The 52265-nt window shown below is 37.3% G+C and overlaps 8 protein-coding genes, 1 long non-coding RNA gene and 1 pseudogene across 10 annotated transcripts; 2 read left to right on the top strand and 8 right to left on the bottom strand.

Annotated features, from left to right (window-relative positions):
- Positions 1-485: 485 nt before the first annotated feature.
- Positions 486-3475, top strand: LOC137739615 (UDP-glycosyltransferase 74F2-like). Its single transcript, XM_068479250.1, has 2 exons — positions 486-1164; positions 2298-3475. Exons 1-2 carry the CDS (start codon positions 526-528, stop codon positions 3069-3071), a joined length of 1413 nt encoding a protein of 470 aa, XP_068335351.1. The 5' UTR covers positions 486-525; the 3' UTR covers positions 3072-3475.
- A 3996-nt stretch (positions 3476-7471) lies between these two features.
- On the bottom strand, positions 7472-12894 carry LOC137740134 (uncharacterized). Its single transcript, XM_068479950.1, has 14 exons — positions 12197-12894; positions 11623-11935; positions 11200-11346; positions 11025-11113; positions 10835-10927; positions 10245-10371; positions 9989-10053; positions 9666-9840; positions 9135-9329; positions 8944-8991; positions 8416-8562; positions 8243-8325; positions 8025-8140; positions 7472-7852 (listed from the first exon to the last, which is right to left on the bottom strand). Exons 1-14 carry the CDS (start codon positions 12757-12759, stop codon positions 7770-7772), a joined length of 2244 nt encoding a protein of 747 aa, XP_068336051.1. The 5' UTR covers positions 12760-12894; the 3' UTR covers positions 7472-7769.
- Positions 12895-13582: 688 nt separating this feature from the next.
- LOC137715248 (small ribosomal subunit protein eS24z-like) lies at positions 13583-15870 on the bottom strand. Its single transcript, XM_068454504.1, has 5 exons — positions 15529-15870; positions 15265-15306; positions 14756-14926; positions 14118-14204; positions 13583-13993 (listed from the first exon to the last, which is right to left on the bottom strand). The coding sequence occupies exons 1-5, from the start codon at positions 15601-15603 to the stop codon at positions 13952-13954; spliced, it is 417 nt and encodes a 138-aa protein (XP_068310605.1). The 5' UTR covers positions 15604-15870; the 3' UTR covers positions 13583-13951.
- A 302-nt stretch (positions 15871-16172) lies between these two features.
- Positions 16173-16707, bottom strand: LOC137731307 (uncharacterized). The gene is made up of 2 exons (XR_011068244.1): positions 16588-16707; positions 16173-16490 (listed from the first exon to the last, which is right to left on the bottom strand). It is a non-coding gene; the product is annotated as an uncharacterized lncRNA (long non-coding RNA).
- An 893-nt stretch (positions 16708-17600) lies between these two features.
- LOC137746247 (integrin-linked protein kinase 1-like) lies at positions 17601-22216 on the bottom strand. Its single transcript, XM_068486325.1, has 12 exons — positions 21450-22216; positions 20837-20911; positions 20621-20725; positions 20250-20335; positions 19911-20031; positions 19728-19807; positions 19430-19492; positions 19190-19311; positions 18684-18769; positions 18235-18359; positions 17980-18111; positions 17601-17859 (listed from the first exon to the last, which is right to left on the bottom strand). The coding sequence occupies exons 1-12, from the start codon at positions 21882-21884 to the stop codon at positions 17853-17855; spliced, it is 1437 nt and encodes a 478-aa protein (XP_068342426.1). The 5' UTR covers positions 21885-22216; the 3' UTR covers positions 17601-17852.
- Positions 22217-24113: 1897 nt separating this feature from the next.
- LOC137737415 (large ribosomal subunit protein uL2my, C-terminal part-like) lies at positions 24114-25494 on the bottom strand. Its single transcript, XM_068476915.1, has 2 exons — positions 25401-25494; positions 24114-25209 (listed from the first exon to the last, which is right to left on the bottom strand). Exons 1-2 carry the CDS (start codon positions 25492-25494, stop codon positions 24743-24745), a joined length of 561 nt encoding a protein of 186 aa, XP_068333016.1. The 3' UTR covers positions 24114-24742.
- A 3332-nt stretch (positions 25495-28826) lies between these two features.
- Positions 28827-33032, top strand: LOC137743335 (acetolactate synthase small subunit 1, chloroplastic-like). 2 transcript variants are annotated; one of them, XR_011069456.1, is made up of 12 exons: positions 28827-29136; positions 29227-29440; positions 29652-29735; positions 29837-29905; positions 30089-30172; positions 30296-30448; positions 30900-30986; positions 31112-31216; positions 31313-31435; positions 32005-32093; positions 32318-32383; positions 32589-32661. XR_011069456.1 is itself a non-coding variant. In XM_068483213.1 (12 exons), exons 1-12 carry the CDS (start codon positions 28880-28882, stop codon positions 32670-32672), a joined length of 1479 nt encoding a protein of 492 aa, XP_068339314.1. In that variant the 5' UTR covers positions 28827-28879; the 3' UTR covers positions 32673-33032. The 2 variants fall into 2 exon arrangements, 1 of the variants encoding a protein (XP_068339314.1); XM_068483213.1 differs by having other exon boundaries at positions 31941-32093; positions 32589-33032.
- A 5185-nt stretch (positions 33033-38217) lies between these two features.
- On the bottom strand, positions 38218-42090 carry LOC137740543 (2-alkenal reductase (NADP(+)-dependent)-like). The gene is made up of 5 exons (XM_068480388.1): positions 41578-42090; positions 40383-40560; positions 39527-39693; positions 39028-39110; positions 38218-38756 (listed from the first exon to the last, which is right to left on the bottom strand). The coding sequence occupies exons 1-5, from the start codon at positions 41818-41820 to the stop codon at positions 38378-38380; spliced, it is 1050 nt and encodes a 349-aa protein (XP_068336489.1). The 5' UTR covers positions 41821-42090; the 3' UTR covers positions 38218-38377.
- Positions 42091-42673: 583 nt separating this feature from the next.
- LOC137709037 (2-alkenal reductase (NADP(+)-dependent)-like) lies at positions 42674-44159 on the bottom strand. The gene is made up of 3 exons (XM_068448184.1): positions 43839-44159; positions 43545-43722; positions 42674-43463 (listed from the first exon to the last, which is right to left on the bottom strand). Exons 1-3 carry the CDS (start codon positions 44073-44075, stop codon positions 42835-42837), a joined length of 1044 nt encoding a protein of 347 aa, XP_068304285.1. The 5' UTR covers positions 44076-44159; the 3' UTR covers positions 42674-42834.
- Positions 44160-46032: 1873 nt separating this feature from the next.
- LOC137717380 (2-alkenal reductase (NADP(+)-dependent)-like) lies at positions 46033-46778 on the bottom strand (annotated as a pseudogene).
- Between the last annotated feature and the right edge of the window lie 5487 nt (positions 46779-52265).

Genomic DNA, 52265 nt, shown 5'->3' with positions numbered 1-52265 from the left:
GAAATACATTACAGATTTGGCTCCACAAAAACATGTATAAAAAATTGTAAAAAAAAAAAAATGGTGTCATTGATCCATTTACATAGATAAAATGCAAAAAAACGAATAAAGATGTCGGGAAAGGATTTCAATGAATAAAACCTAAGGTCGTCCTATTACGTGCGATTGGGATAAAATGCAAAAAATAGATAAGGATGTTGGGAAAGGGTTTCAATTAATAAAACCTAACAGTCATCCCATTGCATGGGATAAGGTTCAAGCGCAAAAAACAAATAAAGGTGTTGAATTTTATTACAAAATATTTATTTTTAGTATAAACGATAATTTTACTTTTTTAATCTCCTACCTAAATTAAATTCGTACATCTTCAACGTGGAACTCTACCCTCCAATACTTGATTCACTAGATTGACTATTTGGTGTTCTATAGATTATATATATGCCTATCATTTACTGTAAAAATATTGCTTTGGTCGTCCAAATTAAGAGAGAGAGAGAGAGAGAGAGAGAGAGAGAGAGAGAACAAATGGAAGGTGATAAAGGTTATACAGCTCATGTGTTGGCAGTTCCTTATCCTTCTCAAGGTCACATAAACCCGTTGCTCCAATTCTGCAAGCGCGTTTCCTCTAAGGGCAAGGGCATCAAAGTGACTTTAGCCAACACCGTCTTCATCGCCAACTCATTGCAGCGCACATCATCGGGCTCCGTCTACTTCGACACCATCTCCGATGGCTACGACGAAGGCGGCTTTGCTCAAGCTGGGAGCGTCGCCGACTATCTATCCCGGATGGAAGCCGTGGGATCCAAAACCCTAGCCGAGCTCATTAAAAAGCACCAAAACTCACCCCAACCTATAGATTGCATTGTTTACGATCCCTTTTTACCTTGGGCCTTGGAAGTAGCCAAACAATTTGGTATGCTTGCCTGTGCCTTTTTTACTCAAACATGCACGGTTAATTACGCTTACTATCTCCAGCATCATGGGAAACTGACGATTTCTTCTGTTCCGGGGTTACATGACGTGCTTGAGCCTCGAGACTTCCCGTCCTTCATTTCTGTCCCGGGCTCGTATCCAGCTTACTTTGAGATGGTGTTGAACCAATTTTCTAACACCCACAAAGCTGATTTCATTTTTGTCAATACTTTCTACAAGTTAGAGCAAGAGGTACGTCTATCTCTATAATATTTTTAATTTTTAGTTTTCACTTGTTGGTAATTGTTTCTAAGTGAAAACCAGAATAAGCCAAAATATTGAAAAGTCGTATATAAAACTAGTTTTATTTTTTTATTTTTAAATTGAAAACAGTTATCAAACGAATTTCCAAGTTTTAATAAACGTGAAACTGGAAATAAAATATAAATATCAAATTATCGGTGATTAACTAGTAATTCTATTTACCCACAAGAGTGATATTGTCACATCTCAGTCCGGTCTCCCATCACATCCCTAACTCAACTCCGTCATAGCACGATATTGTCCGTTTTGGACCCCGACCACACCCACATGGTTTTGTTTCTGAGAACTCACACGAGAACTTCCCAGTAGGTCACATATCCTGGGATTGCTCTCTCACGAACTCGCTTAACTTCGGAGTTCCTACGGAACCCGAAGCCAGTGAGCTCTCAAAAGGTCTCGTGCTAGGTAGAGATGAGAATATACATATAAGGCTTACAGGATCCACTCCCCTGGACGATGTGAGATGTAACAATTCACCCCCTTAGGGGTCCGACGTCCTCGTCGGCACACTTCCGCCCAGGGATTGGTTCTGATACCAAATTGTCACATCCTGGCCCGGGCCCTCACCACATTCCGGGCTCGACTCCGCTATAGCACGATATTGTCCGCTTTGGATCCCGACCATGCCCTCACGGTTTTATTTCTAGGAACTCACACGAGAACTTCCCAGTGAGTCACCCATCATGGAATTGCTCTCTCGCGAACTACCTTAACTTCGGAGTTTCTACAGAACCCGAAACCAGTGAGCTCCCAAAAGGCCTTGTGCTAGGTAGAGATGAGAATATACATATATATAAGACTTATATGATTCACTTCTTTGGGCGATGTGGGATATAAGTACGTCTCAATTTAGGTCGGGATATGTCATATATGGTGTGACATAAATTTGTCAGGAGTGTGACCCTTGTGTATGCCTAAATATCATTATTCAAAATCATCATTGTTGCCGCGGTTTTTTTTTTTTTTTTTTTTTTGTTTTTTGGTTTTTTGTTTTTTTGTGGTAGATCAATGTATAATTGATTTGTCAAGTAATGTAGTATGAAATAATTATGCAAGGACAGACGGTGGATTCCATGTCAAAAGATTGTACAAATTTGTTGACAATAGGGCCAACAATTCCATCTTTTTACTTGGACAACAGCATCAAAGACGACAAGGATTACGGGGTCCATCTTTTCAAGTTCGACTCGACCTGCACAGACTGGCTCAACACCAAGCCAGCAGGCTCGGTTGTATACGTGGCGTTTGGTAGCATGGCCAATCTAAGTGACAATCAGATGGAGGAGCTTGCATTTGGGCTGAAGGAAAGCGGCTTCCACTTCTTGTGGGTGGTTAGGCCTTCGGAGGAGGCAAAGCTTCCCTCCAAGTTTGTCGAAGAGACAAGTAATAGCGGTCAAGGGTTAGTAGTAAAATGGAGCCCTCAGTTGGAGGTGCTGTCGCATGCGGCGGTGGGATGTTTTTTCACACACGGCGGGTGGAATTCGACAATCGAGGCATTAAGCTTGGGAGTGCCAATGATTGCAATGCCGCAGTGGACCGACCAGCCTACTAATTCTAAGCTAATTGAGGATGTTTGGAAGGTTGGTGTTAGAGTGAAGGTTTATGATCATGATCATGATGAGATAAACGATCGCGGTGAGAATGTTAATGGGATGGTAGGAAGAGAAGAGTTTAAGCGTTGCATTAGGAAAGTGATGGAAGATGAGAAGGATGCGATTGAAATGAAAAAGAATGCAAAGAAATGGAGGGAGTTGGCAATAGAGGCTGTGAGTGAGGGTGGCACTTCGGACAAAAACATCCAAGAATTCGTGTCCAAATTGACAACAGCAGCCTAAACCCTACAATCTATTTATATTCTTCTCACATGTCAGCGAGAAGTTTTATATTTGATTTAGCGACGATTTTAATATTTTATTTCTGTTAATGTGCTATCAAACATATTGTTGCCTTTAAATTGTATGTGATTAGCCATGTAAAGGAAAGGGGTGGAAAGCCATGCATGGGTGCAACACTTGCCAACTAGTCTCTCAATTACTACTCTTCGCCAGCGGCATAAGATTGGTGGGTTGAGTTGATTGTATAGGCCGAAACCGGTTGGGTGAGTGAGTGAGAGAGAATTAGCCATGCAATATGTATGCTTGGCCATGGGGGTATGATTTCCTTCTAGATATATATGTATATGTTGTAATAATGGTAAGAATAATTGAATGCCTACATAGGAATAATAGTGAATAGTAGAGAGTTTGTCGTGTGGTATTTTTTCAAAAGAGAAAAATCACGGATGTTGTTAAATTTCTCACGGGTGTGACTTTCCATTCACTGTAAACCTTAGGATGTGGCTTTATAAATAGATCACTCCGTGGGTGATCAACACAACAACTAAAAGAGAAAATTACTGAAAGCAATAATATTAGTATCTCCCCCCTCCTCTTTTTATTGCAATTCTTTTGTGTTATAGATGCGAAACTAAATAGTGTGATATTTTGCACCTCTTTCGCTCTTGTCTTTAACAAAGGTTATCCCTCTAACTTTTGCCTATTTACAACACATTATCAGCACAACTCTCTAACCCTAAACAGTTCACATCGGCGAAAAATGTTTCCTCCAAGGATTTTCTTGTTCTTCTTCCTCCTTTGCCTCACCTGCTAGATATACCCTCACGAAGAATTGCTTTCTTGTTCTTCTTCCTCCTTTGCCTCACCTGCTAGATATACCCTCACGAAGAATTGCTAGCACCATACCTGCTTCTAGTTGTCAATATAACAATTACTTATATATTTGATTTCTTGTTTGTTGTAGCTCCTGATTACTAATCCAATGTTTATTTATTTTTGTTGCGATCGAAGATGGTGCGGTATCATCGCCCATCTTGGACTGCAGATTTAATTTTACTGCAATTTTATGTGGTACTGTATAATCCCCCACCCTACTCTGCATATTTATATTTTTCTGCTACTTGAGTGGTGCGAAATCGCCCATCTTATGCTATATTATTTCAATGAGAGTGGTGCAGCACAATTGCCCTTCTCATTAACTTCGGAGTTCTGATGGAATTTGAAGCAAGTGAGTTCTCAAAAGGCTTCGTGTTATATGGAGGTAGACATGTACATATAATGTGTAGAAGATCCTCTCCCCTAGGCGATGTGGGATATAACACCCTAGATATTACTGGGAAGAACTACCTTACCTGGGTAATTGATGTCAACATCCAACTGGAGGTAAGGAATCTTGGAGAAACCATCAAGGAGGAGAATAATGCATCATCTCAAGATCGGGAGAAAGCCATGATCTTTATCCATCGCCACCTTGATGAATGACTAAAAAGCGAGTACCTAACGGTTGAAGATCTATTAGCCCTTTGGAAGGCACTGAGAAATAGATACAATCACTAGAAAACGGTGATTCTTCCAAGGGCTCGTTATGAGTGGACTCACCTAAGGATCCAGGATTTCAAGACGATGGCTGAGTACAATTCTACAATGTTCCATCACTAAGGAAGATGTGCTGGAAAAAAATTTCAGCACATTTTATGCCTCCAACGTGCTCTTGCAGTAGTAGTATAGAGAGCGAGACTTTATTGAGTACAACCAGCTGATATTTGTGCTCCTTGTAGCTGAACAAAACAATGAGCTTCTGATGAAGAATCATCAGTTCCGACTTACTAGATAGGCATCATTCCTACAAGTGAATGTTGCTTCCCATGAAGTGGACACCACATCCTCTCGTGGCAATAATTACAAATGAGGACATGGCCACAAGAGAGGTCGGTGGAATGGGAAAGGCAAGAATTATGGTGTCCAGTTTCACAACTAGGTTCCAAGCCTCCAATAGCTTCAAACGCTTGAACTTCTTGAAAGCTTCGAAGAACGGCATGGTTTCCGGGTCGGTCTGGAATGGGTCCTTAGACATTGAGGCTCGAAATCGGATTATGGGATGTGGGTTTTGCTCGGATCAAGTTTTTTAGAGTGAGAGAACAGAGAAAGAGAGAGCATATAGGTGTTCATTCCAAGGAATTTTGGGAGATTAACGAAAAAAATTCTCATTTTTTGTTGTTGTTTGTGGCTGATCAAGATGAAGAACAAAGATGGAAGGAGAGATACGAATGAGGTGCAGATTGTGCACAGTAGGAAGGTGGGGAGGAGAGAGAGTGTGACCCTTTTAATATTTTTTTGGTTAGTTTTTGGTCTACGTGGCTTAAACTTGACATCTATATCGAAAAGGGATCATCTTTGGATCTTTTCCTCCAAATCCACCAAATCAGTGGATCCGGGCCATTGAAATTTGATCTAATGGCTAAAGTTATTATAACTTTTAAAGTGGGCCTCTGTTTGTAGCCGTTTGATCAAATTTCAATGGCACAAATCTACTGATTTGGTGGATTAGGATCCCTTCCTATCTATATCTGCAAAAATGTGGGCCCACATTTGCCATGTCAACATTTAGCTAAAAAATTAGCAGAAAAGTTAACAGGAGTCTAACATTGTAACAAATTCGTAAGATAAGGTATGACATTGTAATTTTTAAAACATAAGGTATGAAATTGTGGTTCAACCTATAGTTGAGGTAGTTTTGTGTAATTTACCCTTGAAAATAATATGAAGTACGTACATAGGATGTAGGTGTTTGGTTGTTGACATATTGAATTCATGAAATGATGAAGTCTCTCATATAATGGATCCTGAACCTTTACACTGAGTGTCAGTCAATTGGTAAATAAATAAATAAGATAGAAGATGATACAATTGCTACTTTGTTACTGAATGTCCACACTTATCGTCGCTATCAAGGTATCGACTCTTTAAGAAAAAATCGCTATCTTCATACCGATCCTCGCTATTCAAATTTTTTTTTTTTTTTTTACTTTTTTTTATATTTGTTGCTAATTTTTTTTTTAATTTCTTTTACAATAACAACAAACTAATGCATATTCTTCAAAATATATATTTATGTGCAAAATCTATTATAATTCATATTTAAACACTTGTAATCAACGATTTAAAACCTAAACTTAAAGATATTTGAATTTAATAGTGGTTATTCAAATAAAGTAATGTAGGAAAAGAAAAAACTCAAAGGAAAAAACAAAAATGTAGAAAATAGACAAATAAATTGAAATAGGGAAAAGATTGGTACCACACTACCGATCCTAGCTAAGTCGTACTGAAATCATTTATCTATTTGTTTTCACTTTCGCCACACCGTGAAGACTTTCCATTGAGATTCTTGAGGGTATAGAACCCCATCTTGAAGTTTTGAAAATTAAGGTAGGATTTTCCGTTGATATCCTTGAGGGTTGAACCCCATTTAAACAATTAATGTTTTGGGCGTCACTAGTATGTCTTTCACTTATGTTTTTAGTTTTCGGCTTAAATATTTTACTCAATATACATTTGTTACTCAATAAATCGTAATTTTGCTTCCAAATGCCTTATAAAGTTTTCCTTAATATTCACAGAAAATATTTCATGAAAATAAAAAATTTGCATTTTTCACAAAAAATGCGAGTGTTAACTCACGTTTTTTAGTCGATTTTTCAAATTCATATATAAATCATTGTTCAACTATTTCTTTTCACCTTCGCCTCACCGTGAAGTTTTGAAAATTAAGGTAAGATTTTCCGTTGATATCTTTGAGGGTTGAACCCCATTTAAACAATTAATGTTTTGGGCATCACTAGTATGTCTTTCACTTAATTTTTTAGGTTTTGGCTTAAATATTATACTAAATATACATTTATTACTCAATGACGCTCACGTAAAATATTTTGTGAAAATAAAAAAAAATTGAATTTTAACAAAAAAATGGATGTTAGGTGAACTTGACACACGCAAAACTAGATGAACTCTACGCATGTAGAACGAGACAAATTTGGGCGCACGTAAAGCGAGACGGGTTCCGCAGACACGCAGAACAAGACAGGACAAAAAATTAGCTTTGTGTGGTGGGCAGGTCATGGAAAACAATGATCATCTCCTAAGTAATTACCAAGCATATATATAACTACATATATTAGGATTCCAGTACTTGGTAATAAAAAAACTCTAGTATTAAAATTTTTATCGAGATCTTATGTGTTTTTTTCTAGTAACATGCATGATTCGTTGTAGACCGGCTCTCATCTTTTGTGTTTTTACACACATCAAGTTTTATTCCTTTCGTAATCCTCTTCATCATCAATATATTGTCACTTTTCCATCAAAACGAATATCTTGTAACTTCCTACTCCAAGCAAATAAGAAGTGATTCTCGAAATTCAACCAACATCTTTTAACTTTCAAGAATGCATTTTTATATTTCTTATGATAAGTACAAAAGATATTTGACAGCACTAAGCCCTCTCTCTCTCTCTTTCTCTCTCTCTCTCTCTCTCAAACGGACCGGTAGAAGAAGATTAAAAAGCACTTCTGTATGTACGGAAAACGAAACCTATAGGATACGATAGGATTGGACAGGGGACAGGATAACGGGTACACACATCAACTTCTCATGACAAAAGTGAGAGCTGGGATATGCATGCCATGCTACCGTCTACTCTAAACTCTCTCGTCTTCTGCTGAGTTTGCATCTTCAGACCGACCTCCCAATCTCACAATGTCTTCCACAAGAATTTTCCCATCTGCGACAACACAACACGACAAGAATCATCAATCATCAAAATCATGAATCATATCAATGCATTTGGAGATGATACCAACATTAATTAATCGGAGATGCATTTGTGAGAATGCATGAGACAAGCAGTAGATATTCAGGAGAACAGATGAGATGAGCCTAGCAGAAGAACCAACCTTTATCTTTTGAAAGGTTGCCTATGAGTTCTTCGACACCCTCCTTGCCTAAAGTATTCTTCAAGTAGTTCGCAGCAGCTGCAACCTCCTCAGGAGTTACTTTCCCATCAAAATCCCTGAACACATATCGAAACGATTAACTGCAAGAAGAAACAAATGACAATACCATCCATCGAGGTTGAAGAGTGCGAAGACATAAATGACAAATGACAATTCACCTGTCAAGTAATTGCCAGCGATCACCAATTTGAGCATCTACATCATCAATTTCCTTTTCAAGATTGTGAAGCATCGAATCAACCTGAAATACACAAAAGAAAAGAAAAAAAATTCCACTGAGTGAACAATGATAAACATGTTATAAGAGAGAAGTTGGAATTGAATTTCTAACCTTGTCTATGAGCGCTGATGAAATCCCATTATCACCTTCTGCCTCAGCAGTACTGTCACTTTCATCTCGAGCAGCTTTGTATGCCTTTAAGGCATCCTTCTCACCATCTGTACCCTCTTTATCCACCACGCTATTGTAAAGTTCAATCTGGAAAGATCAAAGAAATCACCTTAAGCAAAGCATCCTTCTGACTTAGTGCATGCATAAGAAAGCTCATAATTAAATGCCATTAAAAGTATTAGCAAACGTCAATCTGCACATCTTCAAACAAAAAGGGACAAAAGCATAAATAACATCAACATCATCCAAGTTCTTCAATATAACAAGCAGAAGCATAGAAATGACTTAGAACTGGAGGCAATATTTATGATGCATGGTCCTTCTCATTAACAGCAAGCAGTTATCCCTCCCAATGTTTCTGCTGCATATATTGAGCAAGGGAAGACTACCAGGCATACCAAAGATAAATGCTTTCATCTTAAAAAAATACCCAATATAAACTAAGAGCAATTAAAGGTTTTAAATTACCTCCTTATTGACAAGCCTCAGGAACTCTTCACGTTCTCTACTCACAGACTGAAATATTATTCAACAAACAAAATATTAAGAAACTGTTAAGCTTACAGTGTTGATGATCACACTTGAAATTTTGGTAGAGGAAAAAGAAGAGGGAACACTCCACAATAAAAATATTGAGAGTTATTCAGTCCAGTCCTTACAGATGCGGAAGCCAAAACAGCCAATGCACGACTTATTTCGCAGAGCTTCTCTTGCTTTTCTAGTGTCCTTGCCCTGGCTTGTTCTTGTGCTTCTTTGGCTGTTGGGATAGTCATCTCTTTCAATGCCTTATCCTCTTCTTTGGCTTTAGATTCTTTCATTCTGGCTAGCTCTTCTTCCTCTCTCTGTTCCTCCTCCTGTCACATAATAATTCAGAAAGCCACTCAGTACAAATAAGGATCAACCAAACAGAGACAGAAGTGAACGGTTACATCAAAATTAATTCTTCAACTAAAGTTATCTAAGTCAGATGATAGTCATAACATTTTATTTCAGGAGTTTTTCTTTGGCACTATAATTTGTGTTTTTCTTTTTGATTGCTCATCCTTTTTCTGGGTTCCAAATTCAGACAACCCCAAACTAAATGCTTCAAAACTGGCTATAAATATACACACACACATATTTAGTTCTGGTTACTAAAACACTAAAAGTTATCCGTAAGACCGTCAAAATGAAAAACAAACAATTTCAACCTTGATCTTTTCTTCCTGCATCTCAAGGAACTCCAATTTCCTCCTCCTTTCAGATACAGAATCTTCCGAGGGCAACGATGTAACACCAACAGTATCCACCACTTCATCTGGCAAAGAAGACAGTGTAGCTCGAACGGCGTCAGCTGGCATCAACCTTCCAGACACAATGAAGGCTCTGCATTATGCACATCAAACAAGAACTACGTTAAACTGGCTCCAGTATCAAGATATACATGAACTGTAGGGCTTCTGAAGGTAAAAGCAATAATAAAGAATTAAACAAAACCAAAGAGTTAGGTGTGCATTATGGAGCCTAAGAATACCTGGAAAGGATCAAAAGTGAAGATGGCATGGAGTGATTGAGAGACAAATCCAACCAATCACGAAGCTACATGATGACATTAGTGAATAAATGAGCACAGAGATCAGTTTTGATATATCATAAATAACCAAGCTCCATTAACTACTTATGAAACTGAAAAGTATATTCAGACTCTAAGTTGCCAAAAAAGGTATTGGAAGTTTCAACCGCCTAATCTGCAATCGAAGAAAGGAGTATCTGGTCCAAGCATGGTATACCTGCTGGCGCATATCTTCAACAGAACGCAAACCAAGCATTCCGCGCTCCCTGCATTCCTCGCGCAGCTCATCTTCTGTAAGGGATTCCACACCTTCTTCTTGAATTAACTTATCATCAGCCTTAATCCTGACAAAAAAAAAAATGTTGATAAACATTAAAACAAAACTCAATTTGTCAGTTCCTTTTTCAGAAAATAGGTTAAAAAACTCTTGCATGTTCGTCTATTTACTTCATGTTTTGGTTTATATGTAGCTAATTCAAATACCAATTAGGGATAGCAGCATTTTCGAGTAGTTCTTTATGTTCATAGTAAGAAATTCTTCGATCAAATTCTCCAACAAGATAATATATGCTCTTCTTGAAAAGAAGAGTATGTCTCTAGTGATTTACTAAAGATTTCATTGATGAAATAAGAAAAAATATATCAAAGAAAGATGACCAAGCTTGAACCAAGACCTAATTGGGCAGAGCACAGCATGAGGAGCCTAATAAATAGCTCTAATTTAAGATTAACTTCACTATTCTTGTTTCTAAAAAAAGGCTACAACAAAAAAAATGTACATCTAATATGCAAAGATATGCATCTCACCGCTGGAGTCTTTTCCGGAGCATATATCGCAAATATGCATCTGTTCCATAAGGGCTAATATTCATATATTTGCACATACTGACTAACCGAGGCCTGCATGCAACAGAAAACAGAGTCATTAACTTCACCGACAAATGCATCCCATCACATTCAAACACTAAAACCTTGAGCAATCATGATAAAAGATAACCTGCTGATGTTATCAAGGGTAAGTTCATCATTAAACAACTTGGCAAACCCCAAAATCTCCTCGTTAGAAACACGTCCACCCGTTCTAACCTACACATAGAAATTGACAGGTTTGCATACAAGATATATTGGAGAAACAAACATGGAAAGTTTAGCATAGGAACTGAAATCCTCACTTTGTTTAAAAATTCATCTAGATCTTCTGCTGTTTGCTTAATTTCTCCACTCCTTGAGTTTTGAACTTCCTTTGCCATTTCTTTGGCCGTGTCTTGGAGGAACTTAGCGTATTCGATTCTTGCCTTTAGCCTCCTTTTCAATGCCTCCTACAAATTGATAAGAAAGTTGAAATCGAACATACTACAACATAAGGGGAAAAAGCAAAGCCCCTAAGCATATGTGAATACTTAAGTTAGTATTAGAAAAATACTATAATACGAAAGAAACTATGTGTACATGAATTGAAAACACAGGTTGGTAGGAGAATGGACATGCAGAGACATGACGTGTATCATGCAGGCACGCATTTAAGCAAACTCTAGAACAAAAGAAGGTGTCACGCAGAGTCCAAGCTAAATCGATTACAAATATACAATCCCTACCTCTTCCTTCAATTTGTCTTGAAAAGTTGATGGCAGCATGTTGGGGAACAATTTGAGGAAAACTGGCAGCAAAAATTCCATGAAAGGAACGATGATGAAAACCGACAAGGGAACTAGCCTAAAGATATCAGCTGTTGTGCGGGTGAGCTGTTGTCTCTCCCTTCTAGAGAGAGTCTTGCCGCCAGCAAGCTTTAGCAGCAATCTCGAACAAATCCTTACATCAGCACCCAGAAGCTTAATACCCAACCAATAATGCTGCAATGTGGATATAAATTCCTTCTTCCAGTGAACAAGTTTCTTGGCCCAGTCTTCCCTGCATAATCAAACAACCATAAAAACCAGCATTTGTGAAGATGAAATCATCTTGGATTAAAAATGAAATCTTGTTGATTAAAAGAGCCAACAGATGGGCTGACATGGGCGTAGCCACACTTTCTAGAGTGGATATGCTTCTGGTATGGTGCCCACTTCAAACTCCCCCACAATTTAGATTAGTTTAAAGTAGAATATCGCAATTTAGATTAGTTTAAGATAGAATATCGGAAAAAGATGAAAGATTTTAACCTATTCTAACCTGCTCATGGAAGCCACAGCTCTCAAAGCAGGGCCAATTCCCAGGATTGTGGCCCAAACTTTCTGCAACATGGGTTTGACAGCCTTTTCCTTGAGAGATTCTTGCAATTTCTTGGCCTTGGCGGCTTTCGCAGTGCTCAACCCCTGGACAGCTTGATCGCAGTCCTCCGGAGACGCCTCCTTTCTTTTTTTGGCAGCCAATCGCTCGTTCTCCTCGTCATCACTGGGACTCCCAGCCTCAGTAGGCTTGGCGGGCGCCGCCGCTGCAGCTGTGGACGCATTTCGAATCGCCTGCGACATCCACCGCTGATGTATCCCCATTGGCGAGATATAGACATACCCCAATCGCCGGAACTCGTCTTTTGCCACGGAAACTTTATCATCACCGTCGTTGTTGCTGCTGCTGCTGCTCTTAAGCGTGACGATACTGCTGAAGCCCCTGGACTCCAATTTCTGATCGCCATGGGAATGCCCGAGCCACCGGAATCCAGGGCTGGCGCGGGACGACGCCGTTACATGGTCGGTGACGATTCTCTTCCTCCTGAAGATCGCTGTCGAAGCCATTTCTCAACTTCTGCACTGAATTTCAGATCTCACGCATAATCAACTGCAGCACACAGGTGAAACAATGTCGTTTCGGGGTTTCTAAAACCACTCGATCGAAATTAAAAACCTGAAACCCTTATCTTCGAAAGTAAATTACTTCAGGGTTTAGGGTTTATATATTATCAAGTAATAAGTAAATTTTTTAGAGTAACAAAATTGACCGTTCCAACCCAAATTATCCTTTAAGCAAATCCTGGAAAATAAGAAAAATACCGACTTTTTATCCAAGAAAATAACGCCGTCAAGTAACAAAATTTATAATTTGTTTCCGTACAAATTTATTATCTAAATTAATAATTAACAAAATTCTCTTTATCAACTAAAAGATAAAATAAATTAAATAAAATATAAAAAAATTAAAAGATAAAACATCTCAAAAAAAAAAAAAAAAAACTAAAAGATAAAAAGTGGTGAAAAACTATTCAAAGTGGGTAGACGTATGTTAGTTAGATAATACATAATGTCACATGAAAGATAAATAACTTTAGCGGGGGCTAATCGTATAGTTTTCGTGTTAGAATAACATTTTTGCAATTGATTAAAAATAGAGGTGTTGGTTGATTTTTTTCGAATTTGTAAAGAGCTGTCAAATGTTTTCTTAAATTTAATTTTAGAATAACACCTTAAACTTTTACCATTGGCCAATTTTCCTTTAACTTTTAATTTTAGTTGGTTATCGCTTAAACTTTATAAAAATTCAAGAGGGCAATTAGATAAATCAAAGTAAGAAATTGTTTGCTCCTTAAAAGTTCAATGAAAATAGACAAATACCTCAAAAAAATAATTACGGAATACTAGTGAAGGGATATGCTCAAAGATTCGTTTACATATGCTGAATTCTCAGTCAAATTGATAGATCTTTGGCAATAAACAAGGCAAAAGGAAAATAAATATCATGGACCATTCTTTGGTTGCAACACATCCGTAGACAGAAACTACAATCAACGAATTTGCAAATTTGCGACGATATTCTGCCTAGTTTCTTTCTTGTCTTGAATTAATGCAAATGATCTCCGACTAATTTTCATGATTAAAAGTCTAAAAGCACGATCAATTCAATCGTCAAAACTTTTACAGGGGCTAAGAGACACAGAGGTTGATGCAGAAACATGCTGAGACGAACACATGCAGCCTCAGAAAGTGTAGAAGCTCATTTCTTCTTCCCGCCCTTGGCAGCATCACCAGCCTTAGTCTGTGCGAATCACAAAAACGGTACCACAAAAGAGTTAGGGCACTGAAAACATAACAAGGTTCAAAAAAGTAGTTCCGCCAACAATTTCAGGTTCAAAAACAGAACAAGGATCATATATTTTTACCTTCTTTACTCCGCGGATCTTCTTGGCTCTGTTCTTCCTTTCCTTGAGTTGTTTCCTTGACTTCTCCACCTTTGTATCCAATCCATTCTGCAAAAGTAGCCATGGTTGAGCGAGTGAGAGAGACTGCTAGAGATAGACTCTCAGTGTGTGTAGTTATAAAGGATTCAAGAGACAAACCCCCAAGGATATGGGCATTTGAAGCCAAACCAAAAACACATGCAACAACTGAAAGATACCTATTGACCGAAATCATAACATCGCCATTTGACACATAACAAATGACTGTTAACTTGGGAAGGACTGCAAAGCCTACTTCTATAGCATTCAAAACCATTATATACCAGACGCAGAAGCATTGACAAATCAGACTCTTCAAATTCTGTAAGGTCTTCCCGTGAAAGGTGATATATCAGAGGATCGGAAAAAACTAATCAACATAATTTAAAACAGATTCACCTCCTTTATAACCCTTTTGTCTACAGTTTATAATAGCCTGAAAGGGTCCCTTCATCAAACTCAAACGATTAAAAAAAATCCTATGAATGCACATATTAAATGACGAGAAATAAACTTATGTCGAAGCATAAGGAACTGCGATTTACATGCAATGTGCTTGAGAAAAAAGAAGGTAAAGTTACCCTGATCAGCCTGTACTTGGGCTCGTACTTCTTTGCATTCTCAACAGAATCATAAATCAAACCAAAACCAGTGGACTTCCCTCCTCCAAAATGGGTGCGGAACTTGAAAACAAAGATGGCATTTGGATCCCTCACTTCATACAACCTTGCCAGTTTCTCCTTCAACTCCGCCTACATTTACGCCATGAAACAGAAATTCTTTTCAGCCGACAGAACAAACAATCCGCCCAGGGAAAAAATAAAGCCACAACTAGAGAAAAGGTGAGATTAACAACACGAACAACTAAACATCGTCGATATAGTGCAACCCAAACCTCCAAACCATTGTCTAAGATTCAAAACATTTCTTCACAACAACCAAGCCTTACCCCACTAAGTTTGGTGGCTGTATGAGCTGCCCTTGGTTTTGCGCCAAGTCTTACAGAATAACATGTAGCTCAATGGTACTAGAATTTTCAGGAGTAAAATGTTAACACTAACATTAGAAAATTAAAGAACGGAAAACAAACCTTGGAAACATTCGGTCTTCCTGGATGCAGAACATCGATAACCTGCAAGAAACAAAGGATTTACACACCCAAAGTTAAAACGTAGAAATACATTGCTTTTCTGGGCAACGCCTTTTACAGCTAGATTTACGATTCCACTTCGGCAGCACAGTTGAACTCGAGATTCAGTTTATGATATGGGATTGTTTGGTTGGATATTTCTCTTGGTTTCTCCGACTTTTTTTCTAGTTGACCAAACAGGAGAATAGTGGGTAGAAGACTCACGAACTGCTTTCTGGAGAGGAGACGGTTGGTCATGAACTTCCTCGTCCGGATCGTCACCGCCTTGCTATCCGCCATGGCTCTCTTTCTCTACCTTGTGTTTCAAATTTCAATTTCTGCGCCTCCGCTCTTCTTTCCCTCCTGTGAGTGTCTGCGTTGTGAGCTTTTTCGCCGGGGAAGGAGGAGTAGGGTTTTAGGGTTACTACTTACTAGAGTAGAAGATATGTTGGGCCGCTCTTCAAAATATTAATCTCAACCCAAAGCCCACCGATTTTCTTTTATTAAATTAAAACACCAATTAAAATTCTAAACAACTTCTTTCGTGAAACTAATTTTGTTGCGGATACCTTGGCTTCTGTGGGCCATTCCTCTCCTAGCGCGATCGTTCGTCATCATCCGTTGCCTAGTAAGTTTCGTTCAGCTTGGTTATGATTTTGCTTGCTCCTTTTGCCCTAGAAGCTTCTCTTTGTAATTGTTATTTCCGTCTCTAAATATATTATTTTGCCTGGTAGAATTTTAAATATTTATTCTAACTTTCTTCTTTATTCTTTAAAAAAAATAATAATAATGTCCACACAATCGATTCCTTTTTGCTAAACTTTTATCTTCTTTCCCAAAAATTAAATTGAATAAATTAAAAAAGAATCAAGAAGTAAAAGTTTTTAATTTTTATTGAGAAAGTGGCATGACACAATTTAAAGCTGGTCAAGCTAAAGATAGCAGGAAACCCCAAAAAAAAAGGCTTATAGGATTATCAACGTACGTATGTACACTATATATAGTATAACGCAGTGAAATTTATAATGTACAAGAAGATAAAACTATCCTCTTAAATAATAATCATGTCGATGGCAATGCAGCAGCTGCAGGTTGCGACTGCGAGTCAACCAGGATGGACCAGAGAACATGCACATCTTCACACGGACAAGACCTCACGTCCTTGTACAATATATATATCCCCTTTCCTGCAGTTTTGTAAAGAATCAAACTGAGAGCTGGAGATTAAGAGGAAAGATGTTAGATAGAATTAGATTGCAGAAGGAGAAACGAGGAATTGCGTACGCTTTCTGTGGCTCGAGTGCAGACGATCCCAGAGCTTCTTCAACGGGGAGACGAGGGAGTGAAGCCACCCCATTGGAAGGAAGGAATGAATGGGGAAGAAGGTGGGAGGAAGGGTTTAAATGGTGGGTTTGCTTTGCAATCATGCTACGAAAATATATATGACTCTTGTTGACGAGTCTTTGTCACATCCTTTCTCTCCCCCTCTACCAAACTAAGGAGCAAAATAAAAACAACCCCTTCTCATTTCTCAGTCTTAACCATTTTTTTCTTCCTTTCACACTTGAAAACTCCTTTTCCTTCCTTCCAACATAATCATATTGGTGCTTGCTTGTGCCGCAAGCCACCCTCGTGCAGTTAAGCTAATTAATCGGTTTCTTTTGTGTTCCTTTTCGGGTGCCCTTGTTTTTGTGTTAACTACAGCGTCGAGTTTCTGAAAGCTTCAGCCTTTTCTTCTGAAGTTAGTGATACGGTGTATTAGTCGTAGTAGTTAGAGATAATGCAGTAAGGATACAAGCAAGATATTGGATTAGTCTTCCGCTTCAACTTGAAGGAACCCACCTTTCACGATACATTTAAATTATATGCAAACAGTCGTTAAAAAAGTGGATGGCTTTTTAACCCATGAACCTTCTAGGAAAATGCTCGATTAATTCGGATAAAACGGTGATTAAGACCGAATAATTCCATAAGCAAACGATTACTTATGAAGATAATTAATCTGAGATGATTGGTTTACATTACAAATTTACAGACACGTGTGGTTAATTTGTCTACGTTATGGGCTCCATCTTCACCCAATAGAAAAGCAACTTCAGAAAGGCTTCTTCTTCTTCTTCTTCTTCTTCTTCTTCTATACACTTTACAGATCGTACAAATAACATCAGTTTTTAGATCGTTTCTTTTCGCTGCAAAATGCGGTGATCATCGCCAAATCAAAGGGATTCGGATGCAATGAGATTATATTTTGGGAGTACGTTATTATGTGCGTGTGTGCGTACGTAAAACAAATCATCTACATAAAAAGAAAATTTCTTTTTCGCACATGAATCTGATACATACTAGAAAGGAACTGTTCCTGCTCCTTGGCAAACAAAGATTATGGGATAGCAATCCAACTCTTTACGTAGGCTGACTCGATTTCTTAGTCTAAACCAAAGCCCCCCTCTTGATTATTAATTACATTGCAACGTCGAGCCCCGAGCACCTAGTCTGCGCCCAAGTCCTTTTCTCAATTCGTTTTCCAATGGAACTGAGACTGCCCCCTCTTATTTCCTGCATATCATCAAATCGTATAATGCGTTACAGTGCAGTAAGAAAATGAAATCTACAACTTGTCCGTGTGCGAGAGAAAGTACTATGAACCTTTTGAAGATACAAAGAAGATAGACGTACCAAGGAAGCTTAAACGTGTCTTTCCACCATCCCTGCTTTGAGCAATTCGAAACTATCTTGTCCAACCGTACAATAATCTCCGAGAAAATGGGCCTCATAACAGGTTCTGGATTCCAACATTCCTCAATCAACCTGCATGCATATCATTTTAGCATCATCAATTAAGCATTACAATTCCCCTTTCAGATACGACGAGAAAAAGTTATTGCATGTTAATCAGTAGACCACGGTGACTTGTATTGAAATCAAACTTACTCTTTTACTTCAGGGGGATAACTTTTTGATTTGGTCTTCAGCTGCGGTCTTTTTCCTTCCAAACACATCAGTTTCGCAGCCTCTTCCATAGGCTTGGGATGGAATGGTTGTAATCCCTCAACCATCTATGAGAAAACAAAGCCACACAAAGGCAAGTTATTGCTTATTTCAAAATAATAAGCAACAATGTAATTGTTTTCCACACAAGATCAAAAGAAAAACCATCCGCAAAATTCCCCCAAACCATCGGTGTTTTAAATAAGAATTCAAAAGTCAATGTCTGCAAGAGTCCTACGTTCACAGCAAAGTGTTTATGTGTATTGTGTAAGCTTGAGAAAGCAATGTACTGTATATTCTAGGAACCCAGGAAAGTAAACTAATTTAGAAGTGCTGAACTGACAATGAATTATACTTGATAACACAATGAAGATAGTAAAAATGAAAGGTACCTCATATAATATAAGACCGAAAGAGTATGCATCCACACTTCTGGTGAAAATTTCATCTTTGTAGATCTCAGGTGCCACATATAAACCTAGAATGAAAGAGGACAAATTATAATTCAAGTCCTGATGACGACTTTCAGATGAGTAGATCTAGTCTTCTTTTTGCAAAAAACAGAAATATACAATGTTTTGAGAGCAACATGCACATCCTGTATACACTGATACGCATGTAGTAGTTGTGTAGATTGATCAGCTTTTGTCTAATTAAATTATTCAAAAATGATTCTTCCTATAATCTAGATTTTCCCAGAAATTAAGATCTCGCGCTCCTATAGAGTCGAAGAGAAAATTTCCTTCTCAAAGAGCGAAAGTTAAGCAACAATCAGAACCCAAAATTTTTAATTATGAATATATTTCTGCTCGTAAAGACCGAATAATTTTATCATAGAGTGCAGATCATGAGAGATGAATTCAAGGCAAGAAAGTGATTCAGTGGTACAAGAACTTACTTGAAAGGTCAGTGTCAGCCCAAGGCTGTGCTAGTTTTGCTTTGTCAGGTGAGATTTTTGACATTCTTAACAAGCCAAATCCAGCTACTTTCAGTTGACCTCCATTATCGAGCAAAATATTTCTGGCACCTTACCAAAATTTCAAATATGAAATAACCGTACATCCCAACCAGAACCATCAAAAAAATAATAGCCAATTATTACACCTATTACATCAACTTATGCATTTGGTTGTCTTACTTTGGCTTTAAATCACAGTGGATTACTGGGTCTGGTTTACATTCATGAAGATAATTCACGCCCCTGGTAACAAGAAAAGAAAAGAAAAATGTCATAAATGTGAATTGGCTGAACCTAGCTAGACAGTTAGAAGGAAGAACATGCTTGAGGTACTCATAGATATATAAACCATATGATACGATTATGTGCTTGTATCTGAACATAAAACATTTTTTTTTTTTTTTTTGTGTGTATGCTGAATTTCTATTTGAATGGAGAAGTTTTTAAAAGAATAATTGGCAGAAAAACAAATACATGCCTTGCAATGTCAAGAGCAAATCTTAGGGCTTTTGACGGAGATAAGCGCCCTTTCTTTTCAAGATAGCTTCCCAAGTCACCCTGAAATATCACCATCAAAGCATTGCCAAGTCATGGTTAAGCTATTTAAGTGTGTATGAGTGCGCGCACACATTCAATATATATGCAGAGAGAGAGAGCTTACTTTTGAATGATACTCTGAGACAATCATCATCGGTATATTTTGGGTAACGGCACCAACAAATTGAACGATGTTAGGATGCCGAACCTTCTCTAACAACTCCAGCTCATGTTTGAAAGCATTACTGTCGGATTTAAGGAAATATGAAGAAAGAATGCATCATAAAACCATATAAGTCTATACCATAAAAATGTGCCATCCCACACTGAACTAATGGCTCTGCAAATAACTAAGGAGCAATTCAATTTCAAACAACAAGAAGATTACATAAATTGTACTACTTTAGACATAAGTGGTAGTACAACATCACCTAAACGGTTTTCAGGGGATGAGAGTACATACATGCTTTCAGGGTCTGTATAGCGATCCTTGTCAAGTATCTTTACAGAAACCTTCGTACCATTCCATTTAGCCACTTGATACGATCCCTGTTGAGAGAAAGGGAGAAATATATCAGCAATCTGTCTAAACAAGAAAGCACACATTAATTGTCTTGCCGATCTGCAACATTACGCACATCCTGATAGGAGTTCAATAATAAGGGACTCAGACTTCCAATTTTCCCGAGTGCAAAGAAACTGCTTTCAATGCACCCGAAGACTTGAGACATATCATAACTACTACTACTACTACTACTAGACCGGAGCATTTATGAACAGTGAAAAGCAGAGCCGAAATCTACAAATGGTGGTGAAAAGGAGAAAAGGAACAACCTTTGTGATACCATCACTCTTTCGAACATGAAGCTCTAACGGATTGAGCTCATACTCTGGAACTTCTCGAGGATTCGCAACAGTCATTGGTGTCTTCCTGATTTTCTAGAAAATAAAAACAAAGAGAACACAACAAATGTATTAATCTCCACCTGCAGACAGGCTAAATTTTTCAATCAGAGAGAAAGAAAGAAGCTGATCAGACTATATACATACCGGAACTTTGGCTCCACGGGATTTCAGAATATTGTAAACTTCCGTGTTCCCGTAATACTTAGCATCTACAGCTGCCTGTCCACATTCAACACATTTGTAATATTCAATCTCCCACATTATAATATCACAAATTACGAACTTGTAAGCATATTTTCTTCTTAATTCTATTTACAATCATAATAATCTAATTAAAATTTGATTAATTTAAACCAACACATTAAGGGCTGGTTTGGTATTGCTCTGCTTTGAAAAACAGCTACTTCTGCTATGCTGTGAAATAAAGCAGCAGAATGTTTGGTAAACTTTTTTGTAAAAGTTCTTTTGAAAAAAAAAAAGGCAGTATTATAGTATTTGGTAAATTTTTATGTAAAACAGATGTGAAAAAAAACCGGTTTTTCAAAGCTGGGTTTTGCATCTTCTTGTTTTTGGCTTTTTTCACCCAAAATTGTGAAAAAAAAACCGAAGCTGAATGTTTACCAAATACAAAAACAACTTCCAGTTTTTTTTTATACCAGCTTTTTTCAGTACCAAACCAGGAACACACTGGAAAGGATAATTAGATTGATTCATCACCATATTATAGATAACAAATAGCGTAGTAACGAAGCAGTACCGTGCTGCCCCAGCGATCCCGAGCATCGATATTGGCCTTGCGAGAGAGCAACAGCCTAGCAACCTCGACATGGCCCTCGCAGGCAGCGATATGGAGCGCCGTACGGCCGTCCAAATCGATGCTGTTGACGTCGACGCCTTGATTGAGGAGGTCCTCGACGCCGTGGACGTCGCCGCGGCAGGCGAGGAAGAGGAGGTTCATGGTGGAGTCGAGATTCTCGGGGATGGAGAGATCGACGTCGTCGTCATCGTCGTGGGAAGGGCTGCGGCGGATGGGGTCGAGGGAGGACTGCCTGCCGAAGCTGAAGCGCAAGTTGTTCCTCCTGGGGTCGAGCGAGGATTGGCGAGAGAACTGGCGACTGAGATTCCGGCGCAGTGACCCCGTCGAGAACTGCCTTGATATTCCCCGCTTCAGCTGCGCCGCGATGCTCTCCATTTGAATATATTCAATGGAAGAAGTATGCGCACGCAGCAGCAGCAGTAGTACAATTACAGATACACGATCATCTCTGTCATCTCCTTCTTCTTATTTTTGTTGGGGATCAACTTGTTACTGGTAATGCTGGTGGCGGTGCTGGGGTCGGGATCGAGAGCTTCAATGTGGGGCTCCGAGAGAGGGGGTTAAGCTCTCGATTCCAATCGACGCGGTGAGAGGAGGAAATGAGGTCTCGAACGAGAGAGAGAGAGAGAGAGAGAGAGAGAGAGAGAGAGAGAGATCCAAGTGGGGCGCCGTGCATTCAAGAGAGAGAGAGAAATGGAGGGGGAGGAATGTTAGTGGTGTAATTATATGCCCCCGGTTTCCAGCTGCACGAACTGCCGCTGAAATGCCGGTTTGGATGTTTCTTTATTTCGTTTTTATATTTTTTTTTCCTTTTTTGGACGTGTAAAACGCGGCAAAGCTACAGTTTGCTTCAGTTTCTGTTATTATTGTGTCATTATTCAAGAGCAATTACCTGTGACAAAATTACACGTAATTGCTTTTTTAATTCATTTTATTTATGGGAATCCGGAGCTGATTCTTTTTACAAGAATGACGAAGATTTGTGAATTGTGTCTGTTTATCGTACATCGTGAGATTAAAATTTATTTTAAATATTTTTATTTAAAATTAAACACAAATAGTACTTGACAAAAACCGACCGTATAATTTACAATGAACGAACACAATTTACGAATTTTCAGGATCCTCACCAAAAGGATCCGGAGAGAGGATCCTGTTGGTATTTATGGTATGGCTGAATTTAGTTTGATTTGGTATTGTACAGGCACAGCAGGAGATGAGAATGGCATGGATTAAGCCTAAAAGAGGAATTGGCCGCCTCTGTGTAACAGCGTATGGTTATTTTTTAGGGATGTCTCACACACTTCTCATTAATTTCTGTCATTTAATCTTATTCAATTCATTCGATCCGATAGTCGAAAATTAAAAGGGTATATGAATATCACACCTCTTTTTTTATTCCAACAGGGTAAATTTGTAAAAATAGATGATTTTCTGGTTACTTTTTCGGCTATTGTTTGCTGAAGTCAAAATGACTTTTATGGCACATTACGAAATTGTATCATTATTTTGAAATAGACCTATGCCATGTAAATTCTCTTCAAGTGTCCATTTTACGTTCAATTTCCCTTCCCCTACTTTCACTTCAATTATTTAGCAAAAAAGAATTTGGCTATGTTTACATGAAGGGGATTTTGATTTGAAGTTTAGATCTTGACATTTTTGTTTTTGTTTTATATACTTTGGATTGGAATGAATGCGATGACTAGATGATGGAGTGGATCGAGCCGACTAGGTCAAAACTGAGAATCGGACAATTCTTGCACACAAGTTGAATAAACCTGTCCCTTTGATCCGTTCAACCATCTTATCATCATCTCACTAGAGGATCCTAGTGCACGTCACGACGCTATTCAACTCGCTTTACTTTCTTAACAACTTTGTTAGTTTTTGACCATCGATATTCTTTCATTTATTTAATCTGATAATAAAAAATTAAGAAAAATATATGAGAGATAAGAATGAATGTACGAATAACACCACCTCCTGGAATATTATGTCATTTGAATTGAATGAAAGATACAAGAAGCTAGGAGAAGAGAGATTTTATTAGTGCACCGGGAGCACGGAGCGGTACCATACATGAAATTATGTAAGTGGTAGAAAGTGTTCTTTTCAAGTGTTCCTTCAATTGTATTATTACATGTGGCGTACCGTTCCGTAGTTCATATTGTTGTCATTATTTCACTAGTTCGATCTAAAATCATTGAAACCGCCGGCCAGATCGGAGAGAAAAAATCACATTTTCACGGGGATGGATTGTCTACCTACCAACCCTATTTATTTCAGCGCATGGAGATAGAGGGATCAATTCCACCGCCCAAAATGTTATTCTATGCCATTCTCCAGTACTCCCAAATCCCACCAAACAAAGAGGAATCTGACTACACACACACACACACATACACACACATATAAAGGGAAGCACTATGTACATGGGACGCCCACTACAATAATTTATGCTACCACTTCATCCTAACAAGACCACCCATCCACCGAAATCCCAATTTTCTTTTCTAACAAAACAAGGATTAAGGTAGATAATGTCAGTCAAACCTTATTGGATCAGGCAAGATCAATCCAATTTCTCTATGTTACAGGATAGGCCCTCAAACAAGGTAAACTTTTGCCGTGGGTGATGAAATAAGGTGAATTTTCATTCTAACTGATCAAGTGTGTGTTTCTCATCAAGACAGTCCCGGCTCTACAAACCTATCGCCTATCAAACAATTCTAAAAGGCCAATGAATTCTGAAGCGTCACATATCTTGATGCGTACATGGCATGCCTATCATTTCTCAAAGCACGGGCCGATAAGCCTATGTTAGAAACAAAACCAAACTAAACATCTGCGATATTTGCAAAAACAGACATCAGGGACGAAACTTTGAATATCATTGTCTATCATCAAGTCAACTCAGTACCTTGGTAAACTGTAACAAATGCAACCTGGAATTGATTCAGGTAATCAACATCAAACACAATCGATACCAAATCGTTAAGATAAGGTAAAATGCATTTATCCAAAAGATAGTCACAGTTAAAGCAACTAAGCTACTTACACAGATTAATCCAGAAAACCAACACTTTCGGTAATTTGGCAAGGGAATAAGGTATGCAAACCTTGAATATCTTCTGATGAGTTAAACATCTAAGTGCGACTTTTATTGCCATCTAAACTCATCGCAAAGCTAACTTCCACACTAGTGTTAACATAAAGTGAATGATAAAGCATTACTTTCTATGCTTGTTGGGACCGGTCTTGTACCCACCCTTGGTAGGCTTTCCCCAAGGTGTTCGAGAACCCTTCCCATGAGACCCACTACTCTTGCTCTTACCCTCACCTCCACCATGAGGATGATCAACTGGATTCATTGCCACTTCTCGAACCGTTGGTCTGATGCCTCGCCACCGGTTTTGCCCAGCCTTATAAAGTTTCTTGGGCTTATTTCCATCACTTGGGACTGTACGAATCGTAGCCCGGCACTTAGCATCAATCCATTTTTCAACACCTGAAGGCAGTCTCACTAAACACCTTGAAGCAGTGGGTTCTTTCAAAATCTTTGCAAAAGTGCCTGGTGCTCGAACTAACTTGCCACCTTGGCCCGGGTTCATCTCGATGCTGTGTATTTTGGCTTGAATGTGCATATCAGCAAGAGGCATGCACCTTCCGTATTGTGAATTCATATCATAGTGAACAACTGATTACTTGAACCAGCTACATCTGTGGAAAGTATAACAATACAAGTAAAGTTTGTTTCGGCAACAACTAGATCAATACAATTAAAAGGAAAGGCTTTTCCTAGTTTTTCAGATGGCTCACGGAAAACAACACCGCAAAATGGACACAACCATTCTCAGGATCATTGCTAAAAATAATATGGGTGCAAACTGCAAAGGTGGTTTACAGTGCAGAAGAAAGAGACGACGCCAAAGAGAAGGAACTGATGTAGCACAATATCAACATCGAGAAGACGATTGTTCATTTATGGATACAACGGTTATTTATTGATCATTGTTTTGTTTAAGACAAACAGAACATCTGCATTGTCTTCTCAAGTAGAAACATCCCACATTCCACAAACTATGGCAAAAACATCCCTTGAAATACAACTGTTCATTCATCGAACTCTAGCCGCCTACTGCCTACTGGCTCTGCCATAACTTTCTGCTTAACCCTATGTAGCATTGACCTTCTAGTTGTCAGGGTATTTCTCCTAATTTTTTCAACTAACAAGCTTTCCTATATAAATTATACAGACAATAACTTCACTCAAGAATTCACTTCAAATCCGCGTTTTGGTTCCTACCCAACTAAAGGGAGAGTGAGCTTAAAGGTTTAGGTTACGATTTGGGCCTAGCCCAAAAAAAGCCAGTTACAATATAGTCAGAACTTTTGTACTAAGTGGCGGGAGCCCAAAACAAGCGTTCAGCAATGACGGAATTTAAAATTACATGTGTTAATAAACAAACCTAAGACCTTTCACTTACAAGTGAAGGAAAATACACTAGACCGTAGTGAAGGAAACCGTTGTTTTAAGTTCAGAATAATGAAATTGTATTTGTTTGTAGTTGGTTTTCTTCTGTTTATTCATAAGTTTGTTATTCTCTGTATATTAATCAATTTAATTTTCAACTAGACCTAAACCGGAAGACATGTCAAGTGTAATTGAAAGAAGTACCATACTTTCTCCATTACAAATCCGTTGAGTATACAAGGACTAAACATATTAAGCTGTTAGACTATTGTATAAGCATCATGAGAATAAAATGGATACACTTCATTAATCTTGCAACCATCAATAAAGAATCATTACCATGAATCACTTCCAGCATATCTTTGAACTTCCTCCTATAGAGAATAAAATGGATACACTTCATTAATCTTGCAACCATCAATAAAGAATCATTACCATAAGTCACTTCCAACATATCTTTGAACTTCCTCCTATAGTTCTTAGCTATGGGCACAAAAATAAACAATACAAGACCCACTACCACCTCAACAATGAACAATAAATGTTGCTCAAATATTCAAGTTTGTGCATTAAGTTATGGTTGATACAAAGGCCTCTTCTTAATAGGGCAAGAGAGCAACCACAACTACAAACACTTTTGTCGCTAGAGCAAAAGAACGACCACAAAATAAAAGATAAATGGGGAATTAATAGTGCCCATTAGAAATGAATTGATCACGTCTCTTCTTTCTCTTTCTCCTGTTTCACATGCTTTTTTATGTCCCTCTACTTGTATTATAACACACTTGTTAGGCTTGAATATCAAGTACTAGAATGAGTAGCTGCTGATATAAAAATCAGTAGATCAGACGTGCAAGACTTGTATACTTGGAAGGAAAATATTATTGGTTCACCGAAGTGGCTTTTAGAGAGAGTTGAAAAGTCATTTTATATCCAAGGGATGAAAATTTTATAAGGGTCAGTTTGGTATTGTCGTGCTTTTTAAAAAAAAAAATTGATTATGTTGTGTTATGATAATAAATTGTTGTAAAATAAAGTTGTTGAGTGTTTGGTAAATTTTTTTTTGTAAAAGTGCTTTTAATAATAAAAAAAAGTAGTGTCTGAGTGTTTGGTAAACTTTAATATAAAGTACTTTGAATATGTTAAATGACTAAAAAATATATAATATTTAATATGATATAATAATTGTTAAAAGTAGCAAAGATTGTAATTTTTTAAAACATGTGAGGGTATAATTGCCATTTGAAAATTTCATTAAATGAGCACTAATTATAATGCTTTGAAAAAAAAAACTTTTTCTTAGAACTATGATAGAACCATGATTTTACTTTTCTATGTTTGTTTACTGTTAATCAATTTAAAAAAAAAAAATATTTTGTTTTACCAAACACATTTAATGTTTCAGATTTTTTAATAAGTGCCTTTTTTTTTATTTTTAAATCACCAAAATCTTAAACCAACTGTTAAAAAAAGGTTATTTATAAATTTTCACAACTTATGAGGTAATGCCTAAAATAAAAGCTGAGAATAAAAAATTTTGGTGACTTACAATTAGAGAGTAAATTAGTCAAAGCCTCCCTTGTGTTATAAATTATCCTCCCTTCTTATTAGGGGTGTAAAAAATACTTTGTAAGAGCTTTCTGCCTTTGGCTTTGGAATTGACGACAATCCTTCTCGGTCTCTTCTTTCTTTTCCCCTTCCATGTTTCTCAAATCTTCCTTTGTGGTCGTTCTTTTGCTCTAGTGACAAGAGTGTTTGTAGTCGTGGTTGTTCTCTTGAACTACTAAAGAGAGACCTTTATAGCATTTATGGCTTAATGTGCAAACTTAAATCTTTGAGTAGCATTTGTTGTTCATTGTTGAGGTGGTGGGTTTTCGTATTGTATGTTGCCTTGTGCCCATAGCTAAGAACTATAGGAGGAAGCTCAAGGTATGCTAGAAGTGACTCGTAATAATGTGTTTTTTATTGATGATTGTAAGATCAGTAGAGAAGTGTTGTCGTCCCTCATGATGCTTGTATGATAATCTAATAGCTTAACATATTTAGTCCTTGTATTCTTAGTGAATTTGTAATGGAGAAAGTATGGTGCTTTTTCTAGTTACACTTGACATGTCTTCAGGTTTAGATAGTTGAAAATGAAGCTGACAAATGTACAGGGAATAAAAACTAATGAATGAATCGAAGAATAAACTAACTACAAACAAATATAATTTTATTATTAATTTAAAACAGAGATTACCATAACAGCTACAAAATCTGAAATAACTACATTGTGAATGACTTATTCTTAACTGAATTACATAACACTCTGTACATAGAGAACTAATCATTAATCCCTAGTAAACAAGAAAACAAAACCCTATTTCCAATGAGCTGGGACCAAATCCTAACCTAGACCCTAATTATGTTTAGTTATTTTCTTTTAATTTTTTAAACTATTTTTTTTGTCAAATAATTTTTTTAATAAAAAAATTCATTCTCATTTGGATAATGAGAATTATCTTCATATCTTTTTTGTAGGGATCTGAGAAATTATGTCCGTTTATTGTATATACTGAAGATAGTTTTCGTCAATACTGTTTATATTTAATTTTAAATAAAAAATTTACAATAATTTTTTACCGTACGATATACAATAAACGGATGTGATTAGAATGGAGGATCTCGTGAGAATTCTTTGAATAGGACCAAAATACCAGGTCCCACGTCAATACCCAGCCAGGCCAAGATTTAGAGTGGGACCAACGAGGATACTGAAGGAGTGTAGCAAAGCTGACCCTGCCAACCCCAAAGGGTTTTATCGTCGATCGACTTTAACTCGATGTAAAATCCACTGCTTTGAATAGTAAAACAAAGCCACACTAGCAGCTCTCTCCCTCTCTCATTCACTCCAATGGCGACCATTTCTTCACCTCCGATTCGCACTCCGAACTTCTCTTCGTCCTCCTCCTCTTCCTCCTCGGAGCACCTCCAATTCGTCAGCTTCTCTGAAACGCTATCGTTTCCTCTGACGAGTTCAGCTTCGAGATCAATAAGCCACAGCCATGGCCGCACCAAGCAACTCGCCGTCTCCGCTAGAAGCGTCGACGAGAATATCGCCGATAACGCCTTCTCTTCCAACGGCTCTCCTCCTTCCACCACCCGCTCCAAGTATGCATGCGTTATATATAAATGCAAATTTGTGTTTTCGTTAAAAAGATTAAATTTAATTTAATTAGTGATTACTGATTGATTAATCAGGGTGAGAAGGCACACGATTTCGGTGTTCGTTGGGGACGAAAGTGGAATGATAAATCGGATTGCGGGGGTGTTTGCGCGGAGGGGATACAACATCGAGTCCCTGGCTGTTGGTCTGAACAGGGACAAAGCTCTCTTCACTATCGTCGTCTCCGGGACCGAAAGGGTCTTACGCCAAGTAATCGAGCAGCTTAACAAGCTCGTCAATGTTATGAAGGTTTAGCTTCTAATCTACTACAAATTTCTCATTAATTAATGTATTAAACTGTTAATTACTCTAGGTAAAGTGTGACCTGCAGATTATATGAGCTAATATTTAGGATTTATCTGATCACTATTGCTGCAATGTGTTAAATGTGGAGTGCAGTTGTAATCATTTTGGTCGACTGATTTATCAGTTTGTTTGTTTGTTATAATGCGGCGGGTAGGTTGAAGATATCTCAAAGGAGCCGCAGGTAGAGCGCGAACTAGTGCTTATAAAAGTAAATTCCGATCCAAGATATCATGCCGAGGTAGTTACAGAGTCATCCCTGGTATTGGACATAGCTAGTTTTGCTCAAGGTTTTGAAATGTGTTTGTTTACGATTTTCTGTTTTTTGTTTATATTTACCAGATCAAGTGGTTAGTGAGTATCTTTAGAGCAAAGATTGTGGATATCTCAGAACACTCAGTAACCATCGAGGTAATGATTGGTACACATTCAGTGCAGATAGCATCTCTAGACAGGCCTTTCGTCGAGACCAAGTGAATATTCATACTTCCTCCATTATTTATAGGACCGAGCATCTGTACATGATTTCCAGTTTGGCTTTTACTCAAGTTCCAAAACCAAGTTATTTTTTGTGTTAATTTTTTGATGATATAGGTAACAGGAGATCCTGGGAAGATGGTTGCTCTGCAAAGAAATTTAAGCAAGTTTGGGATCAGAGAAGTTGCCAGAACCGGAAAGGTGCCAGTTTAATCGAGCATCATTGGAATTCTAGTTGTTTTCTTCTTCTCCTAAGATCTCATATTAGTGTTCTTTTAGTGATATATGTCATGCGTAAAAATCTTTTGTTGTTTTCGCCTGTAGATTGCCTTGAGGAGGGAAAAGCCGGTTGCATCTGCTCCATTTTGGCGATATTCAGCAGCTTCATATCCTGATCTTGAGAGAACAGTTCCTGTTGATGCTCTTGTAGGGGTTGAAAACGGATTAGTTAATGCTGAATCTGATGTGTCTTCTGAGGTATTTTCTTCCTCAGCCTTTGATTTGATTAGTCCTTATCAAAAGCATCTACTGTACTCTGTTTTTTTCGTTTCCCATGCTTCTTACAATTTGATGAGAGTATGTATGAGGCTAACCCATTTCTGTGGAACAATTGGGAATTTTTAGGAAACTGCTTCTGTAGATTACTTGATTTGATATTATTATTTCAGTTTCAATATATAGAATTCCATCCTTTAATCATAAGGCCTTTCACCATACAAGAGTCATTATGAAACTTTTGCTATAGCTATATTATCGGTTGTTAAGCTGTTGCTACATTTCAATCTCATGAAAATACCAATTATTAAATGCAATCTTTCCTCTTTTTCCTTTTCTTTTTTTATCTTGAAACAGTGATTCTATCATTTTTGTATGTAACTGCAAATCATCATTGACTTGTCAATTAATACGTATACAAATGTTCATGAAGGGTGATGTTTATCCTGTGGAGCCGTCTGATACCTTTACTGTCAAACAAGTTCTTGATGCTCACTGGGGTGTTCTCAATGATGAAGATGTAAGTAAATCATATAATCGTGAATGGTAATTTTTCAGTTTCTATCTCTTTCAATTGAGTTCTAGTCATACCCTATCATAATCACTGAGTTTTGTTGACTATTTTTCTTCGAGCTACGCTTTCAGACCAGTGGACTTCGATCGCACACTTTATCCATGCTTGTAAATGATGTTCCCGGGGTTCTCTACATTCTTACTGGTGTTTTTGCTCGAAGGGGTTATAACATTCAGGTATATTTTCTTCTTCTGTTATTCCCTCCTTTATGTCTTCTATTCAGGTAGAAGTTTTTAGGCATCTGTTTAAACAAGCTGATTTATTGCTACCAGAGTTTAGCTGTTGGCCGTGCGGAAGTTGAGGGGCAATCTCGCATTACTACTGTTGTTCCCGGTACAGATGAATCAATTAGCAAGTTGGTGCAGCAGCTTTATAAGCTTGTCGATATTCATAATGTAAGATTGTTAACTATTCTAAAGAATGCATTTTCTTGATATGTTAAAGAAGAGATGTTGGTTCTCATCTGTTGTGATTAATGCAATGAATAATTTTAATGCTATAGGGGTAATGCAAATATAGTCTGTGCATGATTTGTCTGCACTGTCTGAGTCTTGAATTCACATTTTTGACCCAAATCGCCTGATTGTAGCGTCCCCTTCATTCAAAATCTTGTTACTTGTAAATGCTGGTTGAATATCCTGGGAGCATGAAACATCATCAGTCTGTTGTTATCTCCACAACCGACTAAGTCACTCTCGGATATGATGGAGCAAAAGAAACAGAATAAGATATAATTGGAGATGGTTCAAACCCGGAAGTCCGGCACTTAGATGGCTCATCTCCTTGGCTTCATAACTCCTTTGCACCCTTGACTTCTGTCAGAATAGTCTTTATTATGTTTACGTTAAGAATGGTGGCCTTGATGTGAATAACAAACTTTATAACTTTTGACTTGTTCAGGTTCAAGATCTTACCAATTTGCCATTTGCTGAGCGGGAACTGATGTTGATAAAAATTGCTGCAGATGCTGTTGCTCGAAGAGATGTACTTGATATTGGCAAGATTTTTAGGGCCAAGGCTGTGGACGTTTCTGACCACACAATAACCCTTGAGGTGAATATGCCCTTTTCATATATAGAATTAGGGGGATAAACCTCACTTGCTATGACCCGACATGATTTGCATGTATTAAAGAGAATAGACACGCTATATTTTACCTCAAGATGATGTATGTGGGTGATGATGGATGCTAAGGGGCCATTTTACGTTGTTAGAGGACAGATCTCACTGCTGGTAACTTGGCACTGATCATATTTACTTGATTCGGTTTTGTCCAGCTTACGGGAGACATAAACAAGATGGTTGCATTGCAGAGATTGTTGGAGCCCTATGGAATTTGTGAGGTTTGTCCTGCAATCTTTAGTCAAGTCTTGAAAATTTTGATAGGGGCAGCTCGCATTATGAGTCTTGGCTTAGTTCAGTGGACGCGTCTGTGAGCTGACTCCTTGAGCAATCACAAACTTATTTTTTCCCTCTAGATTTTTCGGATGTCATTACTATCGTCCATGAGCTGACTCCTCAAACAAGAACGCTTTGTGGATCTTGCAGGTGGCGCGTACTGGACGAATTGCATTGGTGCGTGAGTCGGGAGTGGATTCGAAACACCTCCGTGGATATTCTTTGCCTCTGTAGTTCGCACTTGCAGGTTGAGAATGATTTCGGAAACTTGAATGAGAGCACTTCTAAATGTGTGCAAGGTGCGCAATCTTGTACATACATACGAGTCTACGGCGGACGCCGAGCTGGAGGGCGCAATCAGGCTGACCAGTACAATTTCAAGTTCTTTGCTTACAATTTTATTGCAGATCACCTTCTGCTAGGATTTTTGTTTGCGTTTATATAGTCCGCAGAAGTAATTTATTTTCGTTACTAGAAGACAAAATCTCCGTTTGCTGAAATAGAACAATGCAAGTATTCGGAACATTACACTAGTATAGCCGAGCTGTAATGTGCGTCTCTCTCTATTCAAATCTCATCATCTGTGTTTAGAAATAGCCTGCGTATAAATACCGCGTTAGCGGAATCCCGTATTCCGTATTGACTGATAAAAGGTATTGTGAGTATATACGGGTAGGGTAGTGCATTATGAATATTCATGACATACTCAAGTACCATGAGAATAGTCCAATGAAACTATGGTACTCAAATATGCAACAAAATTCTATAAAATACGTCAAATAAAACTACAACATTGAATAGATCGCTATCCTCTTTATGGTTTATACATTGCATAACAAAGCTTTTTCGTTGGACAAAATGCATAATTAATAAGTAAAGGAAGCTGTGTCTCAGTATTGAGAAGATTTAACTGACATAAGTATAGCATTGTATCATCAAAAAGGGCGAATTATAAGTTGTCTCAAACTATATAAATCATTAGAACATCCCGAAAGCAACAAACAAGATAAATTTGGATTACCATGTCCAAACAAAAAGGCTATCTAAACATCAAGATCAATAATTGGTTTCCCTTGTTCCATTGTACTACACTACTAATATTACATTAGACATGCCCAAAGGATTCGATTTTTTTTTATTTTATATTTATTCAAAATGGTTCATGAGATTGACATAACTTCGCATTTTGGTTCCTCAGATTTAAAATCGATAGAAGGGGCCTCTGAGATTGTCCACCGCCAATCATTTGGTGTTCTGTGAGGTAATCCCTGTTAAATTGAGTATTTTTGTCAAAATCAACTTCTCCTTTAAATTGTCATAGAACCAAAATTATTGATGGTGTAAGATCACCGCTTCTATCGATTTTAAATCTAAAAAACAGCGATGAATTTTAACAATCTCATGGATTATTTTTTTCTGCAACACAATATTCTAAACTGCTCAAGCACCCAATTCGAACTTGAATAAAAGGGAAAGGGCACGCCCTAGCCTAACCTAAAGTTTTCAACTTTGATTTGAAACAAATTATTAGTAAGGCAGTCAGAGCCTGTAGAGGCAGAAAGTCAAAAAGAAGAAATCACACTAAAATCATATAAGATAATATATACAGTGACTGACCGAACCGGCGTTGAAGGAATCGACGTAACTGGTGCCCGGTTCACGCTTGGTCATGCGGCCTCTCATAAAAGGGTCGCAGGACAAGTAGAGGTTCTTCACCATAACCCCTTTGGAACCTTCTGGAAGCTTGAGCTTGGTGGTGGCGGTGGTGAGTTGCATGTCAGATTCTTTGGGGAAGCCGGCCGGTCACATGGTCTCTCAGTAGAGTCAGTACCACCTGTTTGTTGCTGAACACTCCCTCTGTACTCGCCGCCATTGAGATTGATTCTCTCTCTGTACGCGTAAGACGATATATGCAATGCTGCTGCTGATGATTGCAAATCGATGGGAATGGGAATGGGAACTGGAAGCGGTGGAAAGTCAAAAATATATAACGATAATAAATTACTTATCATTTTCTCCAACCGAAATATCAAAATTAACATGAAAAATAAAACTAAGCTGACAAAGAAACGTGAAATTTGAAACTACCTTCAAATATAATTTTTTGTAATTTCTAAAGACATCCACTTGCCTTATTATTTTTATTATATTATTATTTTTAAATTAACAACTCAATTTTTATTATTTTTATTTATAAAAAAAACATAAATGAAGCAATAAATTTTCGCATATTGAGTGAAAGAAAAATATAGACAATATGTCAAATTACTGAATCAACTATCAAATTAAAATTTTGAAATTTTGAATTTGACGTCTTCTATAAAAATGCTCTTAAAGTATGCAATGTCATAGAAAGACCCCTTAACTATATAAAGGATTATAGAATAAATCACACTTTTACCACTAAACTATACCCGCTACAATCCGATTATTGTATATAAATGAACTTTTTGTCAAACAAGAAAATGGATCGTAATAAAAAGTTAAAAGAGTAAAAAGAAAGAATAGGATCATAAAATAATCATGAAAATTAAAGTGTTTACGTGTTGTATCAAAGAACCCAATGAGATTCGGAAAAGAGAATTCATTAAATTTCAATAATTAAAACTAAATAACAAGTGTTTTTTTGCCGGTGGTTTTTGACCTAGACGTCTCTACAAAACTACTTAAACCATAACATACATGAAAATGTACTATGCAAGAATTGTCGTAATACGTCCTTTAGCCGAAAGCTACTGTGTGTCTATATTCTTTACACGTGTGAGATTAGGACAAATTAAGTTATCCTTTCCTACTTGTTTGCTCGTTCAATATTTTGACAAGGAGGGTCCGTTTGCTAAAAAGAAAAAAGAAAAAAGAAAAGTCAATGTTCGTTTAACATGCCACTTAGAATTAAGATCTAGTAGTATTTTCTTTCGCTTATAAATAAAAGGTGTTAAGTTCGATTCTCGTCAAAAGTAAATTTGAACCACATTATTACTAGCATATTGTAAAGCTACCCCTTCCATTTACTGTAGATAATATCATTTATTTAAAAAAAATAAAAAATAAAAAATAAAAGCTCTTACACAATTGAAAGATCTACCAAACTTAGTACTTGATATCATTAAGGAAGTCAAAACACATTTATTTATAGCACAGTTCTCGTGGGGATAAATGTCAAAGCATTTGCATTTCACACGAGACGATTACACTGTTGGTATTCAAAAAGAGTTTACTAACTCAATACCAAAATATGTGGGTGATAAGTTTACAAACTCTATCACACCTCTCATTTTCACTCTCAATAAAATTGGACAAAGAAATAGAGAAAGGAGGGAAGCAACAAGCTTTGGTAAAACACTTGGACTTTGATATATGAAAGAAGTAGCAAGCTTGGTGATAACAAACACTTTGAAATATTAGAAGAGTTTACAACTCTTAAAGCTTACAAGCTGAAAATGAGAATGGAAATGGGATTTGGATGGGATGCCATAAAGCTTAGCAAGATGGCCTATTTATACAAAACAGAAATTGATAAACAATGCAACAACACATGCAATAAATGGGGTGTTTAACATCTTTACACCCTTTAAAACACATGCAGGAACTTTGGACAGTCTAGCACACATATGCAGCTATCTTTCCAGCTTGCAATCAACACTCTTTCGGCTAATACATTGCAGCACACTGCTGTCTTCCTGCTAGCACATCACATGGCAGCACACTTGCTGTCTTTCATCACCATTTCAGCTAGCACATGGAGGAAACTTTAGTCTTTGTAGTTGCAGCATGTGTGGATACAACCTGTAAAGAAACTAACAGCTAGAAGCAACCTTTTACAGCCTGTTTTTATTTGAATTTCCAACACGCCCCCTCAAATCAAAACGCCTTCTTGCCTAGCATTTCACGTAACAGCCGGAATGATTCAACTGGTAATGGCTTAGTGAAGATGTATGCCACTTGTTCCTTCGTGTGACAATAGACAAGCTCAATTGTCTTTTGCTTCACATGGTCCCTTAGAAAATGGAACCTTATCAATGTGCTTACTCCTTCCATGTTGAACTGGATTCTTTGCAAGTTTGATTGCAGACATGTTATCCACATGAATCACAGACGATTCCACTTGTGGATGACACACTGACTTCAACAGATTTCTTAACCAAATTGCCTCACACACGGTTGAGGCTACAACAACATACTCGGCTTCACATGATGACAAAGCAACAATTGATTGCTTCTTTGAAGTCCATGAGAAAGTTGTTGATCCTAGAAAAAACACATAGCCAGTTGTGCTTTTCCTTTCATCTTGGTCACCTCCCCAATCACTATCTGAATAACCAAATAATTTTGCATCTTCACCAAAATTATAAAATAGACCATAGTTTAGAGTACCTCTTATGTACCTCAAAATTCTCTTGGCGGCCAGCCAATGAGACTCCCTTGGTGTTTCCATGTATCGACTCACGAGTCCAACACCATAAACTATATCAGGTCTTGTGATTGTAAGGTACCTTAGGCTTCCAACCAAGCTTTTGTACACGGTTGAGTTTACAAACTCACCTTCTCCTTCCTTGGACAGCTTCAATCCAGTTGCAACTGGAGTGTTGACAATATTGCACTTGTCCATATTGAATTTCTCCAATATATCTCTCATGTACTTTTGTTGAGAGATGTAGATACCGTCACTTCCTTGCTTCACTTCTATGCCAAGAAAGTATGACATTAATCCGTTGTCAGTCATCTCGAATTCACTGAACATGGATTGCTTGAACTCACAGAACATTGCTTCATTGTTTCCTGTAAACAACAAGTCATCTACATAGAGACAAATAATTAAGAACTCCCCTTTTGCACCATTCTTCATGTAAACTGAATGCTCGTATGGACATTTCTGAAATCCATTTTGGTGAAGGTAGTTATCAATCCTTGAGTTCCAAGCTCGTGGTGCTTGCTTGAGGCCATACAAAGCCTTCTTCAAACGATACACCTTTTCTATCAAATTAAAATTTTGAAATTTTGAATTCGACGTCTTCTATAAAAATGCTCTTAAAGTATGCAATGTCATAGAAAGACCCCTTAACTATATAAAGGATTATAGAATAAATCACACTTTTACCACTAAACTATACCCGCTACAATCCGATTATTGTATATAAATGAACCTTTTGTCAAACAAGAAAATGGATCGTAATAAAAAGTTAAAAGAGTAAAAAGAAAGAATAGGATCATAAAATAATCATGAAAATTAAAGTGTTTACGTGTTGTATCAAAGAACCCAATGAGATTCGGAAAAGAGAATTCATTAAATTTCAATAATTAAAACTAAATGACAAGTGTTTTTTTGCCGGTGGTTTTTGACCTAGACTTCTCTACAAAACTACTTAAACCATAACATACATGAAAATGTACTATGCAAGAATTGTCGTAATACGTCCTTTAGCCGAAAGCTACTGTGTGTCTATATTCTTTACACGTGTGAGATTAGGACAAATTAAGTTATCCTTTCCTACTTGTTTGCTCGTTCAATATTTTGACAAGGAGGGTCCGTTTGCTAAAAAGAAAAAAGAAAAAAGAAAAGTCAATGTTCGTTTAACATGCCACTTAGAATTAAGATCTAGTAGTATTTTCTTTCGCTTATAAATAAAAGGTGTTAAGTTCGATTCTCGTCAAAAGTAAATTTGAACCACATTATTACTAGCATATTGTAAAGCTACCCCTTCCATTTACTGTAGATAATATCATTTATTTAAAAAAAATAAAAAATAAAAAATAAAAGCTCTTACACAATTGAAAGATCTACCAAACTTAGTACTTGATATCATTAAGGAAGTCAAAACACATTTATTTATAGCACAGTTCTCGTGGGGATAAATGTCAAAGCATTTGCATTTCACACGAGACGATTACACCGTATGGGTAAAGGGTGATATTTCGGACGCATGGAGAGCCTGATGAAATCATTCACAGGAAACTACAACCACCTGCTTTCCTACATTGCGGCCGGCATAGAGCCCTATCAGAGCGGCTGGAGCGCTCTCAAGTCCTTCCACCACGTCTTCCACATACGTTATCTTCCCTTCTTTTATCGCCGGCAGAACCATTTCAAGAAACTTCTCGTAAAGATGGTAGTAACTAAAAACCAGGAAACCTTGCATGCGAACCTGTTTAATGATCAGATACATTAAATTGCGACAACCTTCAGGCTCGTCAAGGTTGTACTGCGATATCAACCCACAAACTGCAATCCGGCCATGGACCCTCATGTTCTGTAGCACCGCATCAAGCATTTTCCCCCCAACGTTTTCAAAGTATATGTCAATGCCTTCAGGAAAGTACCTGGTGAGAAAATCACACATTTAGACTAAGCAAACACCGAAAACCATGGAACATATCTACAAAGAGGACAAAGACATGAGTTTCTCGTCAACAGCCACATGCTCACACTGTTGCACATTTCAATTTACTCTTTCTCTGTTTTAGGATTGGCGGCTAAATCACTAAATCATGATGATGTTAGAGATTGCTAATGCCTTTTATTGGACTTTCCCCTTGTAATTAAGACATAAGTTAAAGCTTTAAAATAATAGTTTGTTTCTGATCAACTGACCTTTTTAAAGCTGCATCCAAATCAGGTTCTTCTTTATAATTGAAAGCGTTGTCAAACCCAAACTTGTTCTTCAGCAGATCAACCTAAACTCGGAAATGATACAATACTATTAAAATATGCCAAGAATGGGTATAAAATAGTCATTTGCAATACGTAAATTGTAGAATGAGAACAGAAAAGCTCATACACGCACATTCTGTGCGATTTTCTAAGTTGCAATGCTTACGATTTCATATGATATGAACATTTTGCCAACCAGATGAGGCAGCAGCTTAAAGCTGAATTTTACTGACTTGATTATGAAGATAAAGGGTCACCAATATCTTTACTTTCCAACATGTTCTCTCTTATTTTCCTGTTTTCTATTAGTCAAAACGTTTCCGGTAACAAATTTGGCACACATCACTAACTCGTGTTTCTAAACCAAGGATAATCATCCAATGGAGTTGCAATCACAGAAATGCCAACTAAGATATAATTGGAATCGACCATAACTCACCTTTTCTTTGCTTCCAGCGCTTCCAACAACATAGCAACCCAACAACTTTGCAAATTGGCCAACAAGCTGACCTACTGCTCCAGATGCTGCTGAAACGAAGACTGTCTCTCCCTTCTTAGGATTGCAGATCTCATAAAACCCAACATAAGCAGTCATTCCAGGCATACCTACATAAAATGAATACATTGATGAGCATTGAGCATCAAGTACATATATCATGCATTACAAAGCCATATAACTGAATATTTGGGTGAATTAATTAGGATGGATCGCTTCAACAATTGCATTCAATCTGAGAACAATGCTACAGATCCATATGACCAATTGAAGTAGAATTACGTTATGCTAAATAATTTCTGTACTTCCAAATCAAATTACTAATTATGAAAAGAAAATGGGACATCGGTTTGTAAAGATCTAGTTTACAAGGAGATTTGAGAATTAACAAATCAGTTCACTTCAAGTAGTATAATAGAGGTCACTGTAGTGGAGGCAGATCACAACTAGGGACATATACAACCATACAGAATCCTTCCATGAGGAAATGCTACTTTTAATAAAAAGATTATTACGACACAATCTATTCACTCCTGAATTTAGCATGAGAATAGTCCAATGAAACTACGGTACTCAAACATGCAACAAGAATTCAATACAATCCATGACATACAAAAATGATTCACGAATTTCATCCAACGTGTTAGGCCCTTGGGAAGTTCAGGTTCCTTAGCTCGCTATTTTCAATTACCATCATAGAAGATAGAGACCTTGAGATGGCTGCTTGTGGGAGAACAAAATTAAAAAAAATAAATCCAAAGGCAAGGAAAATAGCAATAGCCAATATATAGCAACATACCAAGAATTCCAGTATAGTAAGAGAGAGGCACATCAGTGTGCTGAATCTTAAACAAAGACTCTGTTGCAGTGATGACACTGTATTCCTCCCACCCGGTCATTCCCCAAATCAAGTCGCCTTTCTTAAACTTGGGATCCCCGGATTCCAAAACTTTGGCGACTCCATATCCGACTATAGGCTGCCACACCAGCATTTCAATAATCAAACACGTCAAATAAAACTACAACATCGAATAGATGCTATCCTTTTTATGATTTGTACATAGCATAAACAAAGCTTTTTTGTTGGACAGAATGCCAATTAATAAGGAAGCTATGTCTCAGTATTGATAAGATATAACTGATATAAATATAGCATTGTATCATCAAAAACCGCGAAATACAAGTTGTCTCAAACTATATAAATTATTAAAACAGCCCCAAAACCACAAACAAGATAAATTTGGATTACACCATCCGAACGAAAAGGCTATCTACAAAACAAGATTACTAATTGGGTTCCTCCTCAGTTCCTTTTGTACTACACTACTAGTATTACATGAGAAATGCCTCAAGGATTCAATTTTATTTATATATTTTACAATACAGTATTCTAATTAAGGTATTCAATCGTGATTTTAAGTGATTCTCTGAAATCTAAGTGTATTCAATCAAATTATAAAGGATGTTATAATATTTCAAGTTTATTTCATTAGAAATTGATTTTAAATGATTTTAAAAAGTTACGAAATTCGAGAGAATTAGAGAGATTTCTCCGTATATTTTAAACATGCTCAAATTTCACATATCTCCCTGAGCATTCGAGATAATTCACTCAAAATTTTAGATAAAATCTTTATAAATCAATTAAACTTCGTCAAAATTCATGAATTTATAAATTCATTAAAATCTCTCTAATCCCAATTGAACAACCCTAAATTACAGAGCACCTAATTTTGAAATTGAATAAAAGTGGAAGGGCACACCACGTTACCAATTATCCTAACCTAGAGATATAAAAGTATTCAACTTTGATTTGAAACAAATTATTAAAAAGGCAGGCAGAGACTCTAGAGGCAGATAGTTAAAGCGTAATGATAAGGAGACTAAATTTGTAGACTAAATAAAATCTAGTTCCCTAGTTAAAACGAAGAAATTACACTAAAAATAATAAAATAATTAGAGAGAGATGTAAGATAATATATACAGTGACTGACCGAACCGGCGTTGAAGGAATCAACATAACTGGCGCCAGGTTCACGCTTGGTCATGCGGCTTCTCATATAAGGGTCGCAGGACAAGTAGAGGTTCTTCACCAGAACCCCTTTGGAACCTTCTGGAAGCTTGAGCTTGGTGGTGGCGGTGGTGAGTTGCGTGTCAGATTCTTTGGGGAAGCCAGTCACATAGTCTTTCAGTATCACCTGTTTGTTGCTGATCACTCCCTCTGTACTCGCCGCCATTGAGATTGGTCCTCTCTCTCTCTCTCTCTCTCTATCTCTATCTATCTCTCTCTGTGTAGGCGGAGGGCGATTTGAGCAATGCTGCTGGTGGTGGTTGCAAATCGATGGGAATGGGAATTGGAAGCGGCGGAAAGCCAAGAATATTAAGGTAGGCAATGGCGTGATGCGGGCGTCTCGTAGCTCGGAGCCGCTGTGAGTGTATATTCTTGACACGTGTGAGATTAGAACAAATTAAGGCCGCGAGTCCGCGAGGAGAGTCGAGACTCTTCCATTCCAACTTTGTTGCTCGTTCAACATCACAGGTTTCACAATTACAATTTCCTTTTTCTTTTTCCATATATTGGACATATCACAGCCACAATTTTCAAATTCAAATTATACTTTGTAAATTTAAATTTAAATTTCCCATTACATAAAAGCATCATCATAATTATGTGTACTTCCGTATGGACTACTTTTTTTTTTTTATTTTTTTTTTATTCTCCTAAAATAACAATCTTCGCTTCTCTTTTTTTTTTTTTTTGAAAAAAAAAAAAATTCTTTTAACTTCATGCGTGCATAATATGTGACCTTACGCGAAGTTACTATTCAATATTAAGTAAAAGATTGTTTTTGTGAAATGGGCCTACAACCTAAACAAAACTACAACATTACATTTAGGCCTAGAAATGTTATCCGTTTTTTTTTAAAAGGGAACTATCTAGTAGCTTTGTCATGACAGTCTACTTTTCAGAGGATCGAGAAAACTCACAGAGGCATTTTAGCCTCTTTCCTGACCATTATCGTGTGATTTTACTAGAGCTAGAAATCAAACCCAAAACGTGACGTATGAAAATACAAATTCTATCACTTAGGAGGTTCCTAAGTTATAACTCAAAATTTATTTCCAAAAGATAGAAAGCTCTTATTATTATTTTTTTTACAATGCACAAGGAACAACTAAAATGAAGGCCACAAACCGAGTTAACCAGTAACCATAGATAGATGGATAGAGTGGGACGAGGTGAATGTAAATCAGTGGCCAGCAAGTGCAACCACTTGTTTTCCAACGTTGCGACCATTGAAAAGTCCAACAAAGGCTGCCGGACCATTCTCGAGGCCTTCAACTATGTCTTCCACATACTCCAATTTCCCTTGTCGGATGTATGGCAGCACAAACTCATAGTATTCGGGGACAATGTGATCGTAATCGCGATGAGTAAATCCGTGTATATGCAGCCGCTTCAAAATAATCTGCGTCACGTTTTTAATCCCCTGAGGCTCGGGAAGATTGTACTGCGAAATCATTCCGCACATGGCCATGCGACCGTGTTCTCTCATGTTGAGCAGCACGGCGTCGAGCAGTTTCCCGCCAACATGCTCAAAGTAGACGTCGATTCCTTGAGGAAAGTACCTTTTCAAAGCTGCGTCTAAATCATGCTCCTCATTGTAATTGAAAGCCTCATCGAACCCTATCTTGTTCTTCAGCAGATCAACCTTTTCTTTACTCCCAGCACTTCCAACGACATAACAACCCGCCAATTTTGCAAATTGTCCGACAAGCTGACCTACTGCACCAGATGCTGCGGACACAAAAACGTACTCTCCTTTCTTAGGTCGACATACTTCAAAGAAACCCGCATACGCAGTCTTACCGGCCATACCTGCATGAGCATCCAGCAAGTTTTATAGTGCACCAAAATAGTCATTATATGCACGCGTGCATGAGAAATTACTATACTTACCGAGAATTCCAGTATAGTAGGAAAGGGGTACGTCAGTGTGGTGGATTTTGATGAGGTTTTCAGGGTTTGGGAGGAGGCTGTACTCTTCCCATTTGGTTAGCCCCCATACCAAGTCACCTTCTTTAAATTCTGGATGACTTGAATCCAAAACTTTAGCCACGCCATATCCACAAATTGGCTGTATTCAAAATAAGGGAATTTTCATTGATTTTACTTGCACCAAAATTTCCATCAAGTTTTAAAAAATTAAGAATGTGTAGACTGTTAAAAAGTGATAGTAAAAACATGACTTACAGAGCCAGGAGAAGGATAAATGTATTTACTCATTCTCTGATCTGATTTCATGATAAGAAATCGCATCATGGGATCGCAGGACAAGTAGAGGTTCTTCACCAAAACCGCGTTTGAATCTTGTGGAGGAACCTTCAAACTTATGCTATTAGTTGTGACATACATGTCTGATTCCGTCGGAGACCGGCCATTAACGAAGTCCCTCAGAAGCACCTGCTTGTTGCTCATCACTTGTGCCATTGCTATATAGCAACTTATTAGGGCCTAATTTGTCTTTCCCTCTTCGAGTCTTAAGCTGCGGTATGAGCAAAATTTGTAGTTTGTTTCCTGATCTGCTGGTTATTAGCAGATAATGTATTTAAGCTATATTTATAGCACATTCTGCAGCTTCTTTTAGTCACGTTTCTCAAACAATATGACTTTTTCTTTTCAGTCACGTAATTGCTTACGAGAGGGAAGAGGTAACTGGGGTGTTTTGTTGTGTTGGAATGTGGTGAATTTTGGTTGCGTAATAAATTAGTACAATCAAGCTAGCTAGCTTTTACAGGTGTGATGTCCAAATTAAACCATGACAATTTCACTTAATCACACTGTGTTGTTTGTTGCATCGTAATCGAACTAAAACAAGTTATCTTTTGGTCAGAATGTCAAAAATTAATGTCAAATCAAGTCATTTGCCAAATCCTTTTTGTCTTCTTTATTCTATGATTGTTACCTTTATGGAACCGTCTTTATTTTTTGTTCTTGCCGAGTAGTGCAAGCTTTTTGGACTTCTGGTGATGATCACTTTTCTGTACTATTTTACAATTTATCGTCCATAAAAATTTGAGTATAAGGCATATTAAAGAGGAAGATATTAGTAGAGCTGCCTTATTAAAGGGCAGCTTTGACAAATTGAATGGGCTATTTTGTAAGAGAGTCATGTTTTTATAAGAAATGCCATACAAATAGCGTGAACGGACGTTACGGACCCCATTTTCCAAATTTTTCTCCGCTTCAAGGGTATCTATGTGTTGTTTTTTTTCATCAATTCCTTCTTTCTTCTTTTTTTCCTTTTTTTATATAAAAAAATTTTGTTGAAAAAAAGTTGAGGTTCCACCACAAAATCAAGGGGTGTGATATCTGCACACCCCGTTTTACTTCTCACACACCCTTCTAATTTTTCGGCCGTCAGATTAGTTGAATTAAAGAAGCAACAATTTTACGGCACGATTTTGTATTTGAAAATGTTGTATTATAGCTTCATTATCAATGCAAGAAAATTGGAATTTTATACGGTCTGGAATTGGGGTTGGGATTTGGTAAAAATTTTGATTTTAAAGATTTGGGTTTTATATATGTCTAGACTAGAAGCTAAAGTTTTATTTTTTATTTTTATTTTTTTAAGTGGTCAGGTCTTATTATTAAAAATATGCATACATATATTTGTTCAAAAAAAAAATATATATATATAAAATGACTTGGTTTCGCTACGTTCAAAGCAGCGGATCAGCAGCAAAAGAGACTTTGTATCAGCAACAAAGGAGTTGCACAAAATGCCCTGCCCTGCCATACCTAATGTTCATTGAGGCATTTCATCAAGCAGGGCATATCTCAAGGACAACTCTAAGCTTTAAAGGGGCATAACTTAAGTCTTCCATTGAGGTTTGTCATAGTTAGGAGGGTTAGCTGATCCCTCCCGCCCCTTAGTGGTCAGCTAACCTTTCTTTCCCCAATGTGAGATTCGCTTTTAACACTATGGAAAGTAAAAGATGTTTGAAGTTGCAATTATGATTGAAAAAAAAAAATGCAACCGCACATGCACGGCGGAAAGAATCTCACCAATGAACCCCAACATGATCTACACCATAGTTTGCAAGCAATCCACCATATGATGTCCTTTGCGATAAATTTGAGAAAACCAAATATGCATGGAAGAGAGAATGGTACATCAATTTGCCTAATCAAACGATAAACGTCGAGGCACTTGTCACATTCAATCCAAAGAGAATGTTAACTCCTCTCCAAACCATATAAACACTTATGATTACAAACAAACACAATGACACTTCTTATTTCCCATTGAACAGGAAACATTCACTCATTAATCAAAAGCAACTAAATACAATAAACAGCTGACTGAAATTGAACCAAATTTACTAACAATGAATAACCCAACTCATGGAAAAATTAGATTTAGGAACTTATTAATTAGGGATTAATCGCCAGCAACTAGAAGAACTCCTTTTCCAGCATTGCGGCCAGAGAAAAGGCCAACGAGTGATGCAGGACCATTCTCAAGGCCTTGAGTTATGTCTTCCACTTAAGTGATCCTGTTTTCTCGGATGTAGAGCACCACAAGATCCAAGAACTTGGGATACAGATGGCAGAAGTCAAACACAAAAAACCCTTCCATACGAATGCCCTTGTAAATCAGATGCATTAAATTTTGGACTCCTTCATGCTCCTCGAAGTTGTATTGCGAGATCAGCCCGCACACGGCAATGCGGCCATGAAGTCTCATGTTCATGAGCACTGCATCGGGCAGTTCCAACAACATAATAACTTGTGATTAAATAACTAAGTGGGGTCGGTACCTTTTCTTGATTTCCAGCACTTCCAACAACATAATAACCCATGAGTTTGGCAAATTGGCAGACGATCTGACCAACAGCGCCAAATGCGGATGAGATGTACACTTTGTCTCCTTTCTTAGGTTTACAAACTTCGTATAAACCAGCATAAGCAGTCATGCCAGCCATACCTATATAACGACAGTCATTTGTAAAGAGTTACAAGTACTAAATATGCATGTGTAAAGATGAGCAGATAATTCTATAAGAATGAATGAGTGAATTACATGTACACGGACCTAAAATTCCATTGTAGTAGGAAAGAGGCACATCGGTGTGGTGGATTTTGAAGAAACTTTCCGTGTTAGTGATGAGAGTGTACTCCTCCCATTTTGTGACGCCCCAACTAAATCACCCGCCTTGAAGTCTGGATGTTTAGAATCTACAACTTTACAAACTCCATATCCAACGATTGGCTGGTAGTACGTTAAGGAATATTAGTTTCGTAATAAGAAAAAGAAAAGCAATGTATAGTTCAGCGAGTAATGTGATCACTTACTTGGCCGGTGGCAAAGAAAACAATGCGATCTTGGGCAGTGGTGGAGGCGTCGCTGTGCTTAACGCCTCGCATGCAGGAATCACAGGACAAGTAAAGATTCTTCACCAAAATGGCGCCATCATATTCATCATAATTTCCTGCCATTCTTTACTAACTAATTAACTTCTTTCACCCCTCTCTCTTTCCCCCAAAAACAGAGAAAAATCAGAAATATTATTAGAAAACTTCATTTTAAGCCTTAAAAAATGAGTTTTAGACTGTAACTTTTTGTAAAATTAAAATCTAATTTTCGTCTATGACACATTAAATCATTTCATTTATTAGTTATATTTTTCTTTTTCTTCCTATTTTAGCGTATTAATTAATTTAATTTTCAATTTCATTTATTTCATCACAATATGTTTTGATGTCTACATTAAGGTAAACTAATTTTTTTTAATATAATATAATACAATTTCTTTGTTCTTCATTTAGGTACATTACTTTAATATAATATATTTTGGTACTTACATTTTGGAACACACATATCGGTATTGACATTTAGATACATTAATTCAATATAATACATTTTGTTATGTACATTTTGGTACATACATTTAGGTTTATTATAATATATTTTGGTAAAAACATTTAGGTACAAACATTTCGATACAAAAAAGTCAAAGAAGTCGACTTTATATATTTCGAGACAGATATTTTTGTACACTTATGTATTTACATATTTCTGTGTCACTAATTTGTTTTAGTATTTTCTCATTTATGTTCATTTATAATTTTTTTGTCATGTTCATTTCTAATTGAAAGAACTAATATTTGCATATTAAAAAAAATTAAAATTTGAATGTGGAGACATTAAATAAAGATACAGTTAAATATAAAAAAATAGAACATAAATTTTAATAAAAGTACACTTCAAGGGATTAGATTGAATATGTAATCTAGTACCAGATTTTTTTTAATTGAAGATAAGAAATTTAGATACATAAAGGGAGGGGATATATACGAGATAATATAAATAGGTATAGCACCTCCAAAGGGATGGTAATTGTGACATCCCACATCGCCCAGGGGTGTGATCCTTATATGTATATCCCATCCCTACCTAGCACGAGGCCTTTTGGGAGCTCATTGGCTTCGGGTTCCGTAGGAACTCCGAAGTTAAGCGAGAAGGGGGCTAGAGCAATCCCATGATGGGTGACCCACTGGAAAGTTGCTCGTGAGTTCCCAAAAACAAAACCGTGAGGGAATGGTAAGCCCAAAGCGGACAATATCGTGCTACGATGGTGGAGCGGGCCCGGGAAGTGATCCGCCCTGGGCCGGGATGTGACATTTGGTATCAGAGCCTAACCCTGGTCGCGTGTGTGCCGACGAGGACGTCGGGCCCCTAAGGGGGGTGGATTGTGACATCCCACATCGCCCAGGGGTGTGATCCTTATATGTATATCCCATCCCTACCTAGCACGAGGCCTTTTGGGAGCTCACTGGCTTCGGGTTCCGTAGGAACTCCGAAGTTAAACGAGAAGGGGGCTAGAGCAATCCCATGATGGGTGACCCACTGGAAAGTTGCTCGTGAGTTCCCAAAAACAAAACCGTGAAGGAATGGTAAGCCCAAAGCGGACAATATCGTGCTACGGTGGTGGAGCGGGCCCGGGAAGTGATCTGCCCCGGGCCGGGATGTGACAGTAATGACTAATGGGCTAAGTTCTCACACACATGCGATTTTTTTAAAATAAAACTAATGAAAATGGCTTGAAAACTTTGAGTTTTAACGAAACGGACAAAATAAAGGATAAAATAAATAGTACCATGATTGACTTTTAGTGTAAAAATGTGGTTTTTTTCTTTAAAATGAACAGTACCGGGAGCTTTTTGTTAAAGTTCTTTTTTTTTTAAAACTTTAATCTTTGAAGAAAATTAAAATTCAATACGGTGTTAGATTATGTATTAATTTTAGTCTATTTAATGTGTACTTAATTCAAATTTATATTATATTTTTGTTTTTCTATTTAATGCATATCATATTTGATGTCTCCACATTAAATTTTAAATTTATTATTATACATATTTTAATTCATTAATTTTGTTTAACTTCTCCGAATTAGTGTACCTAAATGTCCGTAACATAAGTGTAATGAAAAGTTCGTACCTAAACATATTATACTGAATTGGTGTGCCAAAACTGTATCTAAATATATTATACCAAATTAGTGTACATAAATGTTCGTATCTAAACATATTATACAAAGCTAGTGTATCGAAATGTCCGTATCTAAATATATTGTAATAAATTAAAGGCAGACAAGAAAATATGCAAAAAAAAAAAAAAAACATAAGTGTATTGAAAAGTGTCAACCAAAATATTTTCTTATATATAAATGCAAGGCGAAATTGGATTAATAGTTTCCATAGTGATAGGATAGTCGGAAGATAGCCCGACGGTAAAAAAAATTTGATTTAAACCCTTGTGGTAAAGACCGTTAGGATTCAAGTCCAAAATTGACATTTTCATCTACTCTCCATTAAGATGTCCCCCACCCCCGACACACTTTCGACTTGCCTCCTCTCTCTCTCTCCCCCTCCCTTTATTTCTATCTCTTTATCTCTTCGGGTTCCCTTCGTTGTTCATGCCATTGTTGATGAACAAATCATCAAATGAGAATGAGCGGTAATAAGATTTCAGGTAAAATCCCTCCTGAGATTGGGCAGTTGAAAGTTGAAACAACTGCAGGTTCCAAGCCTAAACATGAACAACTTGACGGGTGATTCCAACAAAAAGGATTACTGAGTTTTGGTTGGTCCTGTTTTGGATGATGAAATACTGTCATTTGTTAGATGTTTGAGGGCCAGTGGGTCATTGAGCTAGTTAACTTCGCACTATTAAGCAGTACCTTCTTGTTTGGGCCCAAAATAATATTATTAGGCCAAGTGTGGGTTTATGTTCGGCCCAAAACTTTTCCAAATATACTATGGCCTGCTTGGAGGTCCCGGGCCGTTCAGTAAAGATGGTCGAGTCATATTGTAAGAAGGAGTAGTTTGGATAAGCAGATGGGTCGAAGAAGTCCCAATACGATGAAAAGGCCTAGTGCAATACGGATTCTCGACCTGCAATGAATACGGCCTCAAAAGAGGGGTGAGTTCAAAGTCCTAATAGGAGTAGGATTGTTCGAGATAGAGTTGGAACAAAATAAAAAGTCCTAATCTGAATATGGTTTCGACTTGATCTTAAGGAGGATTTGTTGCTATAAATAGAGAGTAGAGTGCATCATTCAAGCCACCTTTAATTCAACACATAATTGCCCTGCGCAAACCTCTCAAACACTTTGAGATTATTTTTTTTTCTTTTTCGTCAACACATCTTCAGTTTGGATAAACAGCATTGTGAAGGCAACCGGCGAACACCTTTAGTTTGGATAAACAGCATTGTTGCCATAGAATCAGCCAACAGAAGCGCATCTTCAGTTTGGATAAACAGCACTGCGTCGAGGTCGACTGGTTACCTATCCAAGTCTCGGTCGAGAAGGGCTTCCGAATCCTTATTGGCAAAGGTCATCTTATTAGCCTTCTCGGCGAAGTAAGGTGTTATGAGTTACGACATTCGGCACATTGAACGCCGAGTGATTTTATGATTGGATATTCACAAGTGAGTTTCAGAGTTTGGCATTCTGACGACTGAACCACATTTACCATCAAGACATACATCACATTTGAGTACTTATGTCCATATAGTCTGGTGTCGATTCAGCGTGCTTATACTCTCACGAATATAATCACTGTGACCGAATCCGGCGCCGACGGTTCGTGAACTTCGCAGAATTAGCAGCCTTGTCTTCAGGCTCGAGAATCCAAAGGCTGAGATTTGTTCCTTCCTCGACCACAATCGCAAGATAAAGAAGTCAGCAACGCGCTCAACGCAACATCAACAAATTTTACTCCTTGGCCGAGCTCGGTCGACGAGTTGGCACGCCCTGCATCAACCGAATGACGTAGTTAGCTCATTAGTTACTCGGCCTGTGCGTCATGTAGGCTTTGTAATTTTTATGGTCAACACTTCTACATCTGGTAGCTATGCAGCACTATCAAGATTTCTATGAGCATACCATGTTTTATTACTCGACATAATCCAGATTCCTATGAAATAACAAACAAGCAATCCAATTAAAGCTCCCACATAAGAAATGATAACCAAAATTTTCAATTTTATTTTTACGTGGATTGGCTAGTTATGCATAAAAAATACCTAGTCGCTTTGGTGGACAAAAGAGTTTTGAATGAAATTGAAGCATGGAGCAAAGGATTCATATCCTTGACTGAATGGATTTTTTTCGCTTTTGGTTAAGAAGGCAGAATAGGTTTAAAAAGAGAGTTGACGAAAATGTTAATTTTGGGCTTGAATCCTAAAGGACTTCATTATGAGGGTTTAAATCCGAAGTTTTTCACCACGTAGGCTATCTTCCGATTACTCTATCACCACGGGAACCATTAATCCAATTTAGCCTAAATGCAAAATGTCAAAAAAAAAAAAAAAACTAATTCATTTGAATTCAAATGTGTATTAAAAATTACAATATTTTTCTTAAAAAAAATTATATAAGAAAAAGACATTGAATGACATTAAATAGAATTTAGGGACTAAAATTAGTTTTTAATCTTGTATAAGATATTTTTCTTATCTTATTTAAAGATTATCTATTTTCTTAAAGGAAAATTAACGAAAATGACTTGAAAACTTTGAGTTTTAACAATAAGAATAAAATAAAGAATAAAGTGATTAGTACCATAATTGACTTTTTAATTTAAAAATATGATTTTTCGTTAAAATAAATAGTAGCAGGAGTTTTTCGTTAAATTTCTTTTTTTTCTTACACTAATGAAGTGATGTAAGCGCTTGTGTCGGCACAAGTCTACGACTCTACATACATGGCTTGATGAATGATGAAGTCATCTTTTAATATGTTTTGGATTTTTTTACCTAAAATAAAAAAATTTAAAAAAAAGTGTTGGATTTTACTGGAAAACGGGATTATGGTCAAAGGCGCCGGTTGGCATTTTGTATTGCTACATTGTTTTTGCAAGTGGCGAATAGTAATTTAGTTGCAGATAATATTAGCCTCCCCTGGGCTAGCGAGGGGCTAAAAAATTGGGCCGTCTTTTGTGGTCCAATAGCTTTGTTTTTGCGAAGCGTGAGTTTTGTGAGGGGTGTGTAAGATGCGTTTGAAACATTAATGGCAAGTTTTATATTGTTGTGTTTTTTTTTTTTTTTCGAAGAAGAAGAGTATGATATTTATTGAAGATTGAAATACGTACAAACTGAGGATATGA

The sequence above is a fragment of the Pyrus communis genome, chromosome 1 (assembly GCF_963583255.1).
Source record: "Pyrus communis chromosome 1, drPyrComm1.1, whole genome shotgun sequence".
NCBI classification, from domain to species: Eukaryota; Viridiplantae; Streptophyta; class Magnoliopsida; order Rosales; family Rosaceae; genus Pyrus; species Pyrus communis.
This window is presented reverse-complemented; position numbering and strand designations above follow the sequence as displayed.

Excerpts from the sequence above, each read along its gene's own strand:
- LOC137739615 (XM_068479250.1), top strand. The coding sequence starts at position 526 with ATGGAAGGTGATAAAGGTTATACAGCTCATGTGTTGGCAGTTCCTTAT. Across the intron at positions 1,165-2,297 it reads TCTACAAGTTAGAGCAAGAG|ACGGTGGATTCCATGTCAAA; the intron begins GTACGTCTATCT and ends ATGCAAGGACAG.
- LOC137740134 (XM_068479950.1), bottom strand. The coding sequence starts at position 12,759 with ATGGCTTCGACAGCGATCTTCAGGAGGAAGAGAATCGTCACCGACCAT. Across the intron at positions 10,054-10,244 it reads TTGAAGATATGCGCCAGCAG|CTTCGTGATTGGTTGGATTT; the intron begins GTATACCATGCT and ends GTCATCATGTAG. Across the intron at positions 8,141-8,242 it reads CGCTGGCAATTACTTGACAG|GGATTTTGATGGGAAAGTAA; the intron begins GTGAATTGTCAT and ends ATATGTGTTCAG.
- LOC137715248 (XM_068454504.1), bottom strand. The coding sequence starts at position 15,603 with ATGGCGGATAGCAAGGCGGTGACGATCCGGACGAGGAAGTTCATGACC. Across the intron at positions 14,927-15,264 it reads GAAGACCGAATGTTTCCAAG|GCGGAGTTGAAGGAGAAACT; the intron begins GTTTGTTTTCCG and ends GCGTAAATGTAG. Across the intron at positions 14,205-14,755 it reads CCAAGTACAGGCTGATCAGG|AATGGATTGGATACAAAGGT; the intron begins GTAACTTTACCT and ends CTACTTTTGCAG.
- LOC137746247 (XM_068486325.1), bottom strand. The coding sequence starts at position 21,884 with ATGGAGAGCATCGCGGCGCAGCTGAAGCGGGGAATATCAAGGCAGTTC. Across the intron at positions 19,493-19,727 it reads TTTGCTCTTGACATTGCAAG|GGGCGTGAATTATCTTCATG; the intron begins GCATGTATTTGT and ends TCTTGTTACCAG. Across the intron at positions 19,312-19,429 it reads CACTGTGATTTAAAGCCAAA|AAATATTTTGCTCGATAATG; the intron begins GTAAGACAACCA and ends GTAAGGTGCCAG.
- LOC137737415 (XM_068476915.1), bottom strand. The coding sequence starts at position 25,494 with ATGAACAATCGTCTTCTCGATGTTGATATTGTGCTACATCAGTTCCTT. Across the intron at positions 25,210-25,400 it reads CACTGTAAACCACCTTTGCA|TTGTTCACTATGATATGAAT; the intron begins GTTTGCACCCAT and ends TCAAGTAATCAG.
- LOC137743335 (XM_068483213.1), top strand. The coding sequence starts at position 28,880 with ATGGCGACCATTTCTTCACCTCCGATTCGCACTCCGAACTTCTCTTCG. Across the intron at positions 29,906-30,088 it reads AACACTCAGTAACCATCGAG|GTAACAGGAGATCCTGGGAA; the intron begins GTAATGATTGGT and ends TTGATGATATAG. Across the intron at positions 30,987-31,111 it reads GTGTTCTCAATGATGAAGAT|ACCAGTGGACTTCGATCGCA; the intron begins GTAAGTAAATCA and ends CTACGCTTTCAG.
- LOC137740543 (XM_068480388.1), bottom strand. The coding sequence starts at position 41,820 with ATGGCGGCGAGTACAGAGGGAGTGATCAGCAACAAACAGGTGATACTG. Across the intron at positions 39,111-39,526 it reads GCGCTGGAAGCAAAGAAAAG|GTTGATCTGCTGAAGAACAA; the intron begins GTGAGTTATGGT and ends TTCCGAGTTTAG. Across the intron at positions 38,757-39,027 it reads TTGGATGCAGCTTTAAAAAG|GTACTTTCCTGAAGGCATTG; the intron begins GTCAGTTGATCA and ends TTTTCTCACCAG.
- LOC137709037 (XM_068448184.1), bottom strand. The coding sequence starts at position 44,075 with ATGGCACAAGTGATGAGCAACAAGCAGGTGCTTCTGAGGGACTTCGTT. Across the intron at positions 43,723-43,838 it reads TTTATCCTTCTCCTGGCTCT|CCAATTTGTGGATATGGCGT; the intron begins GTAAGTCATGTT and ends TTTTGAATACAG. Across the intron at positions 43,464-43,544 it reads CTACTATACTGGAATTCTCG|GTATGGCCGGTAAGACTGCG; the intron begins GTAAGTATAGTA and ends ATGCTCATGCAG.